At 37.9% G+C, this 72089-nt stretch overlaps 2 protein-coding genes across 6 annotated transcripts; both read right to left on the reverse strand.

Annotated features, from left to right (window-relative positions):
• Nucleotides 1-10034: 10034 nt before the first annotated feature.
• On the reverse strand, nt 10035-55439 carry LOC116260362 (TOM1-like protein 6). 5 transcript variants are annotated; one of them, XR_007574166.1, is made up of 12 exons: nt 54827-55439; nt 53923-54001; nt 53055-53153; nt 51331-51444; nt 49022-49188; nt 48836-48917; nt 30880-30965; nt 29245-29451; nt 28917-29117; nt 25442-28830; nt 19853-25160; nt 19349-19562 (listed from the first exon to the last, which is right to left on the reverse strand). XR_007574166.1 is itself a non-coding variant. In XM_031638655.2 (10 exons), the coding sequence occupies exons 1-10, from the start codon at nt 54931-54933 to the stop codon at nt 10346-10348; spliced, it is 1848 nt and encodes a 615-aa protein (XP_031494515.1). In that variant the 5' UTR covers nt 54934-55424; the 3' UTR covers nt 10035-10345. The 5 variants fall into 5 exon arrangements, 4 of the variants coding, with proteins under 4 accessions (XP_031494515.1, XP_031494516.1, XP_049935337.1 ...); XM_031638655.2 differs by lacking the exons at nt 19349-19562; nt 19853-25160; nt 25442-28830 and adding an exon at nt 10035-11051 and having other exon boundaries at nt 54827-55424; XM_031638656.2 differs by lacking the exons at nt 19349-19562; nt 19853-25160; nt 25442-28830 and adding an exon at nt 10035-11051 and having other exon boundaries at nt 49025-49188; nt 54827-55419.
• On the reverse strand, nt 43249-45676 carry LOC126410346 (uncharacterized). Its single transcript, XM_050079381.1, has 2 exons — nt 43697-45676; nt 43249-43403 (listed from the first exon to the last, which is right to left on the reverse strand). Exons 1-2 carry the CDS (start codon nt 44718-44720, stop codon nt 43360-43362), a joined length of 1068 nt encoding a protein of 355 aa, XP_049935338.1. The 5' UTR covers nt 44721-45676; the 3' UTR covers nt 43249-43359.
• Nucleotides 55440-72089: the final 16650 nt, after the last annotated feature.

The following is a 72089-nucleotide window of genomic DNA, read 5'->3' on the forward strand; positions in this document are numbered from 1 at the left end:
AGTGACTTATAAAGGACGATTACAACGTAAACAAAGTAAACGTCCGTGAGGTACTAATACATAAATAAGCAATTTCTTATATGCCTATGCGGGCAATTGCCCACACAAGCTCGCATGTGCCTCTACCACAGAGACTGCAAACAAATAATAGCGATTTCAAGTGGACTTGACCTTGGAGATTCTTTTTGGACAAGTTTCAGCCAAAATAGAAACTTCAAAGACATGAGGATTGGCCTGTGCCTAGAAATATCCTCCTTATAAAGAAATGGCTTCTTCCATACTAGGCCCAATCTGGTTTGCAATTAGAAATCATGATCCATATTGTGAGAAAGAGAGACTCTCAAGCTTTAATTAAAACCTGAAAAAAAGTTAGTAAGAGTTTTGGTTGGATTTATATACTGTGGAACTATGATCTAAACCTGGTTTTATTTTTAACATGCGATGAGATGTCAAATATTGATTGGTCTTACAGATGCCAGTCTTGAACAGCTGGGTACATGGAGCCTTACCCACTGAAGCACATGCACTTGTCCCTGTCCCCTGACCCCCTTTCTACTTTTATCACACTATTTGGTCTCCCCCCTTCTCTCTCTCTCTAGGTAACTTTTGAGAACAATCGGCACGATAACCGGATGGAATCACAGGCACCAAAATTTTTTTGCAGGAAAAGTACTAAATCTAGATAAGATATCAACATTTCTGGATTTTGGGTTGTACCAAACTGTAAGATTAGATGCCACAAAGCCTTGAATTTTTTTCTGATTTTTCAGACTTCCCACTGTCAGCATCAGTCACAAGGACTAGACATTAGAGCTGTTCCCCTCAGGTCAAGTGAAATAAATGTCTTGTTTCTTCGATTTCTTTTGTTCCTCGCTCTTTTCGTTTGCAGTGTACCAATCAATCCATTGTTGAGGCTTAGACATATACGATCTACGTATATGTAAAATTTCTAAGAGGGCCTGTAGATCTTAGAAACTTTGCATATATGTAATATTTGGCTTTGCATGATTCTTTCTAGAAACAATTAGCGCATAAAGTAAAACCAGTGTTTGGCTTTGCGAAATCTTACTTTACTAAGATGAAAAACATACGCAAAAAATATGGTTTTGCATGATTGATTCCTATAGTTACATGAAACTTCCTATAAAAATGGTTATATGAAACTTGTGAAGTTAATTGAAGAACTTGAAAAAATTTATATATAAATAAAAAAAAGTTTAGTTTCATATCTATAAAAAATTGAAAATATTTCTAATTATAATTTGGTCCCTTACGACAAAAAATTCTAGCCCTGCCCCTGCATGAGAGCAAGCAACTTTCAAAAGTTTTGTAGGTCAGAGTAATTAACTAAAAAATGATAATTTAGAGTTTTTTTTATTTAAACCATAATCATGTATTCCTAAGTGGTGTATGAGTTGTCGATCAATCAAGTACAGGATAAATGCGTGAAAATAACTGTTAATGTGAATAAACATTGGGGAAAAAACGTAATTAAGAAATGGACAAAGTATCCTTCAGTTTAAGACAAAAATAAGTGTTCTTGTGTTTTGCCTCCAAACACGTCAATTATAGGCAAGGGGTCCAACTTTTTCTTTCCTTTTTCCTTTTTAACCTGGAAAAAGGGAGATCCAACCTGATTGAATTCTAACTCGTGTTTGACTGCCTCCTTGTATTTTAAGGATAACTTCTTGAAAATAAAAAAACGAAAAGGGAAAAGTAATCCAAGCCACCATCAAACACTTTCTTTAACATACGCTCGATCATTCAGTACTAAAGTGTTAACGTCGAGTACTGAACAATCAAGTGCTTTCCGAGGGACTTTTTTTCACTCAATATCCCAAGGTTAGTCGTCCGATGGTGAATTAATCCTACACTTAATTTCTTGAATTGCCATTTTCTTGATTAGGATGAAGATATCCAATCGGTCAAACGTGAGGTTGGTGATCGAGATCCAGTCTGGGGCCACCTCCCTGTCACATGACAGGAGTCAGATTAACTTTACTTTTTCGTCGTCCGTTGCCTTTTGAAAATTAACTGTGTGATGTTGTTTTTGATTAGACTCAGTTTCATACTAAATTAAACTCTTTATAAAACTTTTACAATAACTAATTAATCCTTATCTTGGAATGTAGTGGGCAACAATGTGGTCTACATCTTCTAAAAACTTGGGTTCGAATCTTGAAGTTTATCTCTTCTAAAAACTTGTGCTCTAATCTTGAAGTTTACTTCTGCTCGAATCTTAAAGTTTACTTCTTCTAAAAACTTACTTGTGTTTGAATCTTGAAGTGGTCACTATTATGTCTTAATGTGTTTTACTTTTAAATAATAAAAATAAATCCGAACAAAAAGAGGCCAGTGGCATGTTTAGGAGCCGTGAAATACCACTCATTTAAAAAAAACAAAAAACTATTAACTCTTTGAGTTGTATCCAGCATTTGTAAATTTATGAGTAATTCACCAGAAGTGGCGGAGAGTTTATGTTATGACATTCAGCTACCCATCTTATTTGAAAACCACGTTGCTGCCGACAATGGAAAAGTCCTAAATTATTTTTTATAAAGGTGTGATGCTGATGAGACAAGAGAATAAAAATGTATGAGAGAGAGAGAGATAAAAAGCCTGCAGTCGCCAGAAAGTTCATCCTTTCTCACTACATTATGCGTTTGTAAGCTTTGTAAAAAGGAAGCGACTTTTCTGTCAGCTTGTTGTTTTCTTGGAAAATTAATGTTTTTAAATTTTCATTTTAACCCCAATTACAAGATTGGAAATCACAAATTTAAGAACGGTTTTGAATGAGGCAAAAAACAAAAAAAAAAAACAAAAATTTAATTTAAGTCATTGCGTCGAGCTTTTTTTTTCTAGGGGGTACTTGATGTCTTAGAATTTTGATTCTGAAATCAAAGTTCTAGAATTAAATTTCCTCTTCAACCTGGAATTAGAATGAAAATTTTAATTCTAATTTTCCTTTGAGTTTGATAGTATAAACTTTTGATTCTAAAATTAAAAACGACTTGTTAAGTAAAAATGAGTATTACAATTCTAGAATTCATAAATTAGTGCTTTCATGTGTCGTGTCGCAAAGAGAGACCAAAAAATTCCAAAAGTTTGAAATCACAATTACGCTCCATAGAATGTGATCATAATTCCGTAATTTGGAATATAGAATGAACCTATAATTCTAGAATCACAATTTTTTGTTTGATAAGGCAATTCCCATCTCAGTTGATTAAAATTGAATCAAACGCCCTCTTTTATAATTGTTCTACATTTTTTGATAAATATATGATGAATCAAGTGCTTTCTCGGAATTCCCCTTTTCAGCTTTTTATCCTTTTCCAGCATTTGAGTATAATATTTGAAAATATGAATCTAACTTGAAACTAGTGGACATGAGAGTACTGCAAATTCTGAGTAGACCACATGAATGATCAATCTTGCTTATATAGAACAACCAATTAAAAAAAAATAAAAGAGCAGTTTCTTTGCTTGTAAAATGAGAAATTATTGGAGAAATTACTAGTGAATACAAGTGATATATAATATGATAATGCATCAAAAAGACAAACGACAGAAAATCCCACTGGATGTCTGTCTTCTTCTTCCTTGCTCCGTACCACTTTTCTTTTATTTTGTTTACAAATTCTTCTTTCAATTCCTGTTTAACCATGTGATCTCCCTGACGCACTCTGCGACGTTCACATTGAGGTGCTTCGATGAGGATATCATTTTGACCATAAAAAGGAAGCAGAAAGCTGCAGAAAACTACTGTAACGATTGGTTTGTAGTATTCTTCACGCATGCTACGATAATATTGCCAGTAAAGATGTCAATATATCGGATTTCGGATATCTGATTCCAATCGAATATGGAAAAAACAATAGTTCTACCTATAGAAAAGATCATGAAAGAGGATCAAAATGGTACCCGAATCTAATGTCTTTCCTGAGTTTTCAGATACAATGGGCAGAATTTAATATCCAATTAAGAAACCAGATTGAATTCGGGTATCAGAATTGTACATCTGACTGATTTGGATTCAGATATACACAAATGCCTTATCAGACTCGAATTCATATTCAAATTAAATTTTGTTTTTAACAAATATCTTATATCCATTGCTCTTACATTTTAAAAAACAGTAGGATTCAGTTCAAAATTTGAATTCCTATGTGAATGTAAAAATCAGATTCGGATGGGCTTCGGATTGTGAAATTGGATTCCAAATTCAGATTCAAATATGATTTTTCTTCTTTCATATTTGAATCCTAACATATGAATATCTAAAAAAACAGATATGTTTAAAAGTATATCTTATTCGAATTTGATCCATTGACATTCCTATGTTCATAGGATGTGGGTTTTCTTTCTTCCTAAACTCAAATTTGTCGCATGAAACACATGCATTGCAGTTGTAACTTTTTAATTGATGCTGAAATTGATGCAATTTCAAAGTTTTCTTTGGCATTGCAATTTGTTATAAGCATGAACTTGTGTAGGTACAAAATTAACTATCATATTCTTAGAATTGCATAGAGTTTAGAAATATATGCCTAACTGCCAGATTCCTCTGCAAATTGACCATTTCATGATAATATACATGCTTGTGTCACATGGGTGTTTTTTAATTTATTTGTTCATTTCTAAAATAACATATATAAGGTGATCATGTCCAACTAGCTGCAACAGTGGAAGGAAGTGGTCATGCTTCCCTTGCGTGCCTGTCAAACTTTAGGACCTATAGTTGGGCCTTTACGATGCATTTAATCTTTTTCATATATATATATATATATATATATATATATATATATATATATATATAGACACACACACACAATACACATAAAAGTCTCATGTTTACATGTGCTGGATATTGTTGGATGGTTAAAAATTAAAAGTCTATCTAAAAAAAACAGCTGTCACATGACCATTAGCAATGGTTTATGATGCATCAACATGTATGGTGTTTCAACAATGATCTATGATGCTTTTAGTGGTGAATTTTTTTATTTTAGTCATTTGGCAATATCCAACATGTTAACATGGAATTATATATATATATATATATATATATATATATATATATACATGTGTGTGTGTGTGCTGATTCTAAAAATATTTGTCACCTTTTAATGTATCTCCCTTCATTAAATGTAATATCTAAAGAAAAAGTGGCCATTTCTAGAATGTCATGTTATTGAAATAGATGTGCCAGAACAATATCCCTTATAAGCAATTGTTTAGTTAATTTGTGAAAAAGGGGAACCCAATCCCAATATCTTGATTTCTGGTAACCATGGGAACTTGTAGATATAATTAACTATGTCATCCTGGTTCCATGCTGTGCAGAATCACTATTCTGTAAATTCCGAAGAAGTTCAGAATTCAAAACCAAATTGAAGAACTAAGGAACGAGAGAGCAGATACAGGGAATTGTGGAGGGTCTGGTGAATGCAATGCCTTTTGTTTCTCAAAGCTCTTCTTGGGACTAGTTCAATAATGCAACTTCCTACGTTGGTCTTCTATATTGTATATTTCAGGTCAGGTGAGTGGGAGGAAATCTCACTGTCGAAGTCACCTCCCCCCCCCCCCCCACCCAAGGGTCTAGGCCTATTTTTGGTGTCTTGGGCTGATGCCGCCGTTATTACTTTAACTTGTATATCATTGTGCCCCTTTTTATAGTATATAGAGTTGAAGCCACCAGGGTTCAAAATAGAGATTGGCTGCCTATCAACTCCCAACCGGACTATTGTGTCACTTCGCATGGTGATGTAATTTGGCATATTTAGACACGAGATATGAAGGAGACACCATTACTGGCACGGCTGCACAATGAGCCGAGCCAACTTGGGCTCGACTTGAACTCGCTCGAAAAAACTTGGCTTGTGCTTGACTCGTATATAAACCAGCCGAGTTTGATATTATGAAGATACTCGAAATGATAAATGAGTTGAGTTCGAGTTTCAGGTATTCGACTCGTTTATACTCGACTCGACTCGCAAACCGGTCCGGTTTCACAAGTTACACGAGTTAAACACTTTCACGAGTTACACGAGTTGACACTTATGCAAGTTAAATGAGTTAATGCTTATACGAGTTAATGCCTAATCGAGTTAAATGGGTTAAACGAGTTGAGTTCGAGCTCGCTTTTGTGTAGTCAAATCGAGTTCGAACTTGTTATAAGAAGCTCAACTCTAGTTTGAGCCATGCTCAAGCTCGAGTTTTTTGAGCCGAGTTGAGCTCAAGCTGGCCAAACTCATGTTTGACTCAGCTTGTGTGCAGCCCTAATTATTGGGGCAAACAATGCAATAGCTTCGGCTAGAGAAAAACCCAAAACGGCTTACATCCAAATGATTGGATTATAAATTTGAAATTACAGAAAGTTAGAGAATCTCCAACCTGTGAAATATCCTTTTTTCTCTATTTTCTTTACGTGTACTCCTCATCTGTTAAGGCAGTGACAATTGGAGTTAGTAAACTAGCAATTATTTCTTTGGAAACTAGCAATTACTTTGTATTATATATATGCCCATCTTCTGCATGGGCACTTTAATTTCTGGTGCATTTATAATAAAAACTAGCTACCAAGATCGGGGATGGTTAAAGATAAAGCTAGACTTCGCTATTTGTTAAGTTAATTTAAGGATCCGTACGGGAAACATCATCTAATTTTTTAAAAGAATATTTTGTTGGAACTTACGATTGTTTTCTTATGTTTCGAAGTCAGTCAGATTTAAACTAAAGAATGTCCCATTATGTAATCGTGGTGTATACAGTGTAATATAATATTTAAACTCCTACCATGTTCTGCTCACACTCCTTTTCTCAGTTCATGACCTCACCAAAGCCTTCACTTCTCTTTGACTGACCATGCTGTTTTTGACCTTTAGCGAGTGGTTGGCACTTGTATACCAGAAAATTGGCACTTGTATACCAGAAAACATTCATATATATATATATATATATATATAGAGAGAGAGAGAGAGAGAGAGGGAGAGAGGAGAGAGAGAGAGAGAGAGAGAGAGAGAGAGGGTTTCAACCCTTCAACTTTTCTAGATGGGCAGTTAAGAAAAAAAGAAAAAGAAAATTCTCATTGAGTTTTTAGAGAAAAACTCTCATATCTCTTAAATTTTTTTGTAAAGAACGTGAATTGCAACTCATATGGATAAGAAACGCTATGCCTCTCGATTTGATGATGCACATTCTAGATCAGGTTTTTACAAAAATAAATGACGACCTTTTAAACCATCAACTTTTGATGCTTTTCTAGCCATAGTTTTTCTTTGCTTCAACTTTTTCTTACTAAGATAGCTTGTTTCTATAGGATGAATTGTTAAGTTGGCAATAAAAAAAAAAATCTACTGGCATTCTTATCACTTGAGAGAGAGAGATAGATCTTATTTCGGCTTTATCTAACAAAAGGAAGCCCCAGTTGGAAATGGGAACTAGGATCAAACAATACAAACAGAACTTGAAAGAAGATCTAACATTTTGCACTTTGCTAACCAAGACACTGGTATGAGCATTATATGATTTTCCTCCAAAGAAATTATCAACATCATCATCTTTTCCTCTCGCTGAATTTGTTGATATATGAAATTACTAACCACATCTCCTTTAAATAATCAGGACAAGTGAAATTAGTCATGGCTCATGCTTTCCTTTGATTAGAAGTTTCATTTTCCTTGCCTTAAAGATATAAAAAAGCAAGCCCTTTCTTCGGGTGAGCAGGAGAAATACTTCATACTAATTCTTGTAAGAGAGTCGAAGCTCCCACCCAACCCCTTGTCTTCGTAGAATACAATATCTGGTTTGATACCTTAGGGTGCTTGTCCCGCGGTGCTTCGATTGATGCGTCAGTGATCCTCTGCTTTTAGCCTAAAGAGTTGACACATTGAGGATTTGAAACAGGAACTGGTTACCTACCAGCACCAACACCCTGACCATTGCCCCAAACCCCTGGAGGACGAAAGCGTTTCTTCTCTCATTATTCCGTGTGCTTCAACAATGAAAAATCCTTTCTTGTGCCATGGTCAAGCTTAGGGACGTTAGGTTTCCAAAGACATAAAATTAAACCGCACAGACTCCACTCCATGTCCCTAGCTTAACTTGTTCCTCTTCAATAGATTAGTGACTTTAAAATCTTTTCCTATCCATCAAACATATATCCTCCTGGGATGTCTTCTTGTAATCACTAGGAGGATCTTCATAATGAATCAGCATATTCACTTGATGCTCAAAAAATCTCAAACCATCTTTCAGCTCAATGAAGAACTCTAAAGGGCCATTTGATATTAAGAACAAAGTGAATGGTTCCATGAATATGCCCCAAAGTTGGAGTAGATTGATGGCATGCTTGAACAAGTGTCCCATAGATCTGCCTGAAAGTTAGGATAGATTCATGGCACACTTCAACAAGTGTCCCATGAATCTACCCTAATATTGAGGTAGCTTCATCGAACACTCATATGTTGTTTCTAATATCAAACAGCGCCTAATGTATACATTTGTAGTTGCCAATTCCATCCTTTTCATTTTGGAATAAAAGTTGGTTTAAACTTCCTTACATGTAATATGATATGATTCCATAAGCATATGGAGACTCTGGGTCAATCAAGAAAAGTATGCTTTGTTTCCCTTCAGTGGGATCAAAGAGATACAGAGACTTGCCTAAGTAGGGTTCCTTTTTGCTATATTACCTACAAAAACCTGGGTCCTATTTTACTTTTTATAAGACAGAGGGCATTAGGTTAGCCATACCAGATTTATACGTCGAACTTTTGACCTCCTTCTACATGAAGATACTAAATATAAATTCTTACAAATATTGAGTCTCTCGCATCTTCCATTTTGTACAGATTTCGGTAGTGGTATGAAGTGTTAGGTTCAGCTAAATGCATGTCTAAAGCTGTAAAATATTTAGAGCTGAGATAATTTCAATGCAAGATAAATAAAAAATTAAATAAAATTCAATGCATAATAAATCATTCTATCAAGCACCTTCCTTTCGAACCATATCCCCTCAACTTCCTTACCTCCTGATCTTCCATTCCAATTGAAAGCTCACGGCTGTGGAAATGCTTTAATCAAAACAAACCGCATGGAAGAAGCTTCATGGTTCATAGGGATTATAGTTCGACAAGAAAAATTCAAGTTCTTAGATTTTTAAAGCATATTTATAGTCTCATTCGTCTAGTTCCCACAAAGATTTACAAAGGTCAGGTTATGGTGTTCTAAGACATTCAGTAAATAGGCAGTTGAGAATACGTTTGCATAGTTTGGTTTCATTGACAACACAAGAACAACAATAGTTTGAAGGGGAAAATGGTCGATAGGAGAGAGGAGGACGCAGGGTTGCTACCATCCTGTTCTTGACACTTAATGGTGAGTTCTACCTAATACGGGAGACTTTCCAATCAGAAGGAAAGACAAGCACGAGGTTCACATGCATCAGTGTGTACTGCTGCATACATGTGACTTGAAAAGTAGACGGATTATGTACATCGGCTCTACACAATTAATTATATGTTGCTTGACTTGTCAAATTAAAGTCTTATAGTACTTTGTTAACAACTAGATTAGAGAAAGAGGGTACCTCTTTCGTAGAACAATACCGACTGGATTTATGTCCTTTTCCTTCCCCTGAAGCATGACCTTCCCGCCAGCATCTACAGCTACCTTGAAGTTATACTAAATCCATCACTATCTATGCTTTCACTAAGCGTCGAAAACATCTCTCTCTCTCTCTCTCTCGATTTTTGTTAATGTACACCAAAACAATTTATTACGCCATATAAGAAGGCCGGTTTCCTTCTCTCTTTTTTACTAATAATGAGGAACCACTGGTTTCTTAAATGCGTCCGGCTTGTATGCTCTACTCTAGTTTGACGTATACAATCAAAAGTTTAGCAGCAGAACAAAATGAAATTTCTAACAATTTACAAGGACAATTCTACTATTTTTATTCTCTCTGTATGTATGTGTGTGTGTGAGAGAGAGAGAGAGAGAGAGACAGAGAGAGACAGAGACTCCTGTCGGGATGAAACTTTGCTTTGTAAATACAAGTCTTATCCATGTTACAAAACATCAACATGACAAAAACTATGGCAAAATTATCATACTGCGAGAGAGAGTCCTGTTGGGACAAAACTTCGCTTTGTAAATACAAATCTTATCCATGTTACAAATATTTACAAAACATCAATATAACAAAAACTATGACAAAAGTTTCAAGTATGACTCGCAAATCTGCAGGAACATCTAACGGGATACAATCTAATCCAAAGGCTAGCATGCAGAACAAAATCTATACAGTAAACGCTATGAAACCAACAAATAATGCATGAACTCAAGAAGAAGTTTGATTAATACATGCACCATTACAAGCTGATGATTGGTTTGATGCATGTGATGATTCTGTCTTTTGTTGGAATGCCGCATCCACCTCTTGTGACAAAGATTGAAGGGCCAACACTGTGTCTTCTGAGCTCACATCATTGTGTGATTCCTGCAACTTGTCTTCTGCATAATATGGAGGGACTCTGTTCCAGTAGAGTGGCTGAGAAGGAACAAGCATTGGTATGAAACTTTTTTCTTTCAATTCCCATGGGGGAGGTGGATAGGCAAATGGATTTGAAAGTGATGCCTGTGAGAACAAATTTTGTGGTGGTCGACCGTCAGACACACCCGAGAAGGAAGCACTCTGTGGTAGATCATCCCGTGCCCAAAGCACCATATGATTATTACTAGGCAACTTCCAAGAATGCATTTGCAACTGCTCTGGTAAATAATGTTGCAGCACTTCAGTTGCAGTATAGTCTGGTTTCTGCTCACAAACTGGAGTTGCTTGCATATGCAACTCACACCTGCTTCTTGCGTAGTCAACTGGATCAATATTTCTACCATGACAGTTTCTGCTCAGTGGAGGCTGTTCAACAACCACCAACTCCATGGTTCCAGCACTAGCTGATATTTGTGAACTTATATGGGCCAATGAAGCTTGACTACTTGCTGCCTTGTCACTTCTATATGGGGTACTTTGTGCCATGGAATGCCTGAAAATTTCACATTTTCATAAGAAACATATGACAGGAGTACAATCTTATCTGCATAAATGCTTAGCTTCAGTACGGCAAAGTAAAAAACAAAAAAACATCAACATTCTCACCTTAGAACAATTTCAAAAACAGTATATCTGTCTAAAAACAATTCAAAACACCAGTTTCCCGTTTCTCCTTTGGTGTATTTCCAACTTAATAATACATATTCCAATCTTCCGCACCCAATTCCAGTAACATTTTGGAACAAAGATATCAACCAAGGCAGTTTATCCTTTTCAACACCGCCAAGAGGCAGCAGCCCTCTCTAAAAGGAGAAGCAAGCCTAAACAGCCAAAATATCAAAGTAACCAAGCACAGGAGTACCTATTTTGGGAATGTCTAGTTTCAAAGTCTTTAAATGTGTAAGTCACCAATCCCAACTTCAAGACTGAACATGTAATGTATTATCACGTCAGTCTACCAGTGACATTCCTACTGAAACATATACTCAAGGGTAGGTGCAAAGTAGATAACGTCAAAACAGCTATATATTGTTGGTAGCATACTAAGTTGTCAAAAATCCAGAACTGGACATGTGTCAGATAAGACACCTAAAGAAGACCATTCAGTCTGAGTCAGTCCAAGTTAGTTGACTAAAAATTAGTCAAGAAGTCTGAAAACCAGAATATTTCAAGTGATAAAAGTAAAAAAGATGAAATATCATTATGAATCAAGTAAACCACATAGTTCAGCCATCTTTCCATCAAGACAGCAGACCAGTGCCATCCATTATAAATGTGCTTGGTACTTTTATGGAATGTATGGTTGATTGCAATTTAAATAGCTCTCTTGTTAGCATTGCAATGTTTTAATGGCTCTTCAATGACCAAGTCCATGTCTTTAAGAAGACTTCTTAATCTTAACTATGTGTTCTCCACAGTCCACAGTAGTAATTGCCATAGCTCAACACACACTGTAGCGATGAATGACAAAGAGATTTGTTGTTTTTTTTACATCTCCAAGAGAAAAGGGAAGATCCTAAAAAAACAAAAACCAGTGTAGGATCCTGGTTATTTAGGTTCCCGTCATCCCTTCCCCCCAAAAAAAATTAGATCTAATGGAGATGATGTAAGTAAAAATCATCCATTTGTATTATTCTTGACATTTCAAACTATGCAGCTTGTTCACCATGTAAACACAAGTAAGAACATGTTAGAGCTGCCTTGCAAAGTGTGATTGAAATACATGATACGGCTCCAATTAGCTTGATATGAAGTCAGATTGTCCAGCAATTTTCAATATCCATATCAGATAGTTGGTTCTTCATAGTCTGTGAAACACTAAAACTTAAGCTTGCAGAGACCCAAAAAAATGAGAGAGAGAGAGAGAGGGAGAGGCTGATTTAGAGAGAGAGAGAGAGAGAGAGAGAGATAGGGAAAGAGGGTTTTCAGCCAGGAAGAAGAGAGATAGAGTTACCTGCATAGACCTGGACCACCATGATGAAAGAGAGAGGAGTACATCTTCAAGGCGACAGGAGGAGAGAGAGATATGGGGATAAAGGATTAGGGTCAAAACCCTTTGCCCACTTTTCAAACTATTAAAATTCTTTACTTTATAAAATTTCTCTAACCCCTTCTATATTATATATATTACAAACAAGGATTTAAATTTTTAAATAAATGTTAGTAAAACTTGTATATATACATGTGTGTGTGTGTGTGTGTGTATATATACACACACACACACCCCCCTTGCCATACCCCCTACCCACATTTTCTAACATTATCGTTTCCATACGGCCATACCTAAATCACAGTACCCATACCCGAACTCATACCCTCACCCATGCAACTTAGTCCGAGATACATGATCTTTCGATAATGTTATAAGCAAACTTAGTCTGAGATAGAACGTAACAGTGATGTGAATAAGCCACTTCAATTTCAAGAAAGAAAGTTAAAAAAACCCAAACTAGACACTCCAATGTATTCAAGAAATCCTTTTATCAGACTGAATGTCTTTATCACTTCCAATGACAATCATATATGCATATCATTGTCGTGCAACAAAAGAACAATAAAACTTGTGTGTGTTCTTTCAGCCGAAAAGGTTTGAGCGCATATAAAGTTTTCCTTAACAAAAGGGTTTTAACCTCATGCATGATCATTCTGGAAGGAGGATCCAAATACATGACAGTTAAGGTTTTTAATAGTTGTTGGGCAAGAAAAGCAAAGTTCTCACAATAATCAATTCCCATCATCTCCAAAGTACCCCTTAGAAACTAACCTAGGTTACAACTTTTTGAAGGTACAATACTTTTGGTTTTGACCCTAAAAATCAATCTAACCCAATAGTTTTCTTGCCTAGAGGAAGCGATTGAATTCCTCACTTTTATTGTTCTTATGGGCAAGGAGTTCAAGATTTATGGCCTCAACCCATTGTTGGTGTTGCTTGATTCATGATACGAGGGAGGTTTAGGGTGAAAGTGGACAGCTACAACACACGATTACTATCTAGGGGAAAAAGATTCATAAGAAACAGATTGTTGAGGAGCTCTAGTGCTCCTAGTGGACTTTCTAAAAGGAGAGGGGGTTCTTATAGTTCATTGTAAAAAATGGTTCATTTTTCTCTGCTATTAGTTTCACATGTATTCAAATCATTTGTGGGACTAAGGTGAGGACATCATCGCTCTCAAAAAGGAATTCATCATTCTCAAAAACATCATGTGAACAAGAAGGAAGTAGATCAGAGTAGAATGCACATTCATCCTTGTTCTTGGATTTTTACTTGTTCCAAAACCACTTTCATTTTCAACAAAGATGACATTTCTTAAAACAGACAATCTGTCGTTTTCTGATCATAACATTTGTACCATTTTTTGGTTTCAGGTGACATTTATACCCTTTTTTGGTTTCTCAATCTTCTAAGAACGCACACTGGATACAGTTTTAATGTCTTGCAGTAAGTAGAGTTTTAGTAGTTTCTGTATATGTTTGTTCTTTCTTTCAGCAAGTCCATTTTGTTGCATTGTTTTTGTGCACGATCTTTGATTGACGAATTCTGTTGTCTTCCTATGTTCTGAATTCCTTAGGCAGATTTTCTCCTCTAAAGTCAGTTCATAGAGTCCCTATATTGGTCTAGCTGGATTTTAACATACTATGAACTATTTTGACACTTAAATTCAAGTTTGAGAAAATAATCCAAGAGTATATAGAAAAATCATCAATAAATATTACATAATACGAATATCCTACTTTAGGTACTAGAAGAGCAGGACTTGAAACATCAGAATTCATGATCCAAAGGGCTTTTTAACACAAAAAGTTCTAGCTGGAAAAACATTTTCATTTTCTCCATGATACAATCTTTACAAGTAACACTGTTACTGCAGAATTCTTTCAAGAAATAAATACAGGAATACAAGGCCTCCCAAGTTCCAATGCTAAAATTTTCTAATTTTTGATGCCAAACATTCAAATGACTTTTTTGGTCAGTTTACAAGATGAAGACTTTGAGAGGTCCAAAAAAGTACTTGTAATAAAGATAACCTCTTCTAGAACCTTCCTTAATTGGTGAAACACAAAGCTTTGATGGAAAAAATATTATACCCATGATAGTAATTTGGGCAACAGATAACCAATTAAAGTTCAATTCTGCAATGCACATAATATTAAGAATTTTACAAGACTTGTACTTTTCAAAGTCCGTAAAACTACATCCCTTCTAATTTTAAGAAGTGTGCCAATAACCATTGAAATAAAAACAAGATAGGATAATCATACCTAGTGGAGAAATAGAATGGCATCTTTTGGTATGGATTAGTTGCCCCTTATGAGAGGTTAAAGAGCCTCCATGAGTTGCCAAGGGACATGGATCCAATTTTTGCTGATTTTTCTTTCGCAACCTCATGAGATTCTGCAAACAGTGACTCTCTCTTCTTTGAAAAGTTCTTCTTCTTTAAGTTTAGGACATTTTGGCTTCATATTTCTCACTTCTCCACAATGACCCTAAGTAATTCTGTTTGATCAATCATAATATTGTCTAAAGTGAGAAGGTTTATATGTTGTAACATTTAAACCAAGTCTTGTGGTAGCTACAACGATACTATCATTCTTGGCTTTAAGATTACAGATGCTATTCTCCTCCATAGAGAGCCTGCGAGAGCCTCTTGCATTGAAAGAACATGCTCCCTTTGAAGGACAGATGTCCAAAGCCCAACAAATTCGGATGCAAGAATTATCATAACTTTGTAAGATTTTTCATCTTCCAATTGTTGATGGCAAAGAGCACTATTGGAAAGGTCATGCCAATTTAGTCCACAAAGAACAAATTCATATCAAAGTTGGGTGAGAAATCCAAGATATTTCTTAGTAGTTTTATCTCCTTGTGCATATTCATCATTCTTTCTTGAAGATTACATTTATAAGCAACATCCTTTATGGTATGACTGTCTTTAAGATAAACCCATGAGCTCAGCAAATTTTGCACTTGTGGTCAACTCCATTTAAAAATCACATGACTGTGAAAAGTGACTATAACAGTCACAAAGAATACATATAATACCAAAAAGACACTAAGGCCAAGTGAAGAAGAGTAATACTCATTCAATAAACAATATAAAGGCTGTAAAACACAGCTTATCCTTTACAAAGACTGTTACAAGCAATGTTATCCGTATCGTACGATACGCACGCGTACGTATCGTATAGGTTGAAGAAACCTATACGATACATGTTCAATACACGATACGCGTGCGTATCGTACCCGTATCGGCCGTATCGTACGATACGGGGCCTGTATCGTACGATACGGGCGATACACCCCCGTATCGTACGATACGAGAGAAAACATAAAATTCTTTATTTTTTAAAAGTTTAAACACTCCTTCCTCTCTCTCTTCTTGTATTTAAAGACTCCAATAGACATAGGAGGGAGAAGTTTTGCATATTTTCATAAAAATTAACCGATGATTCATCGATTTGGGAGATATCATCGTTGAATCATGAAATATGATAACTGTATGTTTGAACTTATAAAATTCTGATGTAATCTAAGTCCTAAAACTCCAAGACTTAAGACTCTCAGTCCTCAAATTTTATAAAATTTTCAAGTTTAAAATTGTGATAGATGCTTATTATGTTAATTTGAATATTTGATTTCTTATTTTTGAATGTGTTGTTGATAGTATACACATGAATGTTCCTTATGTATGATGATCTTTTTTATATTTGAATACATTTTTTATTTTTCTTGATTTCTGATTTTTTGTTCATTGTTTTCAGATTTCTGAGAATTTTTGTCTATTTTTTCTGATTTTTAAATATTTTTTAAAATTAAAAAATTAATTTTACGATACGTTACGCTACGTTTACGATACGTTACGATACGGCGTATAGGTCGGCCCGACCGATACGCGATACGCTACGCCTTTTATAACATTGGTTACAAGGATATTTATAAGAGAGAATAAGAAGAGATGAGCTAAACTAGCCGTTGGGCTAGTTCCAACAGCTCTTAATAGAGCTGTTGGAACTGCCAACGGCTAGTTTGGCAGAAATAATAAAAAAATAAAAAATAAAAAATAAAGAGAAAAGAAAGAAATAAACTAATTCCTAACTAATCCTAAACTAGCTCTTAACTAAGATAATACCTAATTAAGAGATAACAACAATAAGAAATCATATTTCTTAACACCCCCCCTTAAACTTACGGTGCTATCACCGAAAGTTTATCTAAAAGAAAGTTGAATCTGGGAGAACATAGAGGCTTTGTGAAGAAATCAGCCAGCTGGAACTCGGAGGAGACATATGGAAGTTTGATAGTCTTCTTCAAAAATTCTTCACGAACATAGTGACAGTCCATTTCTATATGCTTTGTTCGTTCATGGAATGTTTGATTCTTGGCAATGTAGATAGAACTTTTGTTGTCGCAGCATAAATCAGTGGGTTCTTCTATCTTTATTCCCATATCAAGGAGCATTTGGCGAAGCCAGACAATTTCCATAGTTGTAGAAGCCATGGCTCGATATTCAGCTTCAGTAGAGGATAGTGAGACTTTCTGTTGCTTTTTGCATTTCCATGAGATGAGTGATTCTCCTAGAAAAACACAAAATCCAGTAGTTGAGTGTCTATCATTAGGATCTCCTCCCCAATCAGCATCAGTATAAGCAATCAAGTTCAAGGAGGAAGAGGAAGACATAAAAACTCCCTTGTTTATTGTTCCCTTAATATATCTGATGATACGAAGAACAGCTCCCATATGAACGGTTGATGGAGCATGTTGAAATTGACTCACAGTATGAACTGCATGAGCAATGTCAGGCCGAGTGATGCTAAAGTACATCAAGGATCCCACAAGTTGTCGGTAAGGAGTGGGATTGGCAAGTGGAACTCCATCATCAATCTTCATCTTGCTTCCTACTGCTTCAGGAATTTCTGTGACCTTATCATCTGTTATGCCTGATTTAGCAATGATCTCTGCAGCAAACTTAGTTTGTGACAAAAAATATCCTCTAGTAGAATATGCAACCTCAATACCCAAGAATTACGTTAGAAAACCTAAATCTTTCATTTCAAAAGTTTCTTGTAGTAATTTCTTACATTCTCTAATACCTTCCTTATCACTACCTGTAATGATCATATCATCAACATACAGTAGAAGAATTATGATACCTGCAGTAGTATACTTAACAAACAAGGCAGTGTCAGTTAAGCAAGAATGAAACCCATAATCAGAAATAACAGAATTAAAACGGTCAAACCAAGCTTTAGGAGCTTGCTTGAGGCCATAAAGAGCCTTCTTAAGTCTAAGAACTTTCCTTTGAGGAACAGACAACCCTGGTGGTACTTCCATATAAACCTCTTCCATAAGATCCCCATTTAAAAAGGCATTTTTAACATCCATTTGATAGATATTCCAGTTTTTAACAGATGCTAAAGCAATAAGGGTCCTAACAGTAGTCATTCTAGCTACAGGGGCAAATGTTTCCTCATAGTCAATACCATATTCTTGAGTGTAACCTTTGGCAACAAGCCTTGATTTATACCTTTCTAGGGATCCATCACTTTTAGTTTTCACCTTGTATACCCACTTGCATCCAATAGTCTTTTTCCCTATAGGTAAATCTTGTATTTCCCAAGTTTGGGCTTTTCTCAAGGCATCCAATTCTTCTAACATGGCATTCTTCCACTCAATATATTTGGATGCTTCATTAAAAGTAGAAGGTTCAAAGTGAGAGTGAATGACATTAATTCTAGCTCTATGAGATGGAGTAAAAGTTTCATAAGACACAAACCTATTGGGTTGTCTTACATTTCTAGTGGATCTCCTAAGGTTTTCTCCACTTTGAGTTGGTTGGAGATCAATGGTCTCATGATGTTCTTCTTCACCAACTTCTTGTTGCCGGTTTCTTCTATGATAAGTGATTATATCCTTGGCCATTCTACTATCATTACCACCAGTGTTGCTATCATCACCATCATGCATTTCATCATCACATTGAGAAAGGAACTTAAATAAAAAGGAATAATCATTATTGTGTTGTGACTCCTCACAATTTTTAAAGCCACTTTCATCTTCACAAAACCTTACATTCCTTGAGACAATGATCTTGTCTTTAATTGAGTCATAACATTTGTAGCCTTTTTGGGTTTCAGAATAACCAATAAAAGCACATTCAATAACTTTTGAACTTAGCTTATCAGCCTTGTCATTAAGAACAAAACATTTGCATCCAAAAATACGAAGTCTATTGAAATCGGGTTCATACTTGAATAATTTTTCAAACGGAGTGGTATTATGTAAAACTTTTGAAGGCATTCTGTTTATAAGATAAACAGAGGCAAGTGCGGTTTCAGCCCAAAAGTTTTTAGGCACATTTTTGGAAATAAGAAGGGTTCTTGTTGTTTCAATTATGTGCCTATGTTTTCTTTCTGAAAGTCCATTTTGTTGAGGTGTTCTTGGACAAGATTTTTGGTGGACTATCCTATAGTTTTTCAAATATCTTTCGAACTCATTTGAAATGTATTCACCTCCGGAATCAGTCCTTAAAATTTTTAATTTAGCATTGAATTGTGTTTGTACTAACATGTGAAAATTTTTGAATATCTCAAAAACTTCGGATTTATATTTTAGGAAATATATCCAACAATAACTAGTGAAGTCATCAACAAAGATCACATAATATGATAGCCCTCCTTTTGACATGATAGGAGAGGGTCCCCATACATCGGAATGAACAAGCTCAAAAGGCAAAGAAGAGAAGAAGTTCCTTTCTCCAAAAGATAAAGATTTCATTTTTCCATGTATACAATCATTACATTTAAAATTTTCAATACAAATATTCTTGGTAGGGTTCATCATAGACAATTTTCTAACATTTGGATGACCTAATCTTTGGTGCCAAACATTGATGTCCACATTTTCAACATAGTGACAAAACTTTTCTTTGGGGATGCATAAATTGTCCATGTAGTAAAGGTCCCCTTTTCTAAAACCTTCCCCAATCAATCTCCCGGTTTGGTGATCCTGCACCAAACATTTATTTGATGAGAAAACAACATCAAATCCAAGATCTGAGATTTGTGACACAGAAAGTAAGTTAAGATTAAGTTTAGGAACATAACTAACTTTTGGAACAAAAAATTTTTGTTTTCCAAATTCTTTTTCAAAATTCCCAATCCCTTTAACACTTAAAGAAGTTCCATCGGCGGTAACAACATTTGATTCTTTTCTTGTTCTTTCAAATTTGGTCAAAGATGATATATTTGGTGTCACATGAAAAGATGCACCAGAATCTAAAAGCCAAGAAAACATACCAGGAGTGTTGGAGATGGATGCCGTTGTTGCTAGTGCTCCGGAATTTGACTCCTTGATCATGGGTTGAAGGGCTGTCATGATTTGATTCAACGTTGTGGATATAGATGATAGATCACATCCTTCATTTGTGACATTTGCGGCCTTTCTTTGATCAAATTGTCTAATGTTGTAATGTCCACCTTGAGGATATGAAATTCCCCGGTTGTGTTGCCCTCCTTGTGGATATGAAGTTCCTCCTTTGAGAAAATTTCCTCCAAGATTCTGCGATTGTCCTTCATTGTTGTTCAACTTTGGGCAACTAGGTCTTATGTGACCCGGTTCATGACAAAAGTGGCAAATAACTTTATATTCTCCTCTAATTTGATTCTTAAAGTGAGGAGGTCTAAAAGACTTGATGTTGTTTCCAGGTCTAGAGGCGGCTAAGGCTCTTTCTTCTTCTTGTTTTGAGACAAGAACACTATCTTTATCCATTTCTTTGGATAGTTTCATTCTAGTTTCCTCTCCACTTAGCTTTGTAAGAAGTTCATGAATGAGTGGAGGAGAGGATGAAGAAAGAAGGGCTGACCTTATTTGTTCAAATTCGGGCCGTAGCCCTTGAAGGAATTGAAAAAACCGAAATTCATCTATTTCATTTCTTCTAATCTCATGGCATTTGCAGTCCAACCCTAGTTCGGGACTTAGTTGATCTAACTCATTCCATACACTAGAGATTTCCATGAAAAATTCTCTAACATTTTTCTCTCCTTGCTTGATACTTTGGGCCTTTTGAATCAAAAGATACTTTCGGGCCATATCTTTTTGGGTGAACATTCCCTTAAGATATTCCCAAACTTCACTAGCCTTTTTATAATACATAGGATTTTGGGCAATTCTAGGTTCAATACTTCCATAAATCCATTCTTTAATCCTAGAATTTTTAGCTTCCCAATCGTCTAATTTTTTGTAATATTCATTCATAGCATTTTGTCTTTCCACTCCATCTAGTTGTTTTTCAATCCCATTTTCTATTTTGGTCAACTTGAGAGTGGGAGGGATAGACGTACCTCTTATGAAGCCCCATAAATATTTTCCTTTGATATGCATTTCCAAACATTTTGCCCATAGTGTATAATTGGTTCCGTCAAGCTTGTATGGAGCATAATAGCTTCCTCCTTCAATTGAAACTTTGGAGTCTTCCATGAGAGCAATACTTGAAACAATAATCTCCAAGGAAGTCAAGAAAAAACTCTTCTAGAAATTTCACCAAACAGTTGGTGAGCAACCGCAGCAAAAAGGCCTTCAAAAAATTATATCCTCCAGCAAAGAATCTCTTCAATCAAACCAGCAACATAAAATCTCAGCAGCAGCCTTTAACAAGCTTTGAGAATCAGCCCACTGGCTCTGATACCATGTGAAAAGTGACTATAACAGTCACAAAGAATACATATAATACCAAAAAGGCACTAAGGCCAAGTGAAGAAGAGTAATACTCATTCAATAAACAATATAAAGGCTGTAAAACACAGCTTATCCTTTACAAAAACTGTTACAAGGATATTTATAAGAGAGAATAAGAAGAGATGAGCTAAACTAGCCGTTGGGCTAGTTCCAACAGCTCTTAATAGAGCTGTTGGAACTGCCAACGGCTAGTTTGGCAGAAATAATAAAAAAATAAAAAATAAAAAATAAAGAGAAAAGAAAGAAATAAACTAAATCCTAAACTAATTCCTAACTAATCCTAAACTAGCTCTTAACTAAGATAATACCTAATTAAGAGATAACAACAATAAGAAATCATATTTCTTAACAATGACTTCATGGTAATTGGTTCTTCAAGCTTGCCACTTCTTTCCATGATCATGAATAGTTTTTCTCTTTTTCATTTCTTGAAAGTCTGTGACCTTGTAAGAATCAAACTGCATTCCCTTCTGGTTTCTCCAATAAAATTCTTTTAGCCTCTTTACACCATCATGGCATTCCATGATAGAGGCCCACGTAACATAGTTGTAGAAGCAAGGTTTGGGCAAGAAATGGTGGTAATATCCTCTTTTTCCATAATGAACACAAGAAGGAACCTAAAATGCTTGGAAAGAAAGGCCTAAAAGGACCATGACAAATCATGATAACAAGATCCTGAGGAGTCAGTGAACTGGTTGTCCAACTAGTCCCTGGCAACTTCAAGCCAGTTTCTAGTTGCCAGACCACCAACCGTGCCAACTGGCTGACTGGTCAATGATTCGACAACCAATGTAGTATTCATCATTGTAGTAGTACATGTTACGAGATAGAGAGAGAGGCGGCAAAAAGTTATCTATGCATTACGTGACCCTAATCTCTATTAAGAGATTAGGGTTAGGGAAAATTACAAGAGAAGTCCACTAAAAATAACAAAACATTTAAAGAGATCCTCCCTAACTTCCTAATATTTCAGAAACCCCTTTTTGTATCTTTAACACTCCCCCTCAAGCTGGAGCATATATATCAATCATGCTCAGCTTGTTACAACATCTCAGGAAATCGCCTATGGGAAGAGCTTTAGTGAGAATATCTGTTGCCTGATCTTCTGAGGAGACATGAATAGTGCTAACAATTCCTCCTTGAACTAAGTCCCGAATATAGTGGCAATCCACTTCAATGTGTTTAGTCCTCTCATGGAAGACAGGATTGTTAGCGATATATGTAGCTGCCTTGTTGTCACAATACATCTTCATTGGGAGATTCACTGAGACATCCAACTCTACAAGTAGTGATCTAACCCACGACATTTCAGCCACAGTTTGAGCCATAGCCCTATATTCCGACTCAGCACTAGAACGAGCCACAACATTCTGCTTCTTGCTCCTCCAGGAAATAAGATTACTGCCCACAAAGACACAAAAACCGGTAGTAGACTTCCTATCATCTACAGATCCAGCATAATCAGCATCACTATACGCCTCGATGTCAACACATTCTCCTTTCTTGAACCATAGCCCCTTTCCCGGGGCTGATTTCAAGTATCTTACAATCATTAGAGCTGCATCCCAGTGAACTTTTCGGGGTTTTTCCATGAATTGGCTCAACTTATTCACAGCAAAGCTAATGTCGGGATGAGTGACAGTCAAATATAACAGTTTCCCTATCAGAGATCTATAAGATCTAGAGTCAAACGGCTCTGAGTCATCATCATGTATATGAATGCGAGGATTCATGGGAAGTGTGGCAGGTTTAGCCCCCAATAGTCCCGTTTCCTGTAGAAGATCAAGAGCATATTTCATTTGAGACACTACAACTCCTTTATTACTACGAGCCACCTCAATACCAAGAAATAACGAAGTTGTCCAAGGTCTTTCGTAACAAAGTGTTGCTGTAAAAACTCCTTTGTTTGAGCTATCTCTTGATCATTTTCCCCTGTAAGAACAATATCATCCACGTAGACAATCAATATCACAAGTCCTGCTGAGCCTCGCTTGATAAACAATGAGTGATCAAGCTGGGATCGGCTAAATCCACACTTAGATAACACTTCAGTAAGCTTTTGGAACCATGCACGGGGACTCTGTTTGAGTCCATAAATAGCCTTCTTTAACTTGCATACCTTGGAACACTCCCCTTGTCGCTCAAAACCAGGTGGTTGCTGCATATAAACAACCTCAGAAAGGTCTCCATACAGAAAGACATTTTTGACATCCAATTGAAAAAGAGGCCACTCTCGTTGGACAGCAAGAGAGATAATCAAGCGAATAGTGCCCAACCGGGCCACAGGCGAAAAGGTCTCAAAGAAGTCAACACCATAAGTCTGAGTATACCCTTTTGCGACAAGACGAGCCTTGAACCTTTCAACTGACCCATCAGAATGATACTTGATGGTGAATACCCATCGTGAGCCAACCACATCACAGCATGTTGGGGGGTCTACCAAATCCCAAGTCTCCCGAGAAAGAAGAGCATCCATTTCCTCCTGCATAGCTTGTCGCCAACGTGGATCTAACAGGGCATGATGGTGCGAGGATGGGATAACATGACGAGATAAAGCTTGATCAAACTGTACTAAGTGTGTACTCAGATGAGCAGTAAAGACAGAATTAGATATAGGATGTAAGGTACACTGTCGCTTGCCCTTGCGAATAGCAATAGGGAGATCTGCTGCAGAATAGTCATCACTTAAACCTGAGTTAGTCTTATCAGTAGAGCTTACCTCTTGAGACGATGCTGGTGGACGGTTGAGAGAGGGACCTAGACGACGAGTGTAAACCAACGGAGGCTCAAGAAAACGTTCATGTGACCTAGGTTGAGATGATGGAAATGACTCAAGTGACACTGGTGGAATAGGAAGAGGTATAGGTGCATGCATCTCAGATGAAGAGGGACTTGACGGAGGGAAATAAGGACGAGACTCAAAGAAGGTAACATCCGCACTGATAATGTCTTTCTTGGTCAAGGGATCAAAGCATTTGTATCCCTTTTGATTGGCTGAATAGCCAATAAATATACATTTGATGGCTTGGGCAGCAAGTTTGCTTTTGTTCGGGCCTAGGATATGTGCAAAGCAAGTGCATCCAAAAACTTTGGGAGGTAAATGAAATAATGAACGCCCTGGATATAGAATTTGTATTGGAATACGGTCTTAAATGGAGGAAGAGGGTAATCTATTAATGAGGTAACACGCACTAAGGATAGCATCACCCCAAAAATAGGCAGGCATGTGAGAATGTAACATGAGGGTACGAGCTACGTTTAGGAGTTGCCGATGTTTGCGTTCGGCTACACCATTCTGTTGGGACGTATGTGGACAAGTATATTGAGGTCGAATTCCATGGTCGGCATAAAACTGAAGTAGAATGGAAGACTTGAATTCAAGAGCATTATCAGTGCGAATATTTTTGACAATGAATCCAAACTGAGTTTTTATTTCCTTGATAAATTTTTGAAGAATACATATGACTTCAGATCTTTCCCTTAACAAGAAAACCCAACTGACTCTAGTAAAATCATCAACTAGAACAAGATAATATCGAAAACATGATCGAAAAGGAACCCGACTAGGACCCCATACATCCACATGAATGAGATCAAAAGGACTCTGACTCGATGGACTCTGACTCGAAGGAAAGCTGCTCCGTGTATGCTTGCCCAACTGGCAGGCATCAATAAGAAGGACTCTGATGTAGGAATGTCTGGAAACATGCGACGAAGTTTTGGTACGGAAGGATGACCCAATCTGAGATGCCATTGGAAGGGAGAAGGCTTGGAAGGGACTGAAGATGCAGCAACATCAACTGGGATTGACAAAAAATAAAGGCCCTCACGCTCATGGCCGCCACCAATCATCTTCCCAGTTGGTAAGTCCTGAAAAGAACAAGAGTCAGATTAAAAAATGACTTTACATTGTAAGTCGATAGCTAGCTGCTTCACAGATATCAAATTAACAGGAAACTGAGGTGCATATAGCACATGTGTAATAGTGCCTAAATGTGGAAGATAAATATCACCGCTACCCAAAACAGGGGACAACTTGCCATCAGCCAGCTTAACATACTGTGGTGTAGAAAATCTGACAAATGATGAAAAATTTTTTGGTTGATTACAACAATGTCTAGAAGCGCCCGAGTCTATCATCCATGTCATACCTGGATCAGCAGTAGGAGCACCAACAGAGAATGTTGAATCTACAACAGCAGCATTGGTAGATGTAGAGGCAGATGTAGAGCCAGACCTCTGAGCAAGAACACGATCATATTCATCCTTACTTAGGTTATGAGAATATGACATAGATATAGAATGATCAGTAGAAGACTCAACCATAGATATTGTTGCCTTTGAATGAGTTGCCTGGGATGAAGAAGGACCTCTGCTTGTGGTGATTCTACCTCCACCACGTCCAGAGGAAACATTAGACCTGAGGTGAGGATGTTTGTCCCAACAACGGTCCTCTAGATGACCAATTTTGCCACAATAAGAGCACTGAAATCTGCCACGTCCAGCACCACGGCCTGTACCACACTCCTTAGTGCCTCCAAAAGAACTAGGGCCCCGTCCTCCTGATATCACAAGTGCAGAGACTGGTATGTCATGCGTAGTCTGAGAAAGAGTGGCTGCAAAACGACTCAGCCTATTATACGTGTTAGAATTTGAGACTTTGCCACAGAGTATTCTGAAGATGGGCCAGATAAAAACTTCGCCACCATACCAGTCTCAACGTGTGATGCATAACAAGGAAGAGCCTTTAACCGTTCATATGCAGCAGTCAAAGTAGCAAAATATTGAGATAGGTCCTGATACCCTTGTCGAATGTTGCATAACTCCTCTTCTAGTTGTAGGATCTTGATTACATTAGTGGCATGCGAGTATGTCTTTCTCAAGAAAGACCACATATCCTTGGCCTTGGTATAATATGCAATAGTTGGGGCTATATGAGACTCCACACTATTCATAATCCAAGACATAACAATATAATTATCTTCATCCCACGCAGCATATATTCCTTTTTTCTCAATAGGTTCATCCTCCTCAAGAATATATTTCTTCCTATGACCAGCCACCGACATTATGAATACCCTAGACCATATTTCATAATTTGAGCCATTAAGTTTCATCGTGGTTCCATAAGAGAATGAATTCCCAGCCATCTTGTAGTCAGTAGACCCTTCAGATTTACTGTTTTCAGCCATAGTAAATAAAGAAGACCAGATTGACGCAAACGTTTAAAGAAAGAGGGCTAGGAAATTACTGTCACTTCAGATCTGGTTCAGCCGATGACAAAAACAAGAATGAACTCCCAACGACTGAAGACTGTTGCTCCCAACGACTGAAGACTGCTGCCACTTATAACAGCAGCTAGTTCTCATAAAACTTCTTGTCCACGTGTCAAAGAAATCCACGAAATCAAACAAAAACTTGTACTAAGGATCAGCAACAGTCCTCACGCAGCCTTTCTTTACTGAATTTGTATCCACGATCTATAGAAAAAATCTGATCATATTCAAAAACCTGAATTTATAAGCAGCACATAGACTCCACAAAGCATCCACAACACCTCACGCAGCTTGACTTTACCGAAACTGTATTTACGATCATCACAAACCACAGCGTCACACGTCACGCTGCATCCACAATAGTCTCTTCATACGACCAATATGAGGATCTGATCATGCCTTCCACATAGGCGTGATCAGGTCCTCCTTCTCACGGCACGCCCAACCCCTATTCCCTCACTGTCTCCTTATTGGGTGATAAGAGGGAATAAGGAGTAGCGGTGACAAGGGAGAGGACGAAAGAAAAAGAAAAGGAACGAACTCACTTGGCTGTTCGCCGGAAAGATTGTCGCCGGAGAAGATGGTGATCGCCGGAGAAGGTCACCGGAAAGCGCACTCTGCTGTCGACGCCCACACCCGCTCTGATACCATGTTACGAGATAGAGAGAGAGGCGGCAAAAAGTTATCTATGCATTACGTGACCCTAATCTCTATTAAGAGATTAGGGTTAGGGAAAATTACAAGAGAAGTCCACTAAAAATAACAAAACATTTAAAGAGATCCTCCCTAACTTCCTAATATTTCAGAAACCCCTTTTTGTATCTTTAACAGTACAAGTATAGACAGAAACAGAAACTAGAGGAGTATATTAACTGCACAAATATACACAATTCGTGAGGATCCATAGGATAAGTAGTTATTCTTAATCACAAGTTGATCAAAATTTAAATCGGTCAAATGGAATGAATGAAATGGAGCACATAGTACTGGAAGAAGGGATCGGCTGCTCCTTGTTAGTTATATTATAATATTTTTATCATTATCTGATAATACATCATGTAATTTAAGTATTGGATGGTTCCTTGGAATAGGAAAGAATAGCCAAGGCAGGCTAGCATGCCTATTGTATCTTGAAAACCCAACACTTTGAAAAAGGGAATAGATGGAGCCAACAAGCTCAACTTAGAACAGAAATAGGTCCACTGAACATAGGAAGAGAACTAACCTGGCCCGAAATCAATCCCGGTGTCTGTCTTTGAGCTGTCACATAGCCAGCTTTAGTTTGATTCAAAAAGAGCTACTAGCAAAGACACTAGGTAATATGAGACACAAATATATAGGGCCCCAAAAATTTTCTAAGAACTTAGATATAAGACAGCTTTCAAACCTTCCTAACAGACGGATGTCAAAATACACTCCTCCCCCTCCCTCTCTCGTATTAAGGAACACGCTTCCTCCCATGTTGGACCCTAGGTCAAAATGTTGCGTTTGACATTAACTTGAATGACTGTGGACCTATGTCACACGAGTGCAGGTACGGGTACGGGGATACGGGTACGGACACGGAAATTTTCAAAATTTTCGGATACGCGGACATGGCAAATTTTATATTCTAAAAAATGATAAAATAAAAAAACATTAAATTAGTAGTTCACTCTTACAATCTCGTAAGAAAGTTTGTTTTATCACAAAAGTGCTGAGTATTTGAAAGGATTGTTCATGAAAATAATTGGATGCATCACAAAAAAATGATAAAATGAAAAAAAAATTAAATTAATAACTTTTATTTTTTGGCGTGTCCCAGCCGTGTGTCCGGATCCGCGTGTCCGCATGTTGACACGGATACGCAGGCTAATTTGCCGTGTCCATGTGACATAGCTGTGGACCAATAGTAACTTGGGTGTTTGGTCTAATGCATTTTCAATTCGTCCCATAGTGGTGCAGTATCACATAGCTAGCTTAGTTCACACACAAAAAGCTAAGAAGGTGACAACTAGATAGTATGGACACAGATACAAAGGACCCTAATATATGACTATTATGCCCTCCCAATAAATGGAGTGTTTTACAATTGATTACTTGGAAATTAGATAAAAGTTTAAGCAGCAACCCTTGAGCATAAAATGCAACTGGATACAAAAGAGCACAAAGCCAAAGGGGAGGCTTGAGAAACACAGATACTGGTATAACTGCAACCAAATTCCAAGCAGCATGCTTCAGTATTATAGATAATCTCCCAGAACTCATAACAAAAATTGAAACTCCTGGCCAAGACAGAAAACCATGAAAAATAACGAAGCAAAGAACTCAAACTAGAGTTTTACTTGCTAATAGTTTCATAGAACCTAACCTGCGAGCAAGTTGAGAAAAACCATCATTATCATCACCATCTTCTGCTTCATCCATTCCCTTCTCATCGTGAGGCACTATCACCGGGACCCTGGATTCTAGTTCTTCACTGTCATGAACTGCTTGTGCTATTTTGTCATGGTCGGTGCCAACAAATTGGTTGACATTTAAGGTCAGGGATTCCATTGGAATCGGCTCACTCCTGCGATCATTATCATGCCAGATGGTTAAGAAATTTTAAATAAAAGCATTTGCTTTCAGGACAGGCTAACCAGCACCCCTGCAGCTACACAAGTTTAAGAAACATATTACTGTCAGTAAGGCCTAACCTGGGAACAAGATGAGCCATCTCACCATCTTCAGACTTACATCCTTTTTCCACTTTCTGAGGAACTGGAGATGCAGCGTGCAATTCTTGAGTCGATTGCACTTGTTCAGGTGGTGAAGGGGAATATGATGCTTTTGCATCATATTTGGCAAGCACAGCTTGCAGATTATCACTCAAAGTTAGAGCTTCTTTCAGTACTGCCTCATCCCTGTAATTGCAATCACATAAAATAAAATGCTTCTTAGACACATACACATGAAAAGAGAGACAGAAACAGGAAACTTCACACTAGATTGTACGTCCTTTTACAATTGTATTTTAAGAACCAAAGAACTACTGATCCTTCATACATTTGATTAAATTTTGCCACCAAAGTATGTTAACATTTTATTTGATTTGACAGCTTTTCTGAAATTTTCAGTGACAAAAAAAGGCTTCCATTGATAACTACAGTCTACAGGTACAGCATATTAATAGTATTTCATATTTGAAAATCCTAACGTAAGTTTGATCACACACACTCACAGAGTCCCTATTGCTAGTGTACTGAATTACACAATAAAAGCATGACATTATGAGAATCTACAAACATCATTTGAAAGTGTAGTCAGAAATATCAGCATTATTTTCAAAATAGTCATAGTATCATAAAAAGGAAACAATCAAAACAGAAAGTTATCGGTCATCTAATTCTCATGAAAATATCACGATACTTTCCTCAAAAACATTTTAAAGGTGTTTGAACTTTTAAATATTTTTTTCTTTTAAAATTTTAATAATTATTTAAAAGGTTTTAATGTTTTCGTAATAAAATTTGTACGACTCCTAAATTTCATAATGTACTTATTATTTTTATATATTTTTTTATTTCTTGAAATCCCAAGACTTTCCAGAGAATAATAAACTTCCCCATTAATACCCAAGAAAAGCCTTGCCAGCAGAGGCCCAATAGCTTTATCTGTGGCTACAATTTTAACTCAGGTCACCATCGACAAGAGAGGAAATTTTATCAGCTGCTAACAACCAGAACTCCATAGAAGCTAATGACAGAACCCATTAATTTCTAAATTTGCGAAAATGAATTTCTCTTGACAGACTAAATTTAAACTTCAATTGAAGAAAAAAGAAGTTGAGAAAAGTCCACAGATCTTACTATGCAGCACTTGTAAAGAACATTCATTGCAAAAGATCAAATATGCAGCTACAGAATATCTTGGACATCTAAATATTATTTAGGTTTGTCTTTAAAGGGACTAAGACGATGTTATATGATGCACGTCACAAGGCAGAAAAATTTAGAAACAAAAAATTAGCTGCTTGGAGGAGAAAGAACTAGAAGGCAAAACAATTCCATTTATTTGCATGGTAAACAATTTTCTCCCTTTTCTTCTTCATCTTCAAAAGTTTTAGTTATCACAATTTATTTGATAATTTCATGAGATTTATTAGAAAACAGTTGCAAGATTTGCCTCACAAAAAATACAGCTGACTGATATTTTTGAATATGAATGAAACATTTCATAGTAAAAGTATACATCGATTGCATTTACCTTTTAAGCTTCAAGTTCTAGGCAACATACAACAACCTGAAGTAAATCATCACTACTTTAGTTAATATAACCAAGATAGTACTCACTCTATCATGTTAATTAGTTCTACAATTCTCTTCTGGTTGATGCAGCACTGATTGACAAGATCCAAGACCACTTCATCCTTCAACGCCTATTAAGGCAAAAAACACAATGAGCAATTGAGTGCTGACCAGGATGCAGGACAGGACAAAATCGATGCAGCCATTCTAATGAGATCATTTACATGCATGTAGCTTTCATAGTGGTTTCATTCAGTACACTTTAGAAAGGTTATCACTTAAAACAAAGAACAATTAAATTGTCTAACAATAACAAAGAACCACATAAGAGAAGGTTGCCCAAGTTAGATCCTTCCATTATTGCTAGATCATGAATAACAAATGATAAAGATGTCGAGACTTCAGGAATAGTTCATAACAATATGAACATCAAAACTCAACCCTTTACGGGCATATCTGGTTGAGTCATTCATATACCTTAGCATGAATAGACTTAATCATGTCGCACATGCTGTAATGTACCTGGACATCTTCAGCAAGCACCCACTTAATGCATGAGTGCTAGCTGAGGGATGGATGTAAATAATAAATTCCGCCATATATTTTTTTTTTCACTAGGGGGAATATCTTATATCATGAAGGTTGTGTAAAACTGGACTGTAGAGTCAAGAAAATAAATATAAATCTTCGACAATAATGTCAAGAAAAATGGAACTCAGAAGCTGAATGAGAAAAAAATTGTCCATAAATATTAATGAATGCTCCAAAAGAAGTTCATGAAGATATGAGAAACAGTCCCTTATTTGTAGAGGAGAGAATACATGAATAAGGAGAAGAGCTAGTCATTGAGCTAACTCCAATGGCTAGTTAGAGTCTGGTTTTAATCAGACACAATATATGTTACTTCCGGCCGTCATAGAGAGAGAAAAATCACTTAATTAACTAACCCTAAGCTCAATAATAAAGAGAGTAGGGCAGCGGTAGAGACTTACAAATAACGTAACCAAAAATAGAAAAATGTTTAAAGAGAACTCCTAACTATTAACTATTGCACAAGACCACCTAGAAACTGAAAGTCTTCTAATTCAACACTCCTCTTCAAGCTTGTCACAACATCTAGAGAAATCACCAATAAGAAGAGTTTTGGTGAAGACATCTGCAGTTTGATCTTCAGATAATACATAAATGGCGGTTATGGTTTCCCCTTGAACAAGGTCCCGAATGTAATAGTAGTCCACTTCAATATGTTTAGTTCTCTCATGGAAAGCTGGATTGTTTGCAATGTATGTGGCTGCCTTATTGTCACAATACATCCTTATGGCAAGAGGAACTGACATACTTAGGCTAAATGGATTTAGCCTAAGTCATTTCAGTAGTAGTTTGAGCCATAGCCCTGTACTCAGATTCTGTACTAGATTTTGACACCACACCTTGCTTTATGCTTCTCTAGGATATAAGATTGCCTCCTACAATACAAAAAATCCTGTGGTAGACTTCTTGTATTCGATTGAACCAGAATAGTCAACATCACTATAGGCTTCTACGTCCAAGGCATTGCCTCTTGTGAAACAAAGTCCTCACCACCATTAATGTTGCATCCCAATGAACTTTCTTGGGTCTTTCTATGAATTGACTTAGCCTCCCCACTGCAAAGCTAATGTCTGGTCAGGTTACAGTACATAGAGGAGCTTCCTAATAAGGGAACTGATCGAGAATCCACTAATTTTGATTGGTCATCATGAAGATGTATGTGTAGATTCGTAGGTAGAGTGGCCGATTTAGCTCCTAGCATCCTGGTGTCTTGCAATAAATCAAGAACATACCTCCGTTGGGATAGAACTACACCTTTCCTATTGCGAGCAACCTCTATTCCCACGAAACATCATAGTTGACCAAGATCTTTCGTCACAAAGTGTTTTTGAAAAAACAACTTTGTATCAAAAATTTCTTGATCGAAGACGCTTGTCAGGATTATATCATTAACATAAACTACTAGAATGGGCATACCCCTGGAATTCTTCTCTGATATTAGGATAGGTAGTGGGTAAGATGATCATGGCATCTCAGTAGAGGTAGGAGAGGGACTATAACAAGGTTGAGACTCAAAGAACGTGACATCCGTATTGATATACTCCTTTTGAGTTAAAGAGATTAAAACATTTGTAACCTTTATGATTTCTGGAATAGCCAATAAAGTGGCCAATTTATTACATGTAGGCCCAAGGATGTGAACAAAGCATGTGCAACCAAATATTTTGGGAGCGATCGAAAACAAGGGTAGTTGTGGGAACACAAGCTTAATGGGAAACTGGTTGTCCTTGGAGGATGAGGGTAAACGGTTGGTCAAGTAACAGGCAGTGAGAATGGCATCTCCCAAAACATATGCACGTAAATGAATATGAAGCATTCGGGAACGTGCCACATTTAAAAGTTGGTGATGTTTTCACTCAGCTACTACATTTTGCTGGGAGGAATAGGGACAAGTAAATTGAGGGGAAATGTCATTATCATAGTAAAATTTCATTAATGTAGATGTCTTGAACTCAAGAGAGTTATTAGTGCAAATGTTTTTAACAAGAATACCAAACTGGGTCAGTATTTCAATAATAAGAGTACATATGACTTCAGACATTTCTTTCAAAAGGAAAACCCAAGTGACTCGAGAATAATTATCAACAATGACAAGAAAATAATGAAATCTAGACCTACTAGCAACTTTGTCAGGACAACACACATCAACATGAAGAAGATCAAATAATCCACAACTGGAATGGACTATGACTTGATGAATAACTACTATGGGTGTGCTTGCCAAGTTGACAAGCTTCACACTGGAACGACTGTGGTACTGATAGATGAGGAAGTAGGTGACAGAGCTTGAAGATGGATGGATGACCCAGTCTAAGATGCCACTGAAAGAAGTAGAACAATGAAGAAATCGAGGAGGTTGTAATACTGACAGAATCAGACAAGATGTAAATGTTCCCCTGCTTATAACCTCCACCAATCTTCTAAGTCCTAAAATAAACATAAACCAGAGTAAAATGTAACACGAAAATGTAAGTCATTAGTCAATTGTCCAATTGATAAAAAACTAGTGGGAAACTCACGAGCATATAACACATTAGGAATTGTATAGACTGAGAAATCTTAACATCTCCATAGTCCATAATAAGAGACCATCTGTCATCTGTAAGTTTCACATGACGAGTCTGAAGTAATGTGTAGAAGAAGATAAACAATGAAGGTCTACTATAAAAGTGCCTCCATGCCTTTAAATCAATAACCCAAGTAGTACTTGTATCATGTGGAGCAGTATTGGCAGACATAGTACTGTATATCATAACTGTAGAGGCCAAAGGCTAAATAGATCTGTGTGCTAAAAATTGCTCACACTCTGACTTGCTAGTATTCACTATCATAGTCTCTGAACGATAAGAAGACGAAGACCCTTCTATTACTGATGAAGCTGCCTGGACAGATCTAATAGAAGACTATAATGAATTCTTGCCCTGCTTAGATGGAACACCTCTGCCTAGGGATGTAGCGGAATGACGACCATGTTTATCCCAACATCTGTCTTCCAAATGTCCTATTTTCCCATAGTAGGTGCACTGGAATCTCCCACGACCTTCTCCTGACCCTCAGCCTGTGCCCCTCCCCCTTGAGAAACTACCCCCACGGCCTCCTGAAGCCATCAAGGCAGAGACAGGAGAAGGTTGGGAAAGGGTCACAGCAAGACGGTAGAGTCTATTGCAAGTCTCGGCAAAGTCAGGGATTTCTATTGTAGTCAACATCTACGCCTTCACTACTGCATATTCGAGAGAAAGCTCCTGTAGAAATTTTGCTACCATAGACTGTTCACCATGAATCTTGTGGCATGTGGGACATGGAAGACGCAGAGCTTTTAGTCTTTCATAGACTGACTTGATGGAAGTGAAGTACTGAGCAAGACTTTGATCACCCTATCGTAAATTAAGTAATTCCTCCTCCATTTACAAAATCTTGCTAACATTCTTGTCATTAGAGTATGTTGTTTAAAAAAATCCTACATCTGTTTGGCAAAGGTATAATATGTGTAGAAATACGAACAAGAAGGAGACGAAGAGAAACAATGATCACGATGTAACGTGGAAAACCCTCAACACGAGGGAGAAAAAACCACGAATGAGGAGGAGTTGGTGCCCACTAGCAGCCAGACTCTCTCTCTCTTAAGATTATCATTAACACTTAAGGATTAGGGTTACATGACTTAAGTAGAGCCCAAAACGGGCTACAAGGCGGGTCGGGTATGGATCCGGACCCGAAACACACAATCTATCAACACTCCCCCTCAAGTTGGGCATACATATCAAACATGCCCAACTTGGATACATTCCTCTCAAATGAAGCTGAAGGAAGAGCTTTCGTCAGAACATCAGCAGTTTGGTCTTCAGACTTCATGTAAGGTAAGATCAACTCTTTCGCATCAATCCTTTCCCGAATGAAGTGACGATCAATTTCAACATGTTTTGTTCTGTCGTGAAGAACAGGGTTGTTGGCTAATGTAGAAACACGAACCACAAAGAGAGAGTAGAGAACGAATACACAATATACGTGGAAAACCTCAGAAAGAGGTGAAAAACCACGGGGAAGCTCTGACCTAGGGGCTCACCGCAACCCTAGGAGAGAGAAAATTATATTTCACTTAATTCAACACTTAAACATAAGTGACAATATAAAGAGGGAGAGAGGAGAAGCCGCCTAGGGTACCGAGCCCACCTCGGTACCCGCGCCCCATAGAACCGGGTCCAGATATGGACCCGGTTCCCACAACAACATATTCTAACACTCCCCCTCAAGCTTGGCATACATGTCAAACATGCCAAGCTTGCTAACATTCTTTTCGAATGAAGAAGTACAAAGCCCTTTAGTTAGGACGTCTGCAATTTGATCTTCAAACTTCATATATGGCAGAATCAGCTCCTTTGAGTCAATGTATTCCCGAATAAAGTGACGGTCAATCTCCACATGTTTGGTCCTGTCATGTAGCACTGGATTATTTGCAAGATTAATCGCAGACTTGTTGTCACAGTACATCTTCATTTTATCTCCCAGTTCCACACCGATATCAGTCAAAAGAATTTTCAGCCACAGCATCTCTGTAACCCCCATTGCAACAGCCCTGTACTCAGCCTCAGCACTAGACCTCGAACATACTTCTTGCCTCTTACTCCTCCAAACAACTAGGTTACCTCCAAGAAAGATACAATACCCTATAGTGGACCTCCTTGTGTCAGTGCAACCTGCCCAATCTGCATCTGAGTAGCCCTCAATAGTAAGTTTGTCTTGTCGAGTATACAGCAGTCCTTTTCCTGGGTCATTCTTTAGATATCCCAACACTCTTTCTGCACTCTTCCAGTGACAATCCGTGGGAGCATGCATAAATTGACTTAGCACATTTACCGCATACGTGATATCAGGGCGAGTTAGAGTAAGATAGATAAGCTTACCGACTACCTCTGATATCGCCCTTTTCCTTCCTCATCCAGAATAGTGCCCGTCTTGATACTTATCTTAGTCCCCGACTCCATAGGAGTAAGATAGGGCCTACAACCAAGTTTACCTGTCTCCTTTAGTAAGTCAAGAGTGTACTTCCTTTGATTCATAACCAGCCCTGTCTCTGATCGGGCAATCTCTATCCCCAGAAAGTATCTCAGCTTACCCAGATCCTTGAGGTCGAATTCTTTAGCTAATCTCTCCTTCATCTTTCTGTTTTCTTCTTCATCACTGCCAGTGACAATCATATCATCAACGTAGACAAGGAGAAGACTCACCAGACCATCTCTCTGCTTTATGAATAGGGTATGATCTCCATTTCCTTGCTTGTACCCAGTAGACTTCATAACGATCCTTAGTCTCTCAAACCAAGCTCTAGGAGACTGCTTCAAGCCATACAAAGCTTTCTTGAGGTAACAACATTTTCCCTCTTGAACATACCCGGGAGGCATGCTCATATAGACTTCTTCCTCCAGATGGCCGTTCAAGAACGCATTTTTAACATCAAGCTGGTCCATGCGCCACTTCCTGTGCACAGCAAGAGCAAGAATAACCCTCACGGTCTTCAACTTTGCAACCGGGGCAAAGGTCTCAAGATAGTCGATCCCATACTTCTGGCTGAACCCCTTTGCAACCAGACGAGCTTTATATCGATCTACAGTGCCATCAGGTTTGTACTTCACGTTGTAAACCCACTTAGAGCCAACTAAGTGTGTCCCTTTAGGGATATCAACAACTTCCCATGTTTTGTTCTTATCTAACGCACCCATCTCCTCCGTCATAGCATGTAACCACTTGGGATCATCCTTAGCATCATCCACCGACCTGGGAATAACAACTTTGGATAAGGTTGTGATAAAACATTTGTAATTTGTACTGAGCTTAGCATAAGAAACAAATCTCTGAATAGGGTGAGAAGTACATGACCTGGTGCCTTTGCGCAAAACAATGGAGAGCTCTTCATTCGATGGACTTGGGTCATCCGGGGAGATCACAGGATTGGGATTAGTTCTATCCTCATCACCAACATCTTCCACTGTAGCTTTCTCCTTTCTGACATAAACCTGGCCAAACAAGTGATCCCGGGCAACAGTGGGCTGAGCATCCACCGTGACCCCTTCCATATGACTGCCCTTCTCATTACTGCCCGTGACCGTGTCAATCACACTGGGACTAACCTTGTAATCCAAAAACTCCATAAACTGAATCAGCTGATTAGAGGAATACTCTTCCCCTTTGTTCCCAAGACACTCCCCCTGAAGAGGATTCACCGGAAAATACGACTCATGTTCATGAAATGTGACATCCCTCGAAACATACACTTTGGAAGTAGTGGGATCCACACATTTATACCCCTTCTGAGTGGAAGAGTACCCCAAGAAAACTCCTTTAATAGACCGGGGATCAAGTTTTTTGAGAGTAGGGCTATGATTATGCACAAAACAACTGCACCCAAAGACACGAGGAGTAAGAGGCCACGGATTCTGAGTGGGCCACAGGGTAGAATAAGGAGACTGACCATCCAACACCCTAGTAGGCATACGGTTAATGAGATGTGCACTAGTGAGAAGTGCATCACCCCAATACCGCTTCGGGACATGACGTTGGAACATAATGGCCCGGGTAACATTCAATAGATGACGATTTTTACGTTCAGCTATACCATTTTGAGGAGGGGTATAACTACAAGAGGTTTCATGAACAATACCCTTGCCTTTCAAGAATTCATCAAGGGATTGGGAGACACATTCCCTTGCATTATCTGTACGGAAAGCTTGCACAGTAGTATGGAATTGAGTCTCAACAAAGGCAACAAAGTTTTTCACAACTGCTGGAACCTCACTACGTTCTCGCAACAAGTACACGAACGTACATCTAGAGTAATCATCAATAAGCGTCAAAAAATAATGACAACCACCACACGTGGGTACTCCAGAAGGACCCCAAACATCGGAATGAACTAAGGCAAACGGATGAGTGGTTTTATTCAATGAAATAGGGTACGAAGCCCTGACATGTTTAGCCAATTGACACACTTCACAAGCGAAGGAGTCAATGGAGACAGAAGCAAACAAATGAGGAAACAACTTCTTTATTAACTGGAAGGGGAGATGTCCAAGACGCTCGTGCCATCGCAGAACAGTAGATCTATCGTTCACACCAGACAAGTGACCACTCGTGGCAGAAATCAACGCTGAAGCAACATGTACCGGCAGCCTGTAGAGCCCATCAGTAACCGAACCAATCCCAATCTTCTTTCCCGTCACCAAGTCCTGCAGGGAACAGTGATCAGCAGAGAAAATCAGATTACAGTTTAATTCTTTAGTAATACTGCTGACAGAGAGTAAGTTCACAGGAATATTTGGAACATGCAGGGCATTGTGGAGACGGTATTTGTTCAACAGGGACAAGCTCCCTTTCCCAGCCACAGAGATAGAAGACCCATCTGCCATAGACACGCGTTGCTTGCCAGAGGAAAGTTGATATTCTTGAAAGAGTTTAGACTTTAGAGTCCCCTGTCATGTGGTGAGTGGCTCCACTATCAACAATCCAATCACCAAGAGAAGGGTTACCTTGATCAGTCGAGGCAACGAGGGCTTGGGCTAGCTGAGCCCCTTCAAACGTGGAGGACTCCTCAGGGGTAGTAGATAGGCGGCTGATGTACGCCTGTAGCTCCTTGAGTTGAGCAGGGGACAGCTTGGACTTTGCACCACTAGAAGAATTGCTCTGACTGGAATCAGACACAGAAGGGCTACGCTTGCCAGAGGGAGGACGACCTCTGACCAGTCTCTTCTCGGGATGAAGATCCCAACAGAAATCCACCGAATGCCCCAACTTGTTGCAATGAGTGCAATGCCGGGCAGGACGCTGCCCAGTCCCTGAGGCACGGCTGACAAAGGCAGAGGGGCCATGACCGGTGTCAAGATGCATCACCTGGCGACGTTGTTCTTCAGACTCAACTCGAGCATATACTTCCTCTATCCCTGGAATCTCATCACCATTAAGAATCTGGCTACGAATAGACTCAAATTCATCCCGCAGGCCTCCCAGAAACAGAAACGTACGGTCCATCCATTCCTTTTCCCAGTAGAGGGAATGATCTGAACCGCACTTCCACTCATCAGTCACATGATAATCTAGCTCCTCCCATTTGGTCTTCAGGGCAGCATAAAAGGCAGCAACAGACAAATCACCCTGTGTCAAGGAGTAAATACTGCGTTTAATCTGATAGGTGCGCAGATGTCTCTTCTTGCGACCATACATCTTTGCAAGCACAGTCCACATATCAAAAGAGGTCGGCTTCCGCAGAATGAGAGGCTGGATATCAGAGGACACGGAGCTGATAATCCACACCTTCACTTGGCTGTCCTCCAACGCCCACGTCGCCCATTGAGGATCAGATTTGATGGGCGCAGGTTTGTCGCCAGTGATGTAAGAGAGACGCCCACGGCTAGTAATCCCAATCTCGAGAGCGGCAGACCAAGATAGGTAATTGTCCTTGGTCAGACGGATGGAGGTGACCTGGATCGGCACGTTCTCAGTCTTGGAGGCGCTGCCCACGTCAAGAACGGCATCTTTTTGAGTCCCCATCGCTTCTGCCATCACAAACAAGCACACAGCAACAAGAGGCACAGCGGCGGGAATGAGGCAGCGGCGACGGAAGGCAGGCGCCGGCGCAACACAGAGGCCACCCACGGTGGCAGAAACCAAGAACGGGCCGAACGGAGGACTGCGGAGGCGCAATAGAGGACGGCGGAACAAAGGACGACGGCGGAACAGAGGACGACGGCGGCGGAACAGAGGACGGCGGCGGCGGAACAGAGGACGGCGGCGGCAGAGCAGGGCGACGTCACAAGGGCAGCAGCGGCGCTGGAACTTCAACGGCGTCGGGCGACGAAAAAACTTGACGATCCTCGGGAAAGAAACGCTTCTCCAACTTCGCTGTCTCTGATACCATGTAGAAACACGAACCACAAAGAGAGAGTAGAGAACGAACACACAATATACGTGGAAAACCTCAGAAAGAGGTGAAAAACCACGGGGAAGCTCTGACCTAGGGGCTCACCGCAACCCTAGGAGAGAGAAAATTATATTTCACTTAATTCAACACTTAAACATAAGTGACAATATAAAGAGGGAGAGAGGAGAAGCCGCCTAGGGTATCGAGCCCGCCTCGGTACCCGCGCCCCATAGAACCGGGTCCAGATATGGACCCGGTTCCCACAACAACATATTCTAACAGCTAAGTTGATTGCAGACTTGTTATCACAGTACATCTTCATAGGTCCTTCAATCTCTATTCCAATGTCAGTCAACAATATCTTCAACCATAATAACTCTGACACTCCCATAGCAACTGCCCTATATTCTGCCTCTGCACTGGATCTAGAGCAAACATCCTGTCTCTTGCTCCTCCATACAACAAGGTTTCCTCCCAAGTAGACACAGTACCCTGTAGTGGATCGTCTGGTATCACCACAACCTGCCCAATCCGCATCAGAATAGCCCTCGATTTCCACAATCTCTTGTTTCACATACAGGAGTCCCTTACCAGGATTTTTCTTCAGGTAGCATAGCACTCTGTCCACAGCCTTCAGATGTGCATCGGTTGGCGCATGCATGAATTGGCTCAAAACATTCACCGCAAAGGTGATATCAGGTCTCGTGAGGGTAAGATAAATTAGCTTCCCAACCAAACGTTGATATCTTCCCTTGTCTTCTTCACAGAGAGGCTCTCCATCTCTAAGACTCAACTTGTGCCCAGTGTCAAAAGGGGTAGGAGTAGGTCTACATCCCAATTTACCAGTTTCTTCCAGCAAATCTAATGTATATTTCCTTTGGTTTAGTACAAGACCAGTACTAGACCTAGCAACCTCCATACCAAGAAAATACCTTAGCTTGCCAAGATCTTTGAGGTCGAATTCTGTAGCCAGTAACCCTTTTAGCTTGATAATCTCCTCCTCATCATCTCCAGTAACAATCATGTCATCTACGTAGACGAGCAGGAGAGTAACCCTGCTCTCCTTCTTCTTCACAAACAAAGTGTGATCTCCATTTCCTTGTTTGTATCCATGACGTATCATCACTCTTCTCAGTCGTTCAAACCACGCTCTGGGCGATTGCTTAAGGCCATACAAGGCCTTTTTCAGCTTACAACACTTTTCTGGTTCTTCATATCCTGGAGGCATATGCATATATACTTCTTCTTCGAGGTCACCATTGAGGAATGCATTCTTAACATCCAGTTGATACATCTTCCACTCCTTCATCACAGCTAGGGATATAACCACCCTCACAGTCTTCATTTTCGCAACAGGAGCAAAGGTTTCCAAGTAATCAATTCCATATTTCTGGCTAAACCCCTTGGCCACAAGTCGAGCTTTATATCTTTCAACACTCCCATCTGGTTTGTACTTGACGGTATACACCCATTTGGATCCAACTAGGTGAGCGGCTTCAGGAATCTTCACCACTTCCCATGTCAAGTTTCTTCTTAGGGCATCTATTTCTTCTTTCATTGCATCAGCCCACTTGGAGTCACTTTGAGCTTCAGCGACAGTCCTGGGAATCACAGCCAAAGAGAGAGTAGAAACAAAACACTTGTAATCTTTCCCAAGTCTGGAATAAGAAACAAAATTACCAATGGGGTGTTGAGTACATGACCAGACACCCTTTCTCAGGGCAATGGGAAGATCGTCATTCTTCTTTTCAACTTCATCATGAGTCTCCACGGTCTCCTTGGTAGGACTTGGTTCATCCAGGGAAGGAGTGGCATTGGGATTGGAAGTAGATCTAGCATCACAAGTCATCACCTCTGTCCGAGTACCTCGTCTAGAGTAGAACTGTCCAAACAACTGAGGGCCTTCCTTCTCAATGCTATTGTCACCCCTTTCCTCCTTCTCAGGCACATCAACAGTATTAAGTGATTCTGCTTTCTTGTAGTCCAAAAAATCTATAAACTGAAGTTCTTATCTCTGAGAATACTCTTCCCTGCCCACAGACTGCTCCCCCTGAAGAGGATTCGCACCAAAGTAAGAGGCATGTTCCAAGAAGGTAACATCCCTCGTAACATAAGCTCGACCAGTAATAGGATCAATACATTTGTATCCTTTTTGCGTAGGGGAGTATCCAACAAAGACACCTTTGATAGACCTAGGATCAAGTTTCTTGACATTTGGACTGTGATCATGGATAAAACATACACAACCAAAAACACGAGGAGGAAGAGGAAATGGTGGACGACTGCCAGGAAGCAACGAGTGGGGAGTCCTACCATTCAAAACACGACTGGGCATGCGATTAATAAGATAGGCACTAGTAAGAACTGCATCACCCCAATAGTGTTTAGGAAGATTTCTCTGAAACAAAAGAGCCCTGGTGACATTAAGAAGTTGACGATTTTTCCTTTCAGCTACCCCATTTTGAGGGGGGGTGTAACTACAGGATGTCTCGTGAACAATCCCCCGTTGTCTAAGAAACTCCTCAACAGGCTGACACATGTACTCACGGGCATTATCGGACCTGAAAGTTTTAACATTCGCACCATACTGGGTATGCACAAGAAGAATAAATGTCTCTATGATGCGAGGAACCTCGCTGCGGTCTTTTAACAAGTATATAAATGTAGCATGAGAGAAATCATCAATGAAAGTGATAAAATACTGAAAACCTTGACGGGTATGAATGCCCGAAGGTCCCCATACATCAGAGTGAATCAGGGAAAAAGCTTCATTAGCACAACTAGAAGAAAGAGGGTACGAAGCCCTCACATGTTTGGCAAACTGACAAACATCACAAGAAATGGAAGACAAATCAAAGGAGGAACACAAGTCTGAAAACAAATGTTTCAAAATCCCAAAAGGTAAATGCCCAAAACGTTCATGCCAGTACATAAAAGACTGAAGACAATCTTCTCTTCTCTTATCTGTCTTGCGGATCGCTGTCAACAGAGCAGTAGCCACACGTATGGGAAGACGATATAATCCATCAGAAGCTAAACCAATCCCAATCCTCTTCCCTGTCACCAAGTCCTGCAAAACACAACGATCGGCAGAGAATATAAGTTCACAATTCAATTCTTTAGTAAGTCTACTAACTGATAAGAGATTTAAAGGAAACTGGGGAACATGTAAAGCGCCATGCACATGAAATTTGTCCAACAAGGACAGAGTGTCTTCGCCTGCCACACAGGTAGAGGAACCATCTGCAAGAGAAACACGTTCCTTTCCCGAGGACAACTTATGCTCATGAAACAATTTTGGATTACCTGTCATGTGATGAGTAGCACCACTATCGACAATCCATTCCCCCACAGAAGAGTTACCTTGATTGCCAATAACCGCGAGAGCATGATTAGCTGTAGTTCCCTCTGAGGTCTCAATCTTGTTGACATCGATCCTGCCCAAATAAGCCCTTAGTTCACGAAGCTGGTCAGCAGAAATGGAGATTTTTTCTCCACTGGATGCTTGCACCTCAGACACAGGCGTTCTCCCAATCGAAGATCTCCCTTTGTTTCCCTTCTTTTCTGGATGAAGATCCCAACAATAATCCACGGTGTGACCTGTCTTCTTGCAGTGAGTGCACCGGCGAAGGGATCTAGACGGGCCGCCAGGACCACGACTCACGAGAGCGGATCTCTCGTTATAGGGCACAAGTTCCTTCTTCCCGTCTTTTGTAACAAGCCTCCTCTGTTCTTCCGCTTCAATACAGGAGTACACATCTTCAATACTGGACACCTCCCCTGAATTTAGAATCTGGCTTCGAACACCTTCAAACTCATCATTTAAACCTGCTAAAAATAGGAACACCCTGTTTCCCCATTCATGAGCAACATAGAGCGCCTGATCATGGGGACAATGCCAAGGAATATCAGAATGATAGTCAAGCTCTTCCCACTTGGCTTTCAAAGCCCCATAGTACTCTGCAACAGACGAGTTCCCTTGTCGAATGCCATAGACTGTCTTCATTACTTGGTAAGTACGAATTGCGGTCTTCTTTTGGCCATACATTTGCTCGAGGACCACCCACATGTCTCTAGCAGTCTTCTTTCGAAGGATAAGGGGCTGAATATCGGCGGAGACAGAATTGACAATCCAAGTTTTCACTTGATTATCCTCAAGAAACCAAGTATGCCACACATCACTTGTTCTTGCTGGTTCGGGGTTGCTCCCATCAATATAGGCCATGCGACCACGGCCAGCAATCCCCATAGTCATAGCAGGCGACCACGAGAAATAATTCTCCTTGGTGAGGCGAAGAGTGATGACCTGCATGGGAACATTCTCAGTTCTAAAAGCCCCTATTTCAGTGGGATTGGTGTTGACGGTTGACGAGGAAGAGGCTACCATAATCACAGACCAGTCTAGCTACGGGAGAAGCCCAGTAGGCAGCAAGGGCAGCAGGGAGCAACAGCACCAATCCTTCGGAAGACAGGAAGGGCAGCAGAGAGCAGGCAACGGACAAAACGGAGAACGCCTAAACCTCACCGGCGGAAGAGACAGCAACAGAGAGGCAGCGCTGGAGGAAAAAACGAGGCAGAGCGGCGCGGCGCTGGGCGGAAACAGACCGCCGGAACCAGGCAGAGCGGCGCACCGGCGGAAGCAGACCACCGGAACCAGGCAGAGCGGCGCGGCGCTGGGCGGAAATAAACCGCCGGAACCAGGCAGAGTGGCGCGGTGCCGAAAAAAAAGGCACGGCGGTGGGCGATGCGTCGGTTGACAGAGAGGAACACCGCTGGACAGGGCGTCGCTGGGCAGGCCGACGCTGGGCGGAAGCGGCTGAACAGGAACGGCGCTGATCAGGGCGTCGCTGGGCCGGTCGTCGCTAGGCGGAGACGGCGGAATCCTGAGCGGCGCTGATCAGGGCGGCGCTGGGCGGAGACGGCGGCGGGGCGACAGACGAAGCCTGTGCAGGCGTCGGGCGAAGCTCAGGCACGAGCGTCGGGCACGGGCGATGAACAGTGCCGGGCGAGACGATGAACAGTGTCGGGCGAGTCAATGAACAGTGTCGGGCGAATCCTCCTCCAACACGGGCAAAAGACAAACCAGAAACGCCGGAACTTCACGGCTCTGATACCATGTAGAAATACGAACAAGAAGAAGACGAAGAGAAACAATGATCACGATGTAACGTGGAAAACCCTCAACATGAGGGAGAAAAAACCACGAATGAGGAGGAGTTGGTGCCCACTAGCAACCAGACTCTCTCTCTCTTAAGATTATCATTAACACTTAAGGATTAGGGTTACATGACTTAAGTAGAGCCCAAAACGGGCTACAAGGCGGGTCGGGTATGGATCCGGACCCGAAACACACAATCTATCAACAGTATGCAATAGCAGAGATAATCTGTGGTTGTGCACTATTCATGATTCATGACATGATAATATTATTATCTTCCTTTCACGTACTATATTTTCCACTCTTCACCACATGCTCATTTTCTTCTATAACATGCTCCTTATGATCTCTAATCATAGATATCATAAACACAAGGGACCAAATCTCATAATTAGATCCATCTAACTTTATAGTAGAACCATGCTAAAAGGGATCGTCCGTGTTCTTATGCTCATACTGCATCTTTGTCATGTCTTCATCAGCCATAATGAGAGACTGGACAATATGACCTTAATCTGGTCAAACTTTGAGAAAATCAAAAGTATAGCGCACAACAATCAACTTGAGAGGATTTAGGAAGCACAATTTTTTTAGCATCAATAAAAGTACTAAAAAAATATCTATCAACTTGTTGTTCAATAAATCAGTCCACCAATCACAGCAATTAACTTGAGAGGATCTAGGCAGGAGAATTTTTCAGCATTAGTAAAAGTACTCAAAAAAATATCTATCAACTTGTTGTTCAGTAAATAAGTCCATCAAACTCCCATGTAGTAGACTTCATACCATTGCTTACTAGAATCCACATATGCATATAAAAAAGGCAATCAATCTGATAAGAGTATACCCAACTTGCATCCACTTTTCCAGTCAGCTAAAAAAAAAAATCTAATAAGAATATGGTCCACGTTCAGCCACTCTTCCACAAGCCCAGATCTGATTTAGAACTTGCCAACACAACTCCCACACAGTTGCTCACGCTCCACTACATCCATGTCGGGAACCTAATCACACACACCTTTCACGTGTGATTAGGTTCCCCTCCCACGCTGCTCCATTATCTCCCGATCAGCAAAGAAAAGAGAGAAAGGAAGGGTAGTGGAAGAAAAGAGGTGGAAAAAGATGATATAGAGAAGAGAAGAAGAGGTCGCCGGAAAGTCACGTCAGCCGCCAGCGGAGAAGGGTGGATATCACCTTCTCTGATACCATGTTAGAGCTGGCAGTCATAGAGAGAGAGAAATTACTTAATTAACTAACCCTAATCCCAATAATAAAGAGACTAGGGTAGCGGTAGAGACTTACAAATAACATCAACCAAAAATAGAAAAATGTTTAAAGAGAACTCCTAACTATGAAATATTGCAAAGGACCACCTAGAAACTTAAAGTCTTCTAATTTAACAATATAAAAACAGAAAAATATAGAAAATACAAAGGGAAAAAGTAAAATACAAGAGGAACAAATGTTATACAAAAAGGGAAAATGTATATACAAAAATAAATATATGTACATAAATAGTTACACCACATGACTAATCACACAATATAACTATAAACAAAGAGATTACATACATGAATCTGACAGATGACAAGATGCATTTAAAAAAAAAAAAAGTAAATTTAATGACTTCTTATCGTGCTCTTTTTTTTGCCCTTTTATTCCTGCGCAAAAGCTCTTTACAAAAGGGCATTGTTGCAATTAAAAAAAAATTAAGAATGAATTCTCAAATGTGTTGAAACTTGAAAGTACGTAAAGAGAGGCAATTTCGAGCATGCCATTCCTTTTAGCAGCCAAAGAGGAACTATAAGAACTGTTTATGACTTTTAGTGTTTAGACCTTTCATTTTTTTAGAAAAGCTGCCAAGATTTTCCCAAGAAAAATAACTTTGCCGAAAAATAACCAAGAAAAACCTTGTCAATTGTCATTAAAACCACAAACATGACAGACACCAAAGCATATGAGAATCTGGCTGCCAAGAAACTTGCTCAAGCTAGTTGACTTTCTTCATATACATATATATATATATATATATATATATATATTAAAAAAAATAAGGACATTGGTTAAGGAATGGCAAATGACAGACTTTCATTGTTTCTGGATAACTCGGATAAATGCAGTAACCCACAAAAATGAGCTACCTATAGTTGGTTAATACACAATCTGCATAAGAAGCACCTCCTTCTTGATCATAAAATACTGACACAAAAATAGCTATATCAAATAGGCACTGCCATTACATGATTTCTAGTGATATCATCAAATAATGAGATTGATGGAGAGGAGTCTGATGGAATAATTTATATGAAACAGAGTTTCACAGAGAATTACCCGCGGGAAGGTAGAGTAAATAAATAAATAAATAAATATACAAAAAATAAAAAAAAATCAAAACACTATATATATATAGATATATATAGTGTTTTGATTTTTTGTTTTTTTAGTCAAGAATAGACCTTGACAAGTTAGATTAGATGTCGGTTGGCTGGTCCAATATCTAGATCTGTCACTTCTTCATGTGTGCATTGCAGGTTCATTTCATTTATGATTTTCTAAGCATATTAAGTGAATAACATTGTTACTTTCTGCAGGTCGTCTTTGTCTCTGTGCATGCTCCTTTGAGAGACTTTATGTGCCATCTAATTTGTCTCCAGTAAGCTCATTAGTTTATGACTTTTGCCCGTGGTTTGTCCTCCTATTTGAGCTGGTGAAACTTTTTCACAGTTTTCACATGGAGAATGCCATCATCATTTTGCTTCTACTTTGGAAAAGCCAAGTTCATCGTATGTATTTTTGACCATGCAAGCCAGATTATTTCAATATAATATTCAAACCCTAATAATTTTAGCCAGTAACTTGACCAAGACAAACTGGTTCATCCTCATAAATCACCAGCTAAGTTTTCCAGAGAGAACAAGCAATAGAAAAGAAACAGCTTAGACCTACAATTTTGGATTCAGTCCTTAGGTTCTAAGGCCATGATGTTCAAGGAACATTAACAAGCTATGTAACACAGACTCTTCAAAACAGTTGCCAGTGTATGTGCTGGTGCGACAATATAGAATTTGCTTTCTTTTTCATTAAATAATTGACAGAATTATGACTTTTTAATTGTTCTTGTACTTTGTAGACAAATATATATGTGTGTGTGCACATGTGCTGGAACCTTGTCCACAGATGTTTTCTGGCATTGCCCAGATTTACTCTTAAAAAAAAAAATTCTAAATGTGACATTTAAGGCAATGAATTGGTAAATAAGCATTTTTATCTATCAGACGTGGATCTATTTAAACATTCCTACAAACATTACAAATTTGAAATAGTCTAACACAGTACATTTCTACCTGATGGTCACGAGGATTTATAGCATCCAATATCTCCTCCAAAACAGATGTTACATTATAAGCTGACTTCATATCTACCGAGCTGCAAGAGTTTTGAAATGTTAGCACAGTTGCAACTCTTTCATATCAAAAAGTGGAGGATCTAAATAAGATATCATTAACTCAGATAAGGAAACGATATTATACTACCGCCGGTTGTTTGCATCAAATATTCTTGTTTCGTCAAGCTGCCTAGCAACATGAACTGGTATGCCATAAACAACCTGAGGAGTTGGTGCAGATAACTGTCTTGCAGGAGGAGTAATTATAGGGACTGAATCTCCTGATAATTGAGGAAACACAAGCCCAGACATCTACAGTGGGAAAAAAGAAAATGTTTAAAATACTCAAATAATGGGAAGATTAAATTGGATTTGCAATCCATCTTTATTCATTACTTTTCAAAGGCCATGTTGATATCATCAATAGTGAATTAGGAAGTGCAAGACAATTGTTGCTCCACCTCATGATACGAAAGTGCGTCTAAATTTGTTTATGCCAATATTCATGCTGCTTTGTTTCATACACGTGGCTGTATCAGTACCAACGGATATAATATTTTCCAATACTCCTTGTTTCACACTCAACCAAGAAATTAGGTGTATTCATCCATTATTTCTCAATAACAGCTGTTTCAATAACGGAGAAAGATGTATTCTTCTGTATATTTCCAATCTTTTATATCATTTTGCAACAAAACAACTTCTCATTTCACCAGAAAATTTTTTTGGACCTTTGCCAATAGCATCAATCACTTATACCCTGGCAGATGTGGCAGATGTGGGACAAAGAACACAGAGCCACAAAGTTGCCCCTCCACCCCCAAAACTGAAAATAAGATCTACATTAAAAGAAGGATAAGTCATAAGAGAGAAAATTACTTGCCTCCACTCCTAAACGTCGAACCTCGGGAGTTGGAACTCTTAACGACTTTTCACTCCTGGGACATTGATAACTAGGCCCAAGGGTTGTCTCACATTTTGATTTGTGATTGGATTGTGCATTTTACTTGAGAACACAATTACTTTCCATGTATGCCATGGGATGATGCAAGAGGAGGCCCCCAAAACATAACTTAAGATAAAGAGAGAAAGAGTTTGTGTAATCCCCTGAAGATTTACTTGTCATTCTTAAACTACTATCTCTAAAATAAATTTTGATACTGAGTTTCTCAGTAATATCTCTTTACCCAATTAACCATAAAGCATTTTCAAGATAATCAGGAGACGAGGAAACCTAAGAGTGCTTTTAAAAATGCAAGCCAAAATGTGTATATGTGAAGGAGGAATTGCTTAAAAGAATGAGATCCCCTTAAAAGAATCCATCTCTCAAAATCAGGAAGATACTGTGTATCTTAGACTGGTTTCCCAAGGTAGAATCACGACCTGATAAATGAAAGATTGATCCATTTAATAAAGAGATCAATCCATTTAATAAGAGAACATATGTAACACGGAGACCTTTCAAATGCAGAAGTACCCGTGTTGATGCAACACGACAAGGGTAGGGATGTGGCAGTGGACATGGCTTGCGTGCATCTTTGACTGTGCCAGGTGGGTCAACACACCCATGGCCGAATCCAATTATGGACCTGTTTTTTCCTTTTTTTATCTTTAGATGGTGAACTTAGAATAGCTTTCAAAGGCCATTCTCAATTTTGTTGCATACAAGGGAGAAAAAAAAACCATCCTCTTAAAGTGGTACCCAACTTGATTTCCAGTGTTTGGAGACCTTTTCCGGTGAGCAGCGGATTCTCAAGAAAATGCAGCTTATTCCAGTCAGTGATAGCAGCTTTTGCTCATAATTTTAGATTCCTTTTCAGTTTTTCTTTCTCCTGTCATTTTTTCAGTTTTTTCATCTATCTATCTCTCTCTTTCTTTCTATGTATCTCTGTCTCTTTTTCAGTTTTTTTCATATCTCCATCTCTTTCTCAGTTTCTTTCACATTTTTGCAGTTTTACCACATTTCAGTTTGTTTTTGTTTGAATAGAACCGTAAAAGCCGTGTCAGTTCTCTGTTTGTGTATATATTATAAGTATGGACTGTGGATACACACAGATACAACGGTTGATCTCATCATCTTGTGACTTGTTTTATGTTTTTATTTTGTTCTGTGTTTATATTACTATATATAATGTTTCCAGTTCACGTTTTTACTTTGTATCAGGTGAATATGTACATTTGAAGTCTGTTAATGTTTTAAATTTATGCTAAGAAAGTAAGAAACACATCATGGCAGTAATTGGAAGATAGACCAATTGCACTCCAAACGAATGCAATTCTGTTAAAAAGGGATCAGGTAAATGCTATAACCAAATTACGTACCAATATATTCTTAAACATGATAAATTTTGAGGTATATATCCAGTGGACATCTGATGAACAGCATCAAGGTCACATAAAACATTTTCCTAGTCATTGTTAAGTGAGGCAGGCCTAACAAGATTGAATCCTCACCCTTAGTTCATTATAGGCCCAAAAGAATTGGGGAAATTTCCCTCCTGGCCCACCAAAGGCTTCCTTCCATGCAAGTATTAGCATCAGAATTTTGTCGCGAACTTTTAAATCAACCTGAAAAGAAACGGGTAAAAAAATACTTGAATGTCCTAAGTGCAGTTATAATAAGAATAAGCTTAGACATTTCTGGCAGTAAGAGAAACAGGTAAAAAGACATCCAAATGTCCTAAGTGCAGTCATAAGAGAATAAGCGAAAACATTTACTCTGGCAGTGTCAATCAAATTAATAGAATCAACCAAAACCAAAAGTACCATGTAATTTTATGGATGATCCAGCTTGTGAAGATGACCACATACACATTAATAACTACAGATCATAAAGCTAATTGACTTTTCTATAGGCACAACAGCTCGAGATCACAAAGGCAATATCCCTATAAATTTATGTGCAATAGGTAAACTAAAATTCCACAAAAGCTAACTTTACAAAATTAGCACATTAAAATATGAGACATACTCAAACAATAAGAAAGGTGAGCAATCTCCAACAAACCAAAGTTGGAAGTGTTCGAACTTGCGATGCTCTGTATTCAAATGAAAGAACACATAATCCTAATTCCAAGCAAACTATTGAAATTTTTTCAATAAGAGAGAGAGAGAGAGAGAGAGATGAGCGATAATCAGGTCAAAATGTTTCACCAGATATTCTGCTTTTGTTCTCATTTCTCTACCCTACACTAACTATTTTCAAGAATATGTTTACCTCTATGAACAAAGTGAGATCCTAGCAGGAAACCTCCAATTTTGGACAGGAAAAACTCTTCATCAATTTTGATTGAAAGCTGTGATTTTCTTGGAACAATTAAATTTCAATAGATGGGGATGAATCATAAAGGATTTGCATAAGGAAAAACTTATCTAACAGTCAGCATGCATCGAAAAACCAACATGGTAAATGAGAGTACCATTTATATGGAACAGGAGAACTAATAAAAACTAACAAGCATCTCAACCCAGCATCACATGTTCCTCTTACGTGATGTCATCAATTCTGTTATTTGCAGTTATTACACTAAATATATAGTCTGTTGTGGTTTCGGTCACAACTAAATGTATTACACTAAATGTTCCAGTAATGTCATGGAAGAATGGAACCTTGAATATATCAAGCACTAAAAATTGTTGAAGGCCAAAGAAAGTTCATATTTGTCATTCCAATAGCTGCTACCCCCTTCTCTCTCATCTATTATATATCTCCTCTCTCTTTTTCCTTCTCTTTTTCTTCTTTCCTCTTTCTATTATCGTACCTACAGTTACATGCCAGACATGGTTTCATTCCCATTAAGTCAGAAGTTGAATCAGATTTACCTAAGTGCCCCAGGCACAGGTCCAATGCTAGAGAATTTTGGAGTTTCAGTTATGACATGCTACCAAGTATATCTAGTTACCACTACTGCACTGATTCACCATATAAAACATCTGTGCACCAATTTCACAATTTTAAATGTGAAGCACATTATTGAAATTTTTCAGGCAGTTGAATAGAACTACGTGCAATCAACTATTTATCAAACAGATATGAGAAAACCATCTCCATAAGCCATTACTTTAACAGTATTCAAAGAATCTATATCTTGCATCTAAAATATGCTTTAAATCACCTCAGGAAAAATTAAGTTCCATGGAAGAAGTCTTTGAAGATCAACAACGAGTTCTAGACATACCGTTTGTTGGGCAAGTTTGATAATTTTTTGCAAAATGTTGGTCTCCACAACTTGACACCATACATATTCACCACAGTTTTTTACTAGCATTTCCAGTAACTGCAGACAAAATATAGCAAGCACACTATGTCATTCACCTTGGGGAGCAAGATAGAAGTAGTTAATGGTCACTCAACTTGGTTCAGTGACAGAAGAAACCATTTTTTAATAGCTCAATATCCCAATACCACAAAGGCAAAACCAACAAAACGAATTCTGGTTCTACCATCCTAAGAACCGAGGAAATTTAATGGTACTGAGCCTAAGTCTGCATGCACAAGCATTTCATGAATGAGCAACAAATATTTGCTGTTCAATAAATCAAAAAGTACTACATAATCACACAGGAATTAAAAAAGGAGGGCGTCAGATGTGCTGTTAAGCACACAAGGTATATCAAACACTCAACCGGAGAGAAAACAAGAAAGTAAACATCTTCTTCCACACACTATTATAAATTGTGAAGCTAATGAAACTACAGTTACGATGTTATGCAAATCCTCATCCTACATACGGTAAATTTAATAGAAATGCAAGAAAAAGAAGGCCTAATACACATTAAATTTGAGTTGAAGGCATGATGCTAATGATGAGAACAGAGCGTTTGTTTGGAAATTTTCAAGTTTCCATAAGAAGAACCAGTAACAAGCTCTTAAATTGACCATCAAAATTACATGTACAAAGAACCATTCAGGAAAAATAATTTTGACACACTCAGCCCTAGTTATATGGAATCAAAGTGTAACAATTGATAGAAGTATGCAGCTTCATATATCTTTGGGAACAGAGTAAATGAAAGAAACAACAGTAGAATAAGTAATCAGAATACCATCAAAGCAAGCAGCTGAATTTTTGAGTTTCTGTTGCCAATGCGTCTTTTCACAGCTTTCATCACGTCCTTGGAGTCCCTGCCAAATCAAACTTTTCATCCACAGAACACGCAAGAGGGCAAACAAACAAGAACAACATAAATAATACAGTTAATATCAATGAATGAATTAATGAAAAAAATAAATAAGTATATGTACATGGGAGTTATATGCTGTTGTATATATGCCGGATGGTTAAAAATCTCTCACTAGAAAAACAGCCGTCACATGAGCACTTCCTTATTCTTGCAAAGGTTTCTGTGAACGGTTTATGATGCAGCAATGGTTCATGCTGTTTTTAACAATGATTCATGGTGCCCTTATCAACAGATTTTAATTTTTAACCATCAAGTACACGGCAGCATAGAATTCTCCTTGATATAGATAGACAGACAGATAGATAGACAGATAGATAGGTAGATACATGTACATACCTACAAGATGGAGAAACTATGTATTAATTTTTAAATCCTGACCACTTCAGTCACTGTGTCAATGTCCCTATCTCTCTCCTCCCTGATGGATACCCACACACAGACACGCATACACATATAATGCGAATTAGAACCAAAAGCTAACATGAATTGAAATTCAAATCACACGACCATTAAGAACTTCGGTGGCTTGTCCCAGTAAACTCAACTAATAAAAAGGAATACATTTGAACGTCATGCCAATTGCTAGAAATGAAATGAGAAATTAAATTACTTTAACAAATTAACGCAGAGACCTAATTATATCCACCTCATATATTCAAAAGCAATATCCAAGACTACTAGACATGGCTAACTAATAACGTCGATGAGAGAAATATATACAACCAGGTAAGTAAAAGAACGCCGAAAAACAGAAGATAAAACTCACAGTGGATTCGAGTTAAGCAAATCGGAAATTTCTAAGTTTATCGCCCAATCGGGATCGACAAGGTGATCGCTGGTGGCCTTCTCCACGAGAGACGCGAATTTGGCCATCTTCAAAATCACGGAGGCCAAAAGACCAGAAACAAGAATCTCCTAATCCCCACGACTCAAGCAAAGACCATATGTAGAAGAGAAGCAGGAAAACCACCTAACCCACGCGGAAAACCAGCAAGAAACAACAGTCCCCACTAAAATATTTGCCTGGCCACACCTCATGCATAAACAATGGCGCTAGAGAAACCATCCCTCAAGCGTAAGACTTCACCCCACCACCAATTTTTACGTGATGCCAGTTAAACTTCTCCTCATAGATATCACAATGGAACCAATAATTATCCAACGATAATGATTGTGCGATAGACATTTTTGATATAATAATAATAAATGATGGTGGTCGAGGGATCGCGGAAAAGAGAAAGAGAGCCTGGTTTTGGAATGAGGCTTAACTGCGTCGTTTTCGAAGGCAGTCAGCAACAATAACGATATTGTGTGGGAAAAGACGGAAAAAAGGAAAGGAAAATGCTTTTTGTCCAAGGGACTGGCCATGTTCTATCTTTTATTTCTGTTTTTCTTTTTCCCGTAATCCTTTTTCTACAGAGAGCGCCAAAACCAGAAGATCGACTCCTGCGGGACCAATTTCAGTTGGCTATCAGACACTTATCCGGTATTCCCTGGGCAGAATTTAACTCAAGGTACAACATTTTAAACGTATATCAAAACGGCTCGTTGGTTTATGAATATTTCTCGTTCCCTAGTATTTTTCTGAAAACTTCTAGGAGAAATAGCTTGCTATCAAAAATATCCAGAACATCAGGTTTTCAAAAAATAAAATTCTTTATTTTGATTTCGAAGATATCGTAGATAGCATTGAAAGCATCTTCATCCTGTCTCTGACCGGCCCTTCAAGTCAAAGTCAGCAGCGACTGCATATTTAACAAAAACATCACGGTAGTTATCAATGCGTTCTGAGATGCATTAAACACCAAAATTTCCATAATGGAAAGGTCAAAATTAACAAGTGAACGTTAAATCCTTTGGGCATTTGTTCTAAGATGTTAAAATCACCTTTTTGCTTGCTTCCACAACAGACATGTAAATAATTTTGTAGAAAATAATTATGGTTGTTAATGGATCGAATTAGAATAAGATACTTCCTTTAAAGTATCGATGCTCACATATTCATATTCGCTAGGATTTGAATGTGATCGAATAAAAGTTATATCATATCTGAATTTGACCTTTGATTAACATTCAAATATGACGAAAAAACCACTTGTTGCAAGCGAATCTGATCCCAAGATGTTAAGAGCAGACCAACCGCAAATGGTATGAAGGACTTTTTCATTAATTTTTTTTGGTCCCTCATCTCTTTCTATAATTTCTTCAACCATGGGTGGGAGCTTTGTAAGACTTGCAAAAAAAGGATCAGAGCACCCTGAAAGCCTAGTTATTAAACTAATATCTGATACATAGTCCATATGGCTACAAAATATTGAATGAATTTTATTATTTAATTAATAATAGTCAACTTATTAAAAAATATATGCAGGTCGGCATTGCTGGATATATTGATGCTTATTATTCAATTAGGAAGACCTTATTTCGGTTCGTGCGGTGCGACAGTCCTTTCTCTCCGCTGCAAGCCAAAGGAGAGAGAGAGTGTGTATAGATCACTTGAAAATCTTAAAAAGTATAAATAAGCTTGGGCATCGAGCCCGCTAGGCTCAGCCCGATATGGAATCGGGTTCAGGTTGACCCAACACCTAAAACCAGAACATGAGCCTAGGTCGACTAAATTAAAAATATATATATATTTAATATAAAATAATATAAAATATAATTAATAGTAATAAAATATTATAATTATATATAAAAATCAATAATAACATATGCATTAAAAAAATCTTATCAAACCGAATCAGGCTTAGTCGGGCCCACCTAGGCCGGCTCGATAACTTAATGGGTCAGCTGGGTGCCTTTTTTTTCAGGCTCTGGCCAAGTACTGAGTAGCCATCAAGTACCCAACCCAACACTGAGCCTCTTGTATAAACAAAGTAAATAACATAACAAGAGAGGTGAAAGGGCACAATCACTTTCTGACATTCACTGCTTGGCTTTTAACTATGGGAAGTGAAAGAACGTAACAAACAACCTGTCATCTAAAAATATAAACTCGTGTGTGAAAATATTATATTTCTATGGTTGCAAGAAATAATTCAAACTTGGAGAATGTTTCTGTAATTTTTCCTTGATTTAATCAAGGACAACATTAGTTCAGACCATTTTGACGTGTAAGAAGAAAACCAACGACACAAAAAATCAACAACCATTAATACACCAAACCTTGTCGATTTAAAAAAAAAATCGCTATTTTATTTCTTACAAAAGTGTCTTAAGACATGCTTCTCTAATAAATAGGGAAATTGGTAGATCCCTGACAACTAGGTCATGGATAAAATTAGACCCTTTTAATTGTTGCTAATGAAATATTTTAAACAAAATGCAACATCTTAATACATTTATAAAAACTAATTTGGTATAAAGCATGCTTTAGTTTAAGTTGTTTTTATGAAAAATAATGACTTCTCTTATAGAAGTCGGTCAATTTTACTTATTATAAAAATGTGATTAAATTAAAAAAATGGTTAACTTAACATATGTTCTTATCAACTTCATATTATATCTTTAAGGTTAGATTACAGAAAAAAGCACCTTTGTCGTGGAAGCCCATTTTTCCAAGCGTACCGAGGACAACCAGACAAATTTAGTTGGAAACAAATTAATTAAGAAAAAATTTATTTTTTAATTAGATTAAAGTGAGTATATCTCAATTCTCAAGAATAATGCGAGACAATATTCCAAAGTTCAACTTGGAGAAATCCAGACTTTAACTTGATGTCAGTGTCATAAGCTGTCAAATCAACATCTGTAGCTCATACGAGGGAATTAAGTGTAGGACCGAATGAACTGTAAATCAACAGATTTATGTAATAATTTAAATAATTGTAAGGTAGCGTTTGGATGACATAGTAAAAAACTGGTTTCTTAAAAATTGTTTTTTAACTGGTTATGAAAAATTGGTTTGTGTGTTCGGATGATAGAACCAAATTTACATAATTTTTGAGTCCCCAAGTTGTAATTTTAAGTTTCTCAATGAAATTTTTAATTGGTTGCTGTATGTACCTTCACCACGGCTGCCTAGTTATTCATTTCACTTCACTCCCTTCTGAAAAATGGTTTCTACAAAAAATGAGTTTTGGCAAAACTCGTTTTTTTTATGTCATTCAAATGCCCCGAAACGGTGTTTGACAAGCAAAATCATTTTCTATCGCCAAAAATCAGTTTTGGGGTGTCATCCAAATGTCCTATGTCCTAAAGGAGCTTTTTTGTTATTGTAACATTTTAAAAAAGAAATATATAAAAAACTCCGAAGCTAAGCGTGCTTGGGCTAAAGGCTATCTTGTTTACGACTTTAGACTTCCAAGTTAGTGATGTTCCACAAAGTCAGACATTTAAAATAACAAGCCTTTTCGTGGCAGTTTCATCTCTCATTGTGTATAAACTTAACATTATATGTAGTTCCATGTGGCCTTCTTCCTTTTCTTACTCGGGGAAAGTACCATGTGAGGTTGAGACACTTGGTCCCTCATTACATGGGGAAAACTACTTCGGGTCAGTGGTGGAGCCAACAATTGCTAGCTAAGGAGCACTAATGGTTTAAATCCACATGTAAATAAATAAAAACTACAGAGGTTCCAATATATAAACAAGTTCACTTTTGTGGGCTGGTGCGGACAACTACCCATAGCAGCCTACATGTGTCTCCATTAGTATTTTGCTTCGGGTTCAAAAACTATTAAGCACTCTTGGCGAGTTGAGCTCCATAGCATGCTCACCCTTGGGAGGGTCCTTCAGCTTCGGGACAAAGCCGAGGCCAGCGTGCATGCATATAGACCTTGGGGGTGAGGGTACTTGACTGAAGGTTTTGTACTATTGAGCGGGCAACAAAGTCTCTCAACCCGAATGTATATATATATATATTGCAGATCTAAGGGATGAGGCACCCCTTCCATCAAACTCACCTGGGGCCATCCATGTGTGATTGTTGGTAGAGTCCACTACGCAACTTGCACCTTGACCAGCATGACATAATGGGAACTTGACTTTTGAGTCCTTTACATTATTTAGGCCTTAAGAAACCATCGTTGTCTATATATTGGCAAGACCCAGTTGATAAGATCCTGAGATAATTTTCTCAGAAAAATAATGCATCTACGATCACCTTTATAAGGAAGGATGTCATCTTATGTACATTCGTTGAAACGATGGTTGTTTAGGAGTCATTCCTGTCAGATGAATCGACTATGTGTGGTGAGCTCTAATGATCAACAAGCTTTAAATGAAAAATGCTCATTCAGCATAAAGGAAAGGTTGGACTGGTCGAGAGTCCAGTAGCAATTAAATGGTTTAGCTTTGAGGCTTCGCTTTCAGATCCCTCCGCACCCCTCCGATTACATTTCAATATAGGGCAATACTTCTAAAGGTAACAATTTCAAGGGAGAGTTTAGATGTGCCAGATACAATTGTTGTCAGATGGCTAAAAAAAAACTATCATAAGAGGAAACAGTTCATGGTAATTTTATCAACGGTCCTATGGTGCTTTCAATAATGCAACGTTCCACATCTAGCAGACTTGAATCCTCTAATTTTAAGAAGTATAAAATGTCTTACAAAGTTATTGAGGTTGAATACTTTATATCAAGTTTCAGTATTTACTTCAGCATTAACTTGTCCTGTTTTCCATGGATGTTATGTTTGTAAAGCTTAGTGGTTAGCATTTACTTGGGTTTCACTTCTTAGAGCGTTTCTATAAATAAAAGAAAGGAGAAAATCTAGATTCATTAGTAAAAACATTATCTCTATGAGTTTTCCACAAAATTTCCTAATTACACATGGATCATATCATTGAGGTTATGGGTTTCATAAAATAAATGATTTGAAACGTAGGAACACCCATTTTGAATGCCTTTAATGGTTGCAGCATTTCAAATCCATGCTTTGTTTTGAATACAATTGGGGGCAAGTTGTTTGCAGTTTTTGGATTGGATGGTTAATTTGTCATAACCTGAATCAAGTTTTAATTCTTTAGGTTTATCTCTAAGACAAAATCCAAAATATTCTGAGCCTATCATACTAGATTATTACATTAGAAAAGGGCTTATATGATGATATGTTTTCCTTGTTCAAGATTCTAAGGTCTAAAGAGAAGTACATGGATTTACCTAATGCAACAAAAGTATGCCAAACTGCATAATTTTTTAGCTGATCATGTCAATGTTCAACAACTTAATATCTAACAAAGAAAGTTATTCACCATAATTGTGGATGTCTTCTTAATGGTGCATTTAAAATTTCGAGATAATCTTCCTTCAAAATTTTGGGAGAATATGCACACCAAAGGGCTGCCTACCTAAGTAGTAGAAACCTGTTACATTGAGAGATAAAACATATTTCAAGTAACTATAGAAAAGCATCTTGTATTCATCTTTAAGTATTTGGTATGTTTTTGCTTTATTACCACCAATCTTATCTCCTATAAAATAGAATTTGATTATAAGGCCATAAAAGGTGTTTTTTAGGCAATGAGAAGACCGAAGGCCTACAAAGTTTATGTTCCAAAAATGCATGTAATTTTTACAAGCATATATTCATGTTTTCCACAAACAAAAGTATAATTCCCAATATTTCATATATAATATTAAGAAAAAACAACCAAATCCAATTTTTCCAATTCTATCTGATGAGTTACATACCAGCTTGGTTCCAATTGTTGAAAATCACATTTCTTCCTCTTCAATTGAGTCCATTGGTTCCCCTTTTCATAAGCATATCTAAACCAATCATGTTCACAAGTGCAAGATCAGCCCACTTGATGTGAAAATTTAGTTAAGCTCTTTAAGAAGTCTACCAAAGTTCATCTGCCATAAGCTTGGTTAAGTGACTTCTACTAGTCAATTGCCCAAATTAGAAAAGGTATTCAATTTCTACTTTATCATTTTGTTGTCTTTGAGAAACCTTTCCACCTCATAAGGACTTTATAGTAGCTATCTATTATGATGCAAAACCAGTGTCTTTGAACAAGTTGCCAACATCTTTTTTGGCAAAAAGCTACATAAGCCAAACTTCATGTTATAAATGAGAATATCATATGAATTTTAACGGCATTATCTAAGGGTGTTCAATTGCTTGGATCTTCAAAAAATGAGTGTTTACTATTGTTTGATGTTTGTGAAAGATTACACATGACATAAAGATTGAAATTATCGTAAAATATTTGCACCAATTACCACTATTATGTTATGCTTAATCTCCTGGCAGAGATTTGCATGAAGTTTGTTTGAATCTGTCTAAGAGATACCCCTGGTAGGAGAATAGATTTATTCAAATCAAATATCTTAGTTTTCTACAACACTTCTATCCTTTGGTTTTACTAGGCTCAAATCATATTTTTCTTTTTGTATATATTAAAATCAAAGGAATCGTTGTGCTATTGAGGTTTATATCAATAATCAATTCATCATAGGAAACCATGAAGAGGAAAGTAAATAAGAATGATCTTTATCAACATATTCAAATAGAAAAGATTTAGGCATCTTAAAATTTCACTTTGATATTGAAGTTGCTATTTAATGAAACAAATATTTTTATCCCAAGGAAGTTCTCCTGGGAGAATCTCGATAAAACAAGTTCAGTAAAGGCTAAATCTACAACCTCTCTTATTGAAGTTACAGCCAATTAGGTGTTGATGGTGATTTACTACATGATTGTTGACATATCAACATATAGTCAGGAAGCTGACTTATCTGAAAAAAAAAAGGTTTTATTCAAGATTCTCAGCCATAAGCCAACTTTGAACCATATCTTATAGAGATTATACATGGTTAAGATGTTTCCTAACCAATCTAATTAATCATTATTTTCTAATAATAGAATAGCAAGCAATATAGATAGAAATGTTTTTTCCCATGAGAGGAATAATCACATTGACATTGATTATCATATTGTGCAAGTTGAGCAAGTAACAAAGGGGCATATATTAAGCCTGGGCGTCGGGCCGGCCCGGTCCGGCCTGATCGGGCCCGGGCCTAGGCCAGGAAAAACCTGGCCCGGGCCGGGACGTTTAGATTAAAAAATTAAATTTTTGTAATTTTTTTTGTTTTAATAATATATATTTATTATTAATAAATATATATTTATATTTTAAAAAAATATTTTGTAATAAAAAATTAATTTTTAATTTTAAATAAGCTGGGCCGGGCTCACTGGCCCGACGGGCCGGCCCGATGCCCACCTACAGCAGATATAGGTGGGCATAATGATGCACATAATCCATAGTATTCATAAAAAACTATTTGGAACAGATGTATTTTTTGCTTTATTTTTCAGTTAGGTGTTTTGAAACTCCATACACTAGATTGAATGAGAGGTACATTTTTTAATGAAGAGGTAAAATTCATTAGATGTCATAACATTGTTTTGAAGAGATCTTTATTGAAGAAAATAACATGTTAATTTGGAGATGCCACTCACTTTTGAAGTACCCACATCATTTTTCAAGTGGTTACATGATGACAGATAGTAGGACAATATTTGTTCTTACGGATGACATATATAAGTTTCCTTATGGATGGCCAGATCAAATAGGCAGAGCACAAAGAAGATAATATGCTGCTGATGCGACAAAGACATGATTTGGGCTTTTAGTTGGTGCTTTGGAGCTATTGTCATGATGCTTTGGAGCTATTGTCATGATGCTTCTAATAGCGCAGGCTTTTCCATTTTTCAGGTGTTCATGAGAGTAATTTTCCAATATTACTAATGGTAAGGATGCTTAATTGGTTGCAGAAAAATGGTGTGTGTTATATTATTCTCAACTATGCATTTACATATTTTTGAATTACCATTTAATTTTCCACATAGTTAGGAAGTTCACAGCATGGAGGATGGTTTTCTTAATGAGAGGAATAAGGAACTGCGCCAAAGCACATGAGAAACATAGCAAGAACTAGTGATGAATTTGCTAATAAAGGTCTATCTTCATAAAAAATATCTCTCATATCTAGCAAAGGGTACATGAATTTATGCTTTTCCATTCCTTGTTAATGGTAACATTACATTATGTATCTCATTAACTCCTATTAGTTTTACCAACATTTCTTCAGCCATTTTGTAGGTCCTATTAGTATTTTAGCTACAGGAAAGAAAATAATGCACTATATTTTCCACTTGTAAGGCTTTTGTTAACAAGATGAAACACCACAAAATGCAGACAAAAAACGACCAAGTCCTTACTCATTTGTGATGCATTCTGCGATGGAAGCAGCAACAACCTTTTAACTATTGGTTGAAAGCTTCACTAAATGTTAAGATTGACGACTCAGGCTTTCGCTGACGGATTTTATTTTTGCATCTTGCATGCTAGAAATTTGCGAAGGGAGAGATCAAACATGCAAAATTTATAGTTAAGAAAGGGCATTAATACATAAATAATATGTAAATGAGTATATTTTATAAAAATTTTCACAAAAGTTATCCGGTGGTGTGGAAGACTTAGATGCAAAGACGATTTAGGTGTTATGACATTCCATCTGCGATGGTAAAAGATTTATAATAAGTAACAAGTAACCTACTTTAGTGCCCCACCCTCATCAAGATAAGTCATTTTATTATGTCGATTAATGGGGTAAGGTGAAAACCCTCTCATATGACATGCATTCTGGTTGGGCCACATGTCATAGTGGTGTCTTTTACGGTGTCCACTAAAGGAGAACAATATGAGAGTCGTCCTTCACCTTCATTCGCAAGCAACCGTTTCTGTTTCCTTTGCTTTAACGCAAATTTAAGAATCCATGCCCATGGAAGTAAAGCTGAAGCAACCAACCTAGCTATTCTAGATTCATTTAAATGCAACGATATTGTACAATTTAGAGAGCTAATTTTATGTGGTGCAATCAACAACATAACCAGAAATTTTTTGCTAAGAGGGCCACTAATTCCAATTTTTAGACCACTCAAATAATAGTAATATGATTCATCATGGGCACAATATAAAAAAAGGTAATTAACGATTGAGCGGCCAGCTGATATGCAAATAAATATATCTAGTGACAATGTGTTGGTAGCTGCCTCCCCCTCCCACAGTGTATATATATATATATATATATATATATATATATATATATATATATATATATATATATATATATATGCTGAACTGATCAGACCCATTCTATATTTCCATCTATAACTCGTACTGTCTACTTTGTTATTTTATTATTATCTCACTAACCTTCCCACTTGCCCGATTTCTCAAGTCCCTCCCTCCCTCATCCACCAGCACTGGCAGCCGCCAGCACCTTTCCTCCCCAAATCATAAAGAGTACAACATTAGCAACAACCGTATATGGGGAAAAGGCAATGGCGGCCACCTCCGTTTCCTCCCCAAATCTCTCTTCCCTCTTTGTTTTAACAAAAGATGGGTGGAATAATCCACCCATCTCTGCCGCCACCACAGTGCCTCACCGGCGGGCATGCCGTGACTCTGTCGAGTCCCGGTGGGCCTATCAAGGAGAGAGAAAGTTTAATAAAATAATAAAAAAACAGCATCTGAGCCACCTGTTCTAAAGATCGGACAGCTTAGATCAATTGTCTGGGCAAATCACATGCCTCTGGCCTCTCTTGCATGCAGATCCAAATGCCGGAGGATTTCAGCTGCTTTACATATCTATTAAATGAATTGAATTCTGCCGGCTGCTAAATGTACCCAAATGGTTAAAATTTTAAAATCTGTTGCTAAAAATCTTTAATCATACAACATTAGCAACAACTTATGATGTAGCAACAGTTTGTGATACGTTTCTTGGTGCTTTTAGTTATAGATTTCAAATATTTAGCTATCAAGCAATATCCAAAAGCCAATTGATTTTAATTTTCCTCTCCCTCTCTCTCTCTCTCTCTTTCTAAGTATATATATATATATATATATATATATATATATATATATATATATATATATATATATATATATATATATATATATTCACTAAGTACGTACGTGAAATTTAAGTGTTGTGCATTGAACTGTGTGTTCACTTGATAGAACGATGAGTAGGCCCGTGTATAATCTAACTTCGCAGGCTTCCCTTTCAATTAGTTCTATTCATTACCTGGAATGTGTTCTGTGGGAGAAGACCATTGAATGTGGTGCTAATTAATGGCATTTACTACATCGATCACGCTTTCATATGCTTCCAAGACATGCCATGTCATTGTCTAGCCAATTAGTGTTTGAGAGGGCAGAAGGCATGTGAGGGATGAAGCCCAAGCTTATCGCTTATCCAACTTTATACTTTAATTGTCAAGATATATTCATCACATAATTTAGAGGCAAGTAAGCATTTGCTAAATGTTTGAATAAATGACAGTTTTATTATTATCAACGAGTGCACAATAACTTAAGTTATTTCTTCTTATATATATATATAAGTTCGTGTGTATGCCCCTAAAAAGTATATATTCTTCAAGTCCCAACGGAGTTGATTCTCCGTGGTAATACAGCCGATATGTAAAACGGGCAGTCGTGCTCAGGTTTTACTACTGCAATAAAAAGCGTTTAAGTCTGGCCAGTTATTTCTTCAACTGATTGTAGAGAAAAAAAAAAAGGACTAAGTGAATGTAGATGGCATAAGACATTTTTTTTTTGGGGTTAGGCTGAATGGTTATTTTTTCACCATTCTAAAGAGAGACTGTAACTCTTCCATGCCCTTCGCATATAGAGCAAGCTTTCGGACCTTTTACGGCTCAAGGATAGATTTATCAGTGGATCGGATTCAAATAGGATATACCCTTAGCCACATCTATTTTTCGGATATTCACATATATAAAGAAGGGTCGTATCTGAATATTTGAATTCAAAAACTAATTTCACAATCTGAATCTGATCCAAATCCAATTTTTACATTCATATATGAATCCAAATCTGAATTTTGAATTAAATTTAGCCTATTATCAAAATGTAAGAGCATTGGGTGGATGATATTTATTTAAAACTTAATCTAATCCGAATCTGATTAGATATTTATGTATATCTGAATCTGAATTTAATTGGATGTTATTTCTTAATTCTGAATCCAATCTAATTTCTTAATTGGATCTTAAATTTTATTTTATATCTGATTTTTCCGAAACAGTTCACTCGAACATCTTAACCAAATCGGATAAATATTGGCGTCCCAATCCAAGACTGTGTAACCATGACTCTACGGGTTTTTCAATACAAACGCTCTTTAGAGTGGACTGCGTTGCCGCCCAGTTACACTACAACCCTCGAGGCAGGCATGAGACATCTTTTGCTCAATAATGTTGACACCTTTTATGCTTCATCAGCTGGGGTTGGACCCCAGCTAAAATGGGTTGGCATGGACGTACGCACATCCAGCAGCTAGCTAAAAGTGTAATACTAATGTGATTCTACCTGGTTTTTCAATTTTGAAAAGAAAAGAAGAAAGTGCTTTTCCCTATAGTCCCTACCTTATGAGTTATTTTAATTTTTCAAGTTAATCTATCATTTTTTCCGATATCCATTCTCATCTTTTTCTAAGGTTTCACAATACATCATCCATCCGTCTGTCCACGAAGTTACCAACCAACAGCACAACCTCACCTGCATATATGGGTTACCCTTGAGGGGTTTGTAAGGGAAAAAATATTTTTAATCTAACAATTGAGTTTAATTATCGAGCATGTTATGTGGTGTGGGGAGACGTGAACGGAGTGTTTTTGCATGTCTCCTCTCCATAACATACAAGTTGCCGTTGCTTAATTATGTTTCAATGCATTTTTTTTGTGAACATATATAAACATAAATATGCAATCTTCATTGCAACTACCTCATAATGGACATAAATAATCTTTTATCTTTTTTTCTTTAAAAGGTGGAAGCCCCTGCCCTTTTATCATCACTTCAGAGTTCAGGGCTGCATTGGGACCTCGGTAGAGAGTGATACATCCGCCAACTAAAATAATATCACATCTCCATCATTTGTAGTAAAAAAAACAATGTCCATAGGAATCGAGCTGATAACAAGACTTTTACCAACCCATTAGTTTGACCAGCTATGCTACGTGTTTCGAAGCAGACATAAAAAAAATCTATTACTTGTAACCAATAAATAAGGTTTTGAAGCTAAAAGTTTTGCTGCCCTCATTTTTTGTGAAATCGTCACAAATTCATATATATGCATCACAAATCTTTTTTTGGTAAAATGGAAAACCCATGCATGTTTGAATTTGCACACAAATGGTAACATTTGGAAATTGAGAAATGTCGTTTGAGGCACAGTTGGAAAACCATGATTCAGACTCGGATCGACTAAAGACTGGTTCATTGGTTAGAGAGTTAACTTGACGACTCGACTAGGTTAGGTTATAATTTTTTGTAGTACATTTTTTTCTACAAATAGATGAAGAAGGTAAGTCTGTTTGGCTAATTAGAAAGGAGGGAAAGGGAGGGAAAAAAGCAAAAGGTGTTTGGCTGCAAGGGGAGAGAAGGGAAGGGAAAGGAAAGGAAAGGAAATGGAGAGATTGTTTAGTGTAAATCCCTTCCCTCCCAAATCGGACGGATTGGGAAGGAAATGAAAGAAAGATAAGTGGAAGAGTTTTTTTATTCTCACATTACCCATCCTTTTCTTTCCCTCCTTTCTAAATTCATGTGCTATTTAGTCTTTTTTTTTATTCATTTCTCTTCTCTTCCCTTTCTATCCAAACAAACTTTTTAATCAACTCTTTCCATTCCATTCCTTTCCCTTCCCTTCCCTTCCCTTCCCTTCCCTTTACATTCCCTCCCATTCCATCCCTTCCATTCTCTCCCTTCCCTTCCCTTCCCTTCCCTTCCCATTCCCTCCCTTTCCATCCCTCCTTTCCTTTCCTTTCCTTAAGTGAACACTACAAGGAGGGGCACATTTAGTAACACAGTAAAATCGTTGCTAAAGGTCTACAATAACAGCAATCGTAAGTTGCAAGCCCTGTTACTGAAAGCCTGGATTCTAAATCCATTAGTAATGAAAATGCTATTTGTTACTAAAATTTGGGTATTAGAAACAAAATATTTGTTACTAATTGACTATAACAACGCATACCAAAGTTGCAAATACTTAGTGCCTACCCAGGAGGCGAAATTATGTTTTAGTAACAAAAATATGTGTCACAAAAAGTTGAAAAATTGATTATTAACAATGAAAAACTTTGTTACTAAATCCCCAAAGCTCTACATAATTAGTAACGAAAAAACTAAATTTGTGTGTCCGTAAAGGTCACATTTCTTGTAGCTACATGATCCTAGCTGACTTGGGCAACACACGACTTGTATCAGCAAGTTTGCTAGGTTTGAATTCTCTAATTCAGCAAAAAATACAGTTAATCAATCACAATTTGCTAGTTTAAAAGTTTTGAAGAATTTTTCTGATGTTTTTTATTGTTCATATTATTCACATTTAGCACTAGACGAACCATTGATGATGGAGCCCTGAATTTGGACGAGGGGACATCTCCTTCACTTGCAGCCTATGTCACCAGAATGCCGGGTGCGGGTGCGGATGCGGATGCCGGTGCAATACATCTCAAAAAATTACGGTGCCGCGAAGATATTTATTATTAATTTATTAATATAATATATTAATAATATCAAATTTGATAAAAAAACTAAAAAAAAAATGAAATCAATAGGATGCGGGTTGGGTGCGAATCTGGGTCGCACACGCACCCGCGTCAACCCGGGTGCATCACCAGGGTTGCCGCACCTAGTGACAAAGCTTGCAGCAATGCAGAAAGCAGCATGCAAGAAGGGAAAGGAGCAAAGGAAAAAGCGAGAGAGAGAGAGCTGTTAAGGTCAATGGCGGAGTCAGAAAATTTTCTGGAGGGGGCACTGTTCACAGATTTTCAGGGGAAATCATATACATAACAGTCTAAATGTTTAAAAATTTTAATTAAAGATAAATAAATCTTGAGGGGCTGGTGTGGGCAACTTTCCGCACCAGCCCATATGTGGCTCCGCCTCTGTTTGAGGGAAGTGCCTCTTCAGTGCCTCTTCGCTTCCCCTGCCTGTCATACTTGCCTGTAGGGCCAGTGGCATAAATTTCATATTTATTGTAAAAACTTATATATTTATAAGAGCCCTCATAATAATGGATAAGCAATCCTACTTATATGTGATGAGAGAACAAGTTTATTCTTGTTATTATAGGCAAATTCCTTCAAAGACAGTTGCACGTCTTGTCATATATTGGATTTCAAATTTAAGCCAATTGCTCATTCAAACTAAGATCAGCTGAGAAGTTTTTTATATTCAAGTTTTTCCATCACAATCATCAATAAATATTATAGCTCCACATGATCTACATGCTTTGTAAACAAGTCTACAAAGATCTCCTTAGTTTAAAGGATCAACAATCATATCATCCATTCGAATATAAGTGACTGATATATATCTTATTTCTTTCAATAATTTTCTGCATATCATGCTACTTAATCACTATATGTTTATTATGAAGTTTATAACTCTACTTCATCAATGATAACACTGCTTCATTGTCACATTATAATTGAGTTGACTCTTGATCAGTTTCTAATTTCAAATATTTTGTAATTGATTTATTTACAAAATAAAAGCCGCAACATTGCAAGCCACATTCTATAGGACCAAACGATTGTTTCACCTCTAAAAGAAAAACATATCAAGAGATAGATTTGTTTGTCACCTTAACAATTAACACAATTGCCATCAAATTATTCAATGAAACTTAGAGTCTAATTTCAACCCTTTTGTTCATTTCAGATGTCAAAATATTCTTTTAACTATTTTCCATACAGCCAACATATATTTCCTTAATATTTTAGCATGACCAACTAGAGGGCTTATATATAATTTTATACACAATATCAATACATCAGACTAAATACCACTTGAGCGTAGAGTACGTTTAATTTTCAACTGTCCTTCGTTAGGATAACAAACGTTACTCAAGTTAACTCCTTTAGCTATAGAAGCACCAATCGGTTAAAATCATGCATTCTAAACTTTTTAATCTATTTATTCTGGAATCAAAATCCAACCTAAGGTGTTATGATTTTAATTATGGAATCAAAATTCCGATAGATGCCTCAACCATTACTCTGGGAAACGTTCTCCCTCATGCGTGACCCCTTGCCAGCCCTTGCCCACAGACCTCGCGCACGAATAACCCCCTTTCCTACTGCTATCTTCTCCTTCATCTGCCCCCGTTAGCAGTGAAGGGCACCTGATTATCTTCAACACTACTAAACCATTAACAGCAGGCATGTCCATCTCTCTCTCTCTCTCTCTCTCTCTCTCTCTCCCTTGAAGGGAGGTGGAGTCTTTCTCGAGCTCTCTCTATCTTCCCCACCCTCGCGCTCTCTATCTTTGTCCGATCCGTTCATCTTCCTTGTCCTTCTATTTGTCTTCTGCTCTCTCTCTCTTCCCTGAGAAAACTCTATGCGAACGAAAGACCAGCGCAGACGAGAATGATTGTTCAGTATAAAACAATGAATTGGGATCTCTTCCACGGTTGCAGAGATCGATCTAGATGACAACCAAAATTCTTTCTCTTTTTCATATATAAAGCTTTCTTTTGTTGAGTTTCATTCGGAAATGAAGAGCATATATAAGTTCATGACCAGCAAGGCGAGTAACTTCTTACTTAGGAACTATGTTGATCTGTTGCAGGAAGGGTGTCTGCAACAAAGGATTTGGGCCATCTTAGCTAGCATCCATTGCCAACGACAGCCAAATTATGCTTCTCACTTGTTTTATGTTTTGCTTCTTTATTGTTGTTTGGTGCTTCGACATGCTTGTTTATTGTTTTTTTGTTACGTTAAATGCACAGCATTAATCAGAACGTCAACTTTGCAAAGTTATAATAATTGTTGACAAATTATTTGTCTATATTTGGATCCACTTTCTAAAGGGCTTTGCCAGAGACACTTAACAACATAAGCACTTGTCAGGTACACTCCACTTGCAAGAGGAGTGTATTTGTTTATATTTGGATCCACCTGTCTCTATTTAATAGAGGGTTTTGCCAGGTACACTTAACATCATAAGCACACTCGCTTCACTTGGGATTTATACACAACATCATAAGCACACTTGCTTCACTTGGGCTTTTGTTAGCATGTATATTAATACTCTTGAGTTCTCTACGGTCGACCAGTCATTTTATAATGCTAAGTGTGTTCTATATCTCTCTGTAGGTCAATGTCCAATGACAGGTTCATACTTTCTGTAGCTCCTACACATATTACCTAGATACTTTTGGTTATATTTTGCATTTTATGGTCAAGTCAAGGTGGTTCGTCCTGTGAGGGATATAAATTTATCAATCTTCAGGTGCATTATTGAATAGATATCAATTAGGAGGAAAGTAAACGTGCATGAGATATTTTGTCCATTAATCTTTTTTTTTTAACATGCATGTGCTCTGTGTTGTTGAAGATACCATATGAAGTTTAATAATTCTAGAACTTCCTTATTATCCATGTTTTCTCCATGGCCAACAATATTATTTGATGTTCCATTATTGTTTTGATACCCGTACTCATCGCCAGATTCTTGCATAGTCATAGGAAAAAGATGCACACCTTGTTATGAAAATGCCAAAATTCTTGCATTGTCAATAGGGTGTGGTCAACCTTGGTTCAGACCTAGCTGACAAACTTTGACCAAAATTTTGGATGAAAATGCCCTTGCACCGGATTTTGCTTTATTGTACTCTATTTATTTTTTTTCTTGGTTTGAAATTGAGCTTGTTAGGTTAAAACCTTGTTGTTAAGCTCTAAATGTTGTTGAATTATAGTAATTCAATAAAATTTAAATAAAATTTGAAAATTCTATCAAATTTGGTTCAAATTAGGTATTTTCGTCCATAACTTGATTAAAGATGGATTTCAATTGAATCAAACTTTGGTTTGAAATATTGAATTTCAATTTGATATTTGATTTATACATTTGACAATTCAAATGCATATTTGTCTTTCATAAACCAATTTAGGCTCTGTAATTTCAATTTGCTCATGAAAGGGCAAAATTGTCCAGATTTTGTCAAATTTGGCCAACATCAAAGCTCATTTGCGAG

This window comes from Nymphaea colorata, chromosome 9 (assembly GCF_008831285.2).
Source record: "Nymphaea colorata isolate Beijing-Zhang1983 chromosome 9, ASM883128v2, whole genome shotgun sequence".
NCBI lineage: Eukaryota > Viridiplantae > Streptophyta > Magnoliopsida > Nymphaeales > Nymphaeaceae > Nymphaea > Nymphaea colorata.

Bases quoted from the DNA above. Each gene is read 5' to 3' on its own strand.
- LOC126410346 (XM_050079381.1), bottom strand. From the start codon at position 44,720: ATGGTAGCCTCTTCCTCGTCAACCGTCAACACCAATCCCACTGAAATA. The intron at 43,404-43,696 runs GTAACTCTTCTG...TGTGTTTTGCAG, and splicing joins CGCGGTTATTGGCAATCAAG to GACTTGGTGACAGGGAAGAG.
- LOC116260362 (XM_031638655.2), bottom strand. From the start codon at position 54,933: ATGGCCAAATTCGCGTCTCTCGTGGAGAAGGCCACCAGCGATCACCTT. The intron at 51,445-53,054 runs GTATGTCTAGAA...GTTTCTTTTCAG, and splicing joins TCAAACTTGCCCAACAAACG to GTTGATTTAAAAGTTCGCGA. The intron at 49,189-51,330 runs GTGAGGATTCAA...TTCCCACTGTAG, and splicing joins GGGCCTATAATGAACTAAGG to ATGTCTGGGCTTGTGTTTCC.